Raw genomic sequence first — 56,202 nt, forward strand, 5'->3', positions numbered from 1 at the left:
ACTCCACTGAGGTCCTTGAATGGAGATGCCCTTTCTTCTTTATTGGTGCATCTTCCTTCTTTGCCTAAGCCTCCTTTGGGGGCACCATCAGGGTGACACAGTGTTACACTTGGGTCTTAGCAGCACCCCTCAGTGAATTGTGAGTTCTTGGGGGTGCAAGAATTAAGGTTTTTGGTTTTTTTTTTTGTTTTTGTTTTTTTTTTTTTTGTTGTTGTTTTGTTGTTTTTTTGTTTTTTTGTTTTTTTTTTAAAGAACTAGGTTTTAAATTTCTGTTGACAGTGGGCCTGACCCCTGGGGGAATGCTTTGCAGATGGTTACTGAACCAGCCACTTGCAATCTCTGCACAGGAGCATGGTAGATATCCTGCAGGCTGGGGTAAAATCCAGAAAAAGTTCCCTGAAGCTGATGGTATCTGAATTATATTTCCAGAGGATGGAAGAGAGGGATCTGAGGAAAGCAAAGTTGAAGGAAAAGAAGGAACAGAGTCAGAATGAGTCTCTGCTCCAGGCCATCAAGGTGAGTTCTCAGAACATAGGCCTTACAGAGTGAATCCCTTGACTGTGTGAAGCCTGCTGCCACCTTTCTTGGGGTGCTTTGCCTTCATAGCTGTGCTTACCCTTGGCTCTGGAGTTAGCACCATGTTCAGTTAGCTCTACCCCTGCCTGTGCCAGTCTCTCCAACACACTGAGTGTGTGCTCTGGGCTAGTCATCCTCTCAGTCCCTCTCACAGCAGCCCTTTGGGGAATGCCTTGTTCCTGGTTTACTAATCTTAGATTGAAGAAAACCTCCCATAGTAATGGTATCTGAGCCAGGGCCTTGCTCATCACTGTAACTTATATTAGGACCTGAGAAAGCCATGTTTTTAGGATGTTGCTTTAATTAACAAGAGTAAAACCTTGTCCTGCATTCTGAAGTGAGTATAGTCTAGGAGGCCCAGTGGCCAAGCCAGTTAGTGCTTGGTACTTCCCTGAAGTGAATGTGTCTGAGCTGCATCTTCTTTAATCCCTGCTGCCCAGCTGGTCTCCCATTCGACAGACGATGCCTCCTGGGCTGAGGTTTTAGTTTCATTCTGTGTTTAATTAAGTTACACACCCATTTCAGTTACTAACTTAGAGAACTTAAGACTGCTAAAGTCTACTCACTTGTCTCTCCCAACAGTCAGTCTGTTAACATATATTAACAAATTAAAAATGGGGCCAGAGAAGTGCTCAGTGGTTAAACGCACTGGCTGTAGAGGACCTGGGTTTGGTTCCCAGCACTTGCACAGCATCGAACAACTGCCTGTAACTCCAGTTCCAGGGAATCAAGCACCCTCACACAGACATACCTATAGAACAGCACATAATTATAACTCTTTTAAAAAACATACATATATGAATAGCAGACAAATGTAGTGTTCTATGTCTGCAATTCCAGTATTCGAGATGCAGAGGGGGAAGATGCTGAGTTTGAAGCCAGTTTCAAATAATAGTGAAACTCTTTTCTGGAAAAACAATCAAAAACCAATCCAACAAACAGAACAGAACAGTATACTCCAAGTTTTAAAATTTGATGCTCCTTTAGAGAGGATTTGGCCATTTTCTTGAATAAGAGACCCAGATATTTGTATACAGTCTTTTTTTCTTTTTTTCTTTTTTTTGAATGTATTGTATATGTGCACCACATGCATGTAGTGTCTTCAGAGGGTTGGGGTATTAGGAATTGAACCTGAAAGAGCAGCCCGTGCACTAACCACTGAACCCTCTCTCTAGCCCTACATATAGAAGATGTTTTCAAAATTTCTATTTATTTCCTTTAGTTAAGGCCTTTACTTTGGACTATAGTACAAATTAAAATCACCAGCAGTACAATGCTGACTTACTTAGGGTTTCTCTTGCTATAACGAAGCACCATGATCAAACAAGTTGGGGAGGAAAGGGTTTATTTGGCTTACATTTCCATGTAACAGTTCATCATTAAAGGAAGTCAGGACAGGAACTCACACAGGGCAGGAACCTGGAGGCAGGAGCTGGTGCAGAGCCATGGAGGGTGCGTTAGTTTGCTCAGCCTAGAGAACCCAGGACCACCAGCTCAGGGGTGGTTCCACCCACAATGGCCTGGGCTTTCCCCCATCAATCAGTAATTATGAAAATGCCTTACAGCTGGATCTTATGGAGGCATTTTCTCAATTGGGGTTCCCTTCTTTCAGATGGCTATAGCTTGTGTCAAACTGACATAAAACTAGCCAGCACAAATGCCATGTTTTATCGATAGTTTAAGGCAGAGGCTGTAGATGGTGACATTGAATCAGCTCTCCGTGTTTATGTATCATCCAAGGCTTTCCCATAGGCAGTGGTACAGGGGACTACTGCCAACAGACTGCTTGGCTCTCAGTAGCTGATCCTTTAAAAAAAAAAAAGGTTGCCAGCCAGAATGTGTCACGTGCCTGTGATTCCAGCACCTGGGAGCAAGTGACAGGGGCATCAGAAATCCAAGGCCAGCATGGGTTACATAAGACTGTCTCAAAAGAAAATAAAAGGTTTGCTAACTTCTACTTTGGGGAATATCATCAAAACTAATTTCTATTTCCCTAAATTGTGCTAACCTTAAGAAACCATGCCACATGTAAAAGGTGGCCCCACTCTGGAGACCCTCAGTGTATGTTCACTTCAGTAAGGCAGTCAGAATGAAGGCAGGCTTTCTCTCTAGCATCCTGTGTTTTCACCAGAGGGAAGCACTTATATTCCTGTACTCATGTCACTCCTGCCCTGTTCTATATCTTTGTACCTGCTAGTCCCTGGGGTAGGCTGCCCCATCCATTCTCTGCCTTTCAAAACTGCTCAAGGTGAGCCCTCCTCAGATGCCTCAGCTACTGTGTGCAGTTTCTCCCCTCTGCCTCCTACCTTCTGCTTTAAGTGTTCATAGCTGCTCCCACAATACCAGAAACAGCCCTGAGGGCAGGGAAACGTGTCTAGCTCCTCTTTTGATGCAGAGCCAAGCATACAACAGATGCCCAGTGAATGTAAGTTAAATAACTGGTGCCCACTCTGCCAGGCTACCAGGACAGTTAAGATGGTCACATGGGCCTTTAGGAAGTTTCAGGGTTTATTTCAGTGATGTGCATTTGCATCTACCTCATGATAAGGTTTGTGCAAGTGTGTGTTTTTGTCTTACTCCAGGCTAGGAATATCAGGCTTGTCTCTGAATCAGTTGGTGAGGATGAAGATTCGGCCTCCAGTGGTCCAGCTGAGATGGTTCTGGATGGACTCAGCTCTGAGAACCCCTGTGGAGCCAGGCTAAGTATAGATGACCAGGGCAGGCTGAGCTGGCCTGTGCTGTTCCTATACCCGGAGTATGCGCAGTCTGACTTCATCTCTGCTTTTCATGAGGACACCAGGTATGTAGTTGTCCCAACAGCCCTCCGCTCCTGCTTGTTTGCTCCTCCTGCTGACTTGTCAGGAGAGACAAATGGGCTTTTGGCTGAGAAGGAAAGAGAATAATTTAGAGGCTATCCCCAGCATGTCGACAGGGTTCTCTATCATGAATCTGTGTATTTGCTAGCAAGACAAATCTTGCCTTATCATGGTCTAGGTGATTCATCTTAGGTTGTACATGCATATAATTTAACTGTGTGTTTATTACAAAAACTATAGATTGTACCATTTACCTTATGATTTCAAAGGGTTAATTCTTAGGAGGACTATGTCCTGCACAAGTGATAAGCCTTTATGCTTTGGCACTGCGACCAAAGTAGGTCATGCTTTATAGGTCACTTTTCTCTCTGAATCGGTGTCCAGGGGCTGATGTGGGGACATAAATGGAACACTGACACCCAGAAAGCACATCCTCCTCCCTTAGGTTTATTGATCATCTAATGGCGATGTTTAGTGAATCACCGGCCTGGGACTCAGAGCACAAGTACCACCCGGATAGTTTGGAGGTAAGTAGGGTTTTATTTCATTCCTATAAGAGATATTGGGAGCATGTGTACAGAAATTTAGTGTTTTTAAAAAATTGTGTGTGTGTGTGTGTGTGTGTGTGTGCACGCGCGCGCGTGTGAGTGTGTGTGTGCGTGCGTGCGTGTGTGTGTGTGTGTGTGTGTGTGTGTGTGTGTGTGATTTGCCATAGCACATGCGGAGGTTCATGGACAACTTTGGGCCATTGTTTTTCTCCTCTGTAGGTTCTGAGGATTGAACTTAGGCCATCTGGCTCATCCATCAAAAGCTTTTACATGCTTTTTTTTTCTTTTGGTAAAATATACATAACGTTTTACCACTTTTACCTAAACGTTACCTAAACGTTTACCAACGTTTAGGCCCAAAGTGATGTCATCAAGCTCACTCCCTCCTTCACGCTGTTATATGCCCATTACTACAATCCCTCTCTACATTTTTCATCTTCCCCAAATGAAACTTTGCACTCATCAAACAGAAATGGCCTCCACCCTGCCCTTGGCTGTTCTATTTCTTGTTTCTATGAATGTGAGCACTCTGGAACCTCATACAAATAGAAATTATACACTGTCGGGCTTGTTTCACTTAGCATAGTATCTTTAAGGCTCAGCCAGGGTTTGGAATGAGTCCTATTGTAGCATATGTGAGCCTTCCTTTGTAAGGCTGGATAATAGTCCATTGTTAGATTTTTAAAATAGAACATAACCAGAGTTTACTGAGTAATGAATTGTTTCCCGGATAGTTGAGAGTCAGACATCAAATGATTTCCAACAACCTTGAATTACTTTCATACATGTTTTCTACACACAGAGATATTCTTCATAATCTCAAAAGAGCCATCAAGGTCAGGAAGCTAGCATTGGTTGGTGACTTCAGCCTCATCCTCAGGCTCCACTCAGGTGCCACAGATTGTCCCAGGAAGACTCCTTTTGTTCCAGGAGCACATGGTGTATTGATTATGTCCTTTATTGTCCCTACCCTGACCCCTGCAGAGATACTATACTTTCTGTCTTTTCTGTCTGAGTTTCCTGTGACTAGATTTGGATTTTGTATGTTTGGCTGAGCTGTTACAGGAGTGATGCTATGTTCTACTGTGTCCTGTCATGTGGGCTCCAGTGTCCTGTTCCTGACGATGATCACCCTGCTCACCTGACCAAGGAGGTGTCACCAAGTCTCTACTGCACAGTCACTCTGTGTGTGTGTGTGTGTGTGTGTGTGTGTGTGTGTGTGTGTGTGTGTAAGTACATGTGGATGTTAGAAGATAACTTATGGGAGCCTGTTCCATCATGTGGGTTCTGAACTTAGCTGCAGGTATCTTTACCACTGAGCCATCTCACTGGCCCAACATTTATTTACTCAGTGGGTTTATGGTTTCCTGTTTTACTTAATGAGTTTTATTTATTACTGTGGTGTTTATGTTCACATTGTTGAACTTGGTCAGTGGGACTTTATTCAGTTCTGTTTCCGTAGGCTAACTCATCTCCCTTTACATTCTTGTTTGTGGCCCAAGGTACTCCAGCTTTGAGCTGTGCTTTCTCCACCCCAGCTTCCATAGCAACCATTTTTTCCCAAGGAACCTTGGTTGTTTCAATGGAGAGTGGTATTTAGAAGCCAGGATCTCTGTGCAGTAAGCGTACTGTTAATATTGGGAAAGGGACTTGTGGCTGGGGAAGGATTATGTGTACAACATTATGTGTCTCCAGTTCTCCTCCGGCACCTTGAGATTCCTTTTATTTACTTCTGTATTTGTAATGAAGATGTTAGTAGTATTTGAGTCAGATTTTACTGTGTAGTGCAGGCTGTCAGTCCCTCGACTTCAGCCTATGTGTGCTAGGGTTATAGCTGTACACTACTGTGTCCAGCTGACCTTTGTGTTCTTTGTCCAGTCCCCTTTTGCCACCAGCACTGGCACCTTCCTATGTGGAACCCTCAGCCCATGTTGGCTCCTGCCCCAGGATGGCAGCCTTTCTCTTCTGCAGACTCTCATCCTTCACAACTCACCCACCCTACATCCAGTTCCATCCTACCCGGGTTTAGTAACTATAATTCCAGCCACTTAGGAAGCTAAAGCAGGAGTCCAACCTGGGCTAACAAGTAGTTCAAGGCTAGCCTGGGTAACTTCGTGACTTAACTCTTTTATTTTTAAAAATAAAAAAGAGGTGTATAGGTGAGTGAGCACTTGGCTAGCATGTATGAACTCCTGGGACCTGTCCTTGGTACTGCAAGTAGCAACAAGAAAGCAAAACCACTAGGTCATTCTCTGCCATAGCTGGTGGTCATCCTTCTTCTGCTGGAGGCCTGATAGTCCCTATTGTTTGTTCTGTTCCTCACATGTGGACGATGTTTTCACTCCTGCTGGGCTCCAACTGGCTTCCCTTTATTACCTGCCTCTGAGGAAGCCCTTCTCTTCCTGCTTAGGTTGGCTGGCTCCTGCCTGAGAGCCTGCTCTCCTAGTTGAGCTCTGACATCTCCTGTGGAATGTCCTTTCCCTGCTTGTGCTTTGGTGCCCTACACATACATACCCGTCTCACCTGCTCTGCTTCTTCCCTCCCTGTGGGTCACTGTGGCGTTCTACTCCCCACCTCTGTGGCACTGGAACTAAACTGAAGGCTGCACAGGCCTGGGCTTGAGATTGGTGTCTCTCTACTGCCTGAGTGACATGAGGAGATGGTCCCCTTCTCTGGCCATGGAGAATGTAGCTGGTCCTAAGCTTTCTGGGTAACATGGCCGGGGCACCTGAGCACTGGAGCCGCTGCTGTGTGTAGGAGGCAGACATTCCATTAGTAACAGTTGCCATCCCAACCTCTCAGAATTGCTGCATCATGTATGGGGCCATCTAAGCCTGTGTTTGTCTCTCATTCTTCTGGTTAATCTGCAGGTTTACTTCGAGGATGAGGACAAGGAGGAACTATACCAGGTGTCCCCTGGGAGCACCCTGCTGCAGGTGCTGCAGCACCCCAGGTGAGCACCTCCATGGGATGATGGGAAAATTTACAGGCCCCTTCCAGAGTCTAGTCAGCTCTTCTGCTCACTGACACACAGCTATCACAGACCAGTGGGACTAAACTGGCCTGACCTATTAAACCAGGCCATTGGCCAAGGAGGCTGAAGAAGTGACAGCCCAGGCCATGGGAAGTAAGCGGGCTGGTCTCCGAATGGAAAAGCTGCTTGGCTTGTGTAGCTGAAGGCAGCTGGGGTGGTTTCCACTTTTGGATTGCACTTGACTCCTGACACTGTCACATGGAAAGAACATTGCTGATACTCCTGGGTTCCCTAACTGTGACCCTGAGCACACCCTGCCTCTCTGGGGCTCTACCTTCACCTATAGAATGGATACATGTTTCCAGGGTACTTTTGAGTCAGGATGCAAAGCAGAGTGTCCTTGTAGACATGGTGTGGCCTACTGAGGGAGGAGTCTGTCATCAGCAGTGGCGGTAAGATGGATTCCACAGATGCCTCTTAACAGCTTCTGTAGAATGCCCTGAGGGAATTAACAAATTCACTCTTGGCTCTATTTTTTTCTCCAACTTGCAGCAAAGTGAAAAAGAGTACGGCAAAGGGTTTCTGCATTTAGAATAAAAGCCAGTTGTACTGGAGAAAGGGGGTCTTCGGGTGTGGCTAGCAGGGAGGCTGGAGAGCTGAGTTAGCATGGTTCATGAAGCATGGACTGGACTGTCGTGCTAAGGAACATGGACTTTATCCAGGAAGGAGCACAGAGAATGTACAGATTTGGATTGTCCTGTTGGGTGGTGAGGCCCAGGGTGGGAGAGGCTGGATTGAAGGGAGGGTCTGCACAGATGAGAAGTCGACCTGGAAAGGTGTCCAGAAGTCCCCAGTGTGCCTGCTTTGGCTTGGAGGATGTGAAGGGACATTTCTCAAGGCCTGAGGCTCACTGCTGTATCCCATTTCCAAGAAGCATCTAAACATAAAGCAGATGGACCTCAGAGGAACACCAGTTCCATATGCTCAGGAATGCAGAGCATACTGTGCGTGATTAGTTTTAGGTTGTTGACATAGACAAGAGACTGTTCAGAACCTGAAGACATGAACCAGGCCCCTCTGTCCAGAATTGGCCCACTGTGTAATGCCAAGACACCTAGGCCTGGAAGGCCAGGGCCTTGCCCTCCTCTCCAGCCTGCCTTACTCCGTGAGTTTCATATTCTATCAATAGCAGACAGTCTGGCTACCTGCACTGTTCACCAGAAACTTTCCCAGATTAAAGCCAAGTTCAGGCATGGCATCTTCCAGGAAGCCGTTCCTGTTCCCCTGTAGCTGGGCTGTGCCTTACTGGGCTAAGAGTGTGTACTTCACATGTCCTTTAAAGCCTCCCTCAGGGATAGACTTGGGAGCCAGAACATGGTTATGGGCTTTGGTTTGTTTTTGAGGGGAGTTGGTAAACAGGGCTGCATGTAGCCCTGGCTGGCTTTCAATTTGCCATGTAGTTACAGATGACCTGGAGCTCTGTATTCTTCTACCTCTACCTTTCAAGTGCTGGGATTCCAGGTGTGGACTACCACACCCAGTTATAGTGGTGTTTGTTGTTTGTTTGTTTTGAGACAGGATCTATCTACACAGCCCTGGGCTGTTTTATAAATCCCTATGTAGAACATAGGCCTTGAATGCACAGAGATTCACCACCTTAGCCTTTTGAATGCTGGGATTAAAGGGATGCATCATTATGCCCAGCTTTTGTTGGTGTTGTTTTAAAGTCTGCCTTTTAACATTTATCTGGGGTTGGGGGAACCCATGCCATGGCATATGCATGGAGGTCAGAGACAACTTATGGAGTCTCAGGAACAGCAGCAAGTGCCGTTATCTAATAAGCCATCTTACTGGTCCACACGCTTGCATTTTAATCTTGTTTCTTAACACAGGGCCTCATTTCTAAACTTGGAGTCACAGTCTATACCTCAAGAAGCCAGGCTTGGCTCCCCATTCTCAGGAAACAAATTAAAAAAGCAAAAATTAATAGGGTCTTATTGTTGTTGTTGTTTTGGTTGTTTTTTAAAGGTGAGATATTTATTCAGTGTGACCATGATGGGAACAGGTGGCCAAACCTGGCTTGTTGGGATACAGACTGTAACCTCAAGTTAGTAAGAAGCTGGCTTATACCTGTCACTCACAGAATACGGAATGAACTGATAGCTTGTCTTGTGGTCTTCTTTCATGTGTCGCCCTATGTGTGCCTGATGCCAGATGCCAGAGGCTAATCTAGTGGCTGTGGCTTAGTTTTAAGGGAAGACTTATCATGCTGTCTCCAGATTTATGAATACCAACCAAAGAAATGTGCTAAGTTGGATTTTAATGTTTGTGTTTATCCAAAGTTTTACCTTAGTGTGGCTGGGAAGGTCCAGGGGTAATGGCAGTTATAATGCAGTCAACCACTCTGCTGTGCTCCCTGCAGGTTCTTCGTGAAGGCCCTTACCCCGGCATTTCTGGTCTGTGTAGGATCCTCTCCTTTCTGTAAGAATTATCTCCAGGGGAAAAGGGTGCACAGGTAACATGGGAGCCAGATCCTGGGGTCTCTTCCCTCAACTTCCTCTGCCTGAACTCTACACACTTGAATCATCTGGCCCAGAGTCCAGCACTCTATCCCCAGGGACAGTGGTTCCTAGCCTCTTGTTGGGGAAGAAGCTACTGGACTCCCCGAACCTAAGCCAGTCTGGCTGAGTGCTGAGCTCCAGCTGGGCCTCACCCTCCTCAGATGCATAACTCCGCCCTGGCCAGTACATCTTTGGAGTCCATCTCTGAAGAAAGCATCCACTGCACTTACCAGAATAGCTGGCCTTGGTAACTCCCTGGCCCAGAGACTATCTCAGGATGCAGTGACAGTCTTAACCTTTGTGGCATGAGGCACATACAGAAGGCACAGCTACAAGGCAGTAAACCAGCCCTGCACCATACTCTAAGGCCTTAAGGCTTGAAAGACTGGCTCGGTTGCTTCACCAGCAAGGAGGAAAGAAAGCTAAGGAAAGCTGTGGATGCCATGAGGTGACTGGAGCCAGGAAGCCACGTCCCGCTTCTGTGTTGACTGTTTCTGGGATCCTCAGGACTACTCAGAGCCCTACTGGATTCTCTGACCAGTGGAGTTGCAGTGTGAGAACTGCAACAGACCTGGCGGCAGCCCGAGTACTTTCCCCAATCCTCAGCTTCAGTTATGATGTTCCTGCCTCCACAGAAAAATGCTGAATTGAGGTGTGCACCACTGTGCCTGGCCAGGATTTCTGCCTTTTGATCCAGTCTTTGCCTGTCACAGTCTGGTTTTGGCATCCTAGAGATTATGTGTATTCTTACTTGCAGCTGAGTGGCTTCCTGCAATGTCCACGCCATCTCCCAAGGGGACCGTACTTCTCAATGCCCATGCAAGGGCTGTGAGATGGGGCTTGTGCTACATCTGACAGAAGCTTGAGGAGCCAGTGGGCAGTGGTTTGCAAGTAGGCTTGTGTTCTTTTCCCTTTACCTTGAGGCCCCATTTCTCAAGTAGGAGCATTCCTTACACCTGGGTGTCTGAGCAGTGATCACAGCAACTGGCCTAAGCCACTGTTTGTAACATGAGTGGCAAATGGTTTTGTAGTAGACACTGAGATTTGGGGGGTTGTTTGTCACTATAGGAAAAATGACTCATACATCATTAAACTGAAACCAGCTGGTGGCCTTCAGATGGGCTAATTTGGGGTCTTGTGTTGTGTGTATCCTTGTTTCTGAAAGAGAAATTGTTTGGAATATTTAGGGAGACAAGTGCAGCTTTCTTTCCCAAGGCAGGTCCCTATCAATCCACAAAACACCAATTTTGGAAACACTGTATTCTCTCCTCAGCTAAAGACTTTCTCCCTGACTTCCTCTGAAAGGACTCAAAGTCTGTGTGAGGGGCCTAAGAGTTGGCAACAGTCCAGTAGGCACTACAGGATCCCAGAGGCAGACATCTGTAGCCACCTCCCTGTCATGGGCAAATCATGTTCTACTGTGCCTCTTTCCTACTGTCTAATTAGAGATATGACCCAGCCCCTTGCTTGGTGAGGCTGAAGTGAGGCAAACTAAAAAGCACCTGGCAAGTGCTGTGGAATGGTACATCCTCAGACCCTGCGCCTCCCATCAGACACTTCTGCTGTGCTTCTGGCCTTTGACTCTCTGGAGTCATCAGCTTAGATGCCACGTGGTGGGGGTGGGGGAAAGGAATGTCTTCATACTTTTGTATTGCTGTTGAGACACTATGACCAACCCAACTTATAGAAGAGTTTATTGGGGCCCTTAGTTCCAGCGGGTTAGTTAAAGTCCAAGACCATCATGGCAGAGAGCATGGTAGCAGGAGGGCAGGCATGGCACTGGGACAGTAGCTGAAAACTCATATCTTGAGACAGCCACAAGAAAGAGAAAGCTAAGTGGGCATGGCTGGGCTTTTGAAACTTCAAAACCCCGGGGACACACTCCTTCCAACAAGGCTACTGCCTCCTAATCCTTCCCAAACAGTTTTACCAACTCCAAACATTGAAGTATCTGAGTCTGTAGTGACCATTCTCATTCAGACTACCCCAGGGAGGACAGGCACCGAGAGCTGCATTAGCAGACTAGAGCCAGGTCTGCTGCGTGAGCTCCTGTCAACTGTGAAATGATATCTCCTTAACACCACTGTGGGCTGTGCTGTGAGGCCTCAGGCCAGGAACACATGTCCTCAGTGAAGAGCTCTCTTCAAATGTGCTAGTTCAGTCTGGTAGATTCACACTTGGGTGATTCTGCATGATATCATTCAGGTGACATCATAACCTGGTGTGTGCTGCCGGCATTAGGAAGGCTAAGACCTTTTAATTTCCTATGATGCATGCCACAAAACGAATGATCTAACCCAAATCTCCAGCAATAGACATGGAGAGATGGTCACTAAACCAGAAAGAAAAAAACAATTTTTTGGAAACAGTTTCTGTACAGTTTCTGCTCCTCTGGCCACCATACCCATCCAAGGAAATACAGCAGGAGACTCAAGCCTTACCTGCCTGTTTTGTATATGGAGGGAGAGAGTTATGGGGATGGACACCCCCAGAGGAGGTGGGATGAAGGTGAGACCAAGGCACATGCTCCCACATCTGTTCCTGACCGTAAGGAAGCCTTTCTCACTTGTTCTGGGCTCTCCTGCAGAGCCCTCAGAGTGCTTGCTGCTTCCCAGAACCAGGGCGGAGGAAGGATGCTTGATGTATATCTGGCTGCCTCTGAGGATGTGGGTGACAACTAGAGAGATGAGGAGAGGGACAAAGCCCCTAAACAACGTCAGCAGGCACACAAAGCAGACTGAATACTGCATTCTCGCACTGCCAATTACACTGAGTTCTCTTACTTAATCCTAATAGTCGCCCCCAGAGCCTGTGTCCTCAGGATGGAGAAGAAGCAGTGTCAGAGCCCGGATCTGAACCACACATCCCCTCCTCAGCACCATCCTTTCTTGTATCCTCATGTTTGCATGCATTACAAGCTTCTGTCCTGTGCCCACACTGGCACGATGTTGGGGCTAAAGAGCCACATGCAGCCTCTGGCTTAGGTTCATGCTACTCAGCAAGTGTAGTAAATCTGCCCCTGGGCTGGCAACTGCTCCAAGGAAGAGAAACAGACACAACAAGCAAGCCTGTCCTCATCCTTAGCTGGAGTCCTGAGGCCTCCTCTCTCTCAGCACTCTTGGTGTGCCATTCAAGGCTCTCTAGGATCTCTGCCTTCACCACTGGGTAATTTGCTTTCTTTCCTGCTGTCTCCAAAGCCTGTCTGTCCAAGTCATAGTTCAGTTACATAGCAGGTGGTGCAGTAGCCAGGAGTCTGCTCCTCTGAGCTAGGCTTCCTTCTAGTTCCAGTCCCATACTCCCCATTGGTAGGCCTTGTGTACCACTTGGCCCGACTTGTCTGTTCTTCAGTTTCCTTATCTGCCACATGGGCAGGTACTCCGAGGATTGAACACGTTAACCTAGTGAAACCCATGAACACAACTTACAGCATGTATTTGATCTGTGACTGTTGATCCCCCAACCTTCCCACTCTTAGCCTCAGACATTTACACACTCTGTTCCTTTTTCCTGGGCTATTGTTCCTCTCTACTGCCTAGCCTGCTGCTGTCCTACTGTCCTCCAGGCAGGCCTCCCTGGCTGCTTAGGCCTGTACTGTGTCTGTGCACCGTCACCATCGCTGCCCTTAGCACACAGCACAGCACTAACTTACCTGATGCTTCGCCCTACTTTGTGGACTGCGTCTAGGGCCCCAGCTGTACTTTTGTATGCGTCAGGCTTGGCACTGCACCTGCTCAGCATCTCAACCATCCACAAGCAGTGACTTGGGACTTCAGGGAAGGGGTGACTCATTGTAAACAGGTCAGAGGTTGAAGCCAGCACCTATTGGGGACTTGGGCTATAAAGTTAAAGGAGTGAGGTGGACAGTCCGAGAAAACCCAGAGATCCTTGAGGGATTGTGCAGGGACAGCAACTGCTGGCCTGACTGCAGCCACCTACTGAGCACCTAGGCCAGGCAGCATGATTCTAGGTGCTTGGTGCTGACTGGCTCCCCAAACCTCCCACACATCTAGGCGGCAAGCAATGTATAAAGATTGCATGGAGAGCTTAAGCAACCTGCCCAAAGTCAACTAGCCAATAAAATGTGGAACAAGACTTGAACTCAGGACCCTCCTGACTCCTTTAGAGGTAGCAGGACTGCCAAGACTAGGCTGCCTCTAGGGGCTGGGGGGGGGGGGCTTTGCATCACTTAGTCTAAGCTTATAGTATAGTGTGGGCAGTTGAATGAGTGAGGTGGACAGTCTGAGCAAAGCCACAGACCCTTGAGGGAGTATGCTCCCATACAGTATCATCCCCAACCTGCTTGGTTAGGAGAATGTGCTCTCTTCAGAACCCCCAGCAAGAGCCTGCAACCACAGAACTCTGTCAGCAGGGCTCCCATTGAATTTTTCCCCTTTCATTTTTTTTTTTTTTTCTTCCATTCTGTCTCCTCCTTTAGCAGTAGACTTATTACCTTACAGTTCTATGGTCAGAAATGTGGCTCAACTGTTCTCTCTGCTCCAGGATTTACAAGGCTGGGGTAAAGATGTTGACCCTCTGGGCTCTTCCTAGGGATTCTGCTTCCAGACTTGTTCAGGCATTGGGAAAATACAGTTCATTGAGGTTGTAGAATTAAGGTACCTCTTGCCTTGCTGGTCCTCAGTGGCCTCTCTCTGGTTCCTGGGTCTCTGTAAGATCTCAGTGGCTCTTAAGTCTTGACATTCCCTGCCACATCTGACTCCAGCCAGGGAAAACTCTGTTTTTAAGGGTTTGTGTGATTAGACTGTAAACATCCAGATAATCCTGTTTTAAGGTATATAGTATTTTCTAAAAATAATTTTAAAATTTGAATGGGCACACAGTAATTGGACGTTCCTAGAGAATGTAGCATACATGTATTTACTGTATTTCTGTACATGTATTTACTGTGTAATGGTAGGTCACACATACATCCTCTCTTTATATCTTGCAAACATGGAAAATCCCCTCCCTGGCCATTTTAAAATAGTGAAGTATTGTTAACCAGAGTTGTCATACTGCACTACAGAACCTTAAAGTGATTCCCCCTTTATCTCTATTTCCTGCATCTCTATTTGTCACCCATGCTCTCTGTCCTCCCTCCTTTGGCACCATTTCCAGATTCTGGTAACCACTATCCTGTTCTTCATGTCTTTAAAATACACACCATGCTCAGCTCACAGCCTGTTTCTGAGGAGAACCCCAACAGAAGCACCTGCCTTGCAAATGGGAAGCACTGTCGCCATTACCTGTGTGTGCGCCTCTGCACCTTGCTGGCCCTGCAGTTTTGTGAGCCAAGGCCAATTTACACAGGCTATTGTTAGCAGCCTGGCAACCTACTGGTTTGATGACTGAGGATGCAATCCCTGCACTAGAGTTCTGTCTCATCATGGGAAGCAAAAACATGTCACCCCTTTCTGCAGGTCCACCGTGTGTCCTCTGTAACTTGTATGCAAAGTACACCTAATGTAAGGCAGTTGCCACTTACCATGCACCTGCAATGGCCCAGGCACTGTCCCCATTTTACCCACAAGGGTTGAGGTACTGAGGCTCTAAGTCCCCTTCAGAGTCATAAAGCTAGTAAGTGGTCCATGGGTTCTTAGTTCATCTGACCCTCACACTACAATGTAAACCAGTGTTTTAAGTGAAGTACCTTAAAAAAAAATTACTTAAGTTTGCAGTAATACCTAAAATTATTTTCCCATTCTTTTTCCCAATAAAATAAAGCTCTTGCAACCAAACAATCCACTAAAACATACTGGCATCTTAACATAGAAATGGGCTGCAGGAACTCTGAAGAGGCTTGATATCCAAGCAGTTAAGAAAGGGGGTGATTTCACCGTATTTCTGCAAAGTTCCCTTACTGGTGGTTCAGCAGGTGTTTCTTCCATTAAAACATAGGATATTAATAGAGCCCCTGATTTACATTCTAGGCTGATTTACATGATGGGTTTGTTCTGTATCAGGCTTTGTCCCTAAGTATTAATTCAGCTATTTCCCAGTCAGTTGCCTTTAGCCCTCCCCAAGGAATGAGCAGTGATATTTCAGCCTGCACTGAATGATCCAGCCAACAACTCCAGTTTATTGGTTTAAGGCAAGAGGTAAAATCCTTGGGCTCAGAAATGAGCAAGCTGTGCATTTGAATGTTCCAAGATGGAGCATTCTGTTGGGGTCCCATTTGACTCTTCCAGGAAAGCTGTAAAGCTTCATCTCCCCAAGTCTTAGGATAATGTTGTGGTGGAGCCAAGCTGAGGGATTTCCTAAGTTATGGGATGCATCCTTGGGGAGAAAGGGAAGGGTTTCTTGACTGCACACTAAAAGTTAGTGCTTCACACAGTGGCTCTGTCGACACCATATTGCCCTACAAGGAGGCTGCCATTCCTCTGAGCATCTTACCAAGGAGATGTAAAAGGACAAACTGTCTTAAGTCACAACTTCTGGAAGTGCTCAATCTAGGATTATGCCTCTTCAAATCTCTTGTTCTGCTCACCAAATCACACTGGCCCTGGTCACCAGAACACTAGTTTAGTAATCCTGTGATCTCAATGCCTACCACTCAAGCCTGGGCAGGGTGGTACTGTGCTTTGTGTTTAACTCCTTCCTGTGAGACAGAGAATGGGTATCAGTTTCAGCAGCCTATGAGGCTTTGGCAACTCAATGGCTGACCTGCTACTTACCAGTCAGATAGCATGAGACACTGTTCTGACTCCAGGCTGTTCCCATCTGTAAACCAAGTGCTAGAGAAGTTCCCCTGACCTAGCATGTGGGGATGTGTGGGACTGCAACTCAGTAGTAAACTGTCTGGCATGTGTCCTGCGCCGAAATGAATAAAACACCTGTACGTATTGTTTTTTGTGACAAGGCTCTCAGACTGTCTCAGGTTTGCTGTGTAGCAAAGGATAACCTTGAACTTAATTCTTCTGCTTCCATATGCTGGGATTACAGACATTACACCACCATGCCTGGTTTATGCAGTGCTGAGGACCAATCCCAGGACTCCATGCAGGTTATTCTACCAACTGAGCTGTATCTCAGCCCCTATGTGCATGGATTTTAATTCCTCCCAATGCTAACTAATTAGATAGCAAAGATTTAGTTTTGCTTATTAGAACCACTTTTCTTAGGCAGAAGTCAAGCAATGTAGTGAGAAAGGCACAGCTTAGGGCCAGCATCTGCATTCTAGCTGTGCTCCTCAATAGCTGTGTGTCTGTAGACATTTGGTTAAATGGAATGGTTCCTCATCTGTAAAATGTAGCAGCACTGGCCTTGCACAGTGTTAAGGTCTGGAAGCAGCATTCGAAAGTACCACACACAGCAGCGGCACAAGGGAGGCCCTCAGAAAACCAGACCATTAAAAGCAGAGGACTGACATCAGCCTGGTGCCCCACTGGATTCACTCCAATAACCGCCTACAATGTAGGGATGGGAGTGGGGGAGATGATCTTACTCCAGCAGCTCTTGACTCTGACTGCAGCCAGAATCTTCTGGAGGCTTTAATCTGTGTGGTACTGGGCAACAGTCCCACTGGAACCAGCTCTGTAGGGGACTCAGGGATCCCAACTGCAGTAAACTAAGTGCCTCTGTCATGCAGCCTGACCAGAGCTTGCTCTCAGAACTCCAAAAGGGAGATCACTTCTCATGGGTTTCAGAGGGTTCTGTTCAGTCACATGGACCATGCACTTGGGTGTAACAGCCTGGCTGCAGGAGCATGTGGCTGGAGGTGGCTGTTCACTTGATGTCTGGCCAGAAGCATTGAGGGGACGCAGGTGCTTGGCCCTCTTTCTCCTAAGTCTGTCCAGCTGCTGTGATTCTACAGTAACTCTACCCTCCAACACACTCTGTCAAGTTTCCCAGTGCATAGATCTGCCAAGCCCTAATGGCTCCCAGGACCAGCTTTGGAGCCCAGAAACCTTTTTATGATGATTTACCTTCAATGGCAAGTTGTTTGGATTTAGGGTCACCTAGATTTATGAGGCTCACCTTTGGATGTGTCTGTGAGAGCCTGTTCAGAGTGTTAACCAAGGTGGGAAAGACCCACTATTCCATATGTGGAGAGTACAGGCCTAGGATGGAAAGCCCGCCATCTTTCTCATCTGGATGCCGGAGCAATGAATGGAGATGCACTGCTGTGGAGTCCAGCCCCTACTCCCAGTTTCCCCGCAGAATTTAGTCAGCTCTCAACCAGCCGCTTCTGTTGTAGGGATGGAGATTCAATTCTGAACCCACAACAAGGTCACTGTGGGGCTGGAGCATGCTGCTGCTCCTGAAGTCTGGAAGAAACTGTTTAAAGCATTTCCCAGTCCCTGCCCCTCTCCAGTGAGGCAGAGGGGTAGAGCAGTCTACTGGGTGTACTGCTGAAGCAGGTATTCACACACACACACACACACACACACACACACACACACACACGTACACAAAGTTCACCCCAAAGGCTTGACTTTATTCAATCAACAGAACATGATCTCAATGCAAAGTGACCCAGTAGGGTCAAGTATCTGGAGGCAGCTTTGGGCCATCTGCAGTTATGACAACTTCTGGGGAAGCTTAGAGGCATGAGCAACCAGACCCATGTGTCTCGTAGAGCCACTCAGTGAGAGCCCTAGGATCTTACAGTCCTAACTCCACCTCCGTGTCTAGATGGGAATCCTAGGCCCCAGCAGGCGTATGCCAAGTCACCAGTGAATTAGCAGCAGCCAGGTTCCTGACTCTGCAGCTTGGGGCTTCTGGGTGGAGCCGCTAGCTCTGCTCTCTGGATTGAATGAAATGTAAGGCGTGTGATCAGAATGTAGGGTGGGTTTGGGGAAGTATTGGGCCCAGCTTTTAACCCAGAAACTCAGCTCAAGGGAAAGTCACCTTTCAGCCTCCTAACAGAAGTGTCTACATGTCAAATGAATGGCACATGGCAGCACAGCCAGCCCAGGGAGGACCAAGTCAATGACTAACTACAAACCATCACAAGCAAGGAGTAGTTCTTCCTAGGATGCTTTTGCCTTCCACGAGAAGCCGTATCTGGAGAAACCACCCAGGAGAGAAATGGAGGGAACTGCAGTGTTACAGTGGACACCAAGCCTGCGTGCAGGTGTGGCTGGGCACTCAGACAACATGCACACCAGTCAGTAGTTCCATGACTCCATCTTTGGTGAGGAAGACCACCTCACCAGTGTTCTGGGACCAAACCTCAAAGTGTGCAGGGTCCTCCAGGGCCCTCTTGCCCGCAATGATCACATAGGGGTAGCCAAGCTTGTTGGCATCTTTCAGTCTGTTTCCAATGGTCAAGTGGGTCCTGTCATCCAGCAGGACCTCCCCTCGGAGCTGAGGCACTGCCTCTGTGACGTCATCATATAACTGTTCCACAATCTCTGTGGCTGCTGCCTCCTTGCTGCCCTTCTTAGGGGGGATGACACAGACTTGGTAAGGGGCCAGGAGGCTGGGCCAGCGGATGCAGTCTTCTGTGGAGAGAACTTCAATGGCAGCAGCCAGGATCCGAGTGACTCCCAGGCCATAGCACCCCATTTCAGCCAGCAAAGATTTCCCATGGGCACTGGTAAAATGGGCATTGAAAATGGAAGAGTACTTGGTACCAAGGTAGAATGTGTGCCCCACCTCAATGCCTTTGGTTTCTGTCAGTGGACCCTGGCAGTCAGGGCAGATTTTTTGTGACAAGTCTAGTATCTCTGTGTTGGCTGAGAAGTGGCAGCTGGGACAGACTACAAGCTGGTCCTCTCCAATATCCACTGGTAGCTGGAATTCATGGGACATTGTGCCCCCGATGCTGCCCACATCTGCCCTGGCCTTCATCCATTGCAACCCCAGCCTGTTGAACAACCTACAATAAGCATCACACACCAGGCCATAGGTCTCATGGGCAGCCTCAGAGGAGGAGTCAAAGGTGTACATGTCCTTCATATAGAACTCCCGGCCACGGAGAAGACCAAAACGGGGCCTAGGCTCATCCCGAAACTTCCTTGTAACCTGGTACAACAGTAAGGGAAGCTGCTTATAGGACAATTTCTTCTGGGAGGCAACCAGGGCTGTAACTGCTTCCTCATGAGTTGGTCCCAAGCAGTACTCTTTGCCATGCCTGTCTCTCAGTCTCAGCAGCTCCCTGCCCATCAAGTCCCAGCGGCTGGTGGCCCGCCACAGCTCAGCTGGGCTGAGGCTGGGCATGTTGATTTTCTGCCCACCGATGGCCTGCATCTCCTGGTCTATCACCCGCACAAGCTTCTCCATGGCACGAACTGTATAGGGCATGAGGTGGAAACAGCCAGGGCCGGCTGGAAGGATCAGGCCCACTTGCAGCATCAGCCTCTGACTCTTACAGGTCAGGCTGCTAGCTTTGCCATCCAGAGAAAGCACCTGGTCTTCCCGAAGGTTCTGAGGCTGGAACATGCGGGAGAATACCAAGCGCTGCCCTCTCCCTGGCGCACAATGGTGATAACACTTGTGGATGGTGTACCTGGAGTGATGGAGGCTGCAGGTAGTCAAGACAGACAGTGTTCTGCATCTTGTCAGCAGACCTTCCATGACACCTTGGTACCTGGAGAAAAATGAGTCATGTGGGGATGATGGTTAACTGGGTTCTCAGCATGGACTCCAGGAAATTAACTGGGTTCTCAGCATGGGATCCAAGATGTGGATCCTTCCATGTCTATTAGCCTAGCAGATCACAGTACCACTTAAAGAAATTCATCCGGGCATAGTGGCATATGCCTTTAATCCCAGCACTCCAGCACCTGGGGGGCAGAGACAGGCAGATCTCTTTGAGTTTGAGGCCAGTCTGGTACATAGTGAGTTCCAGGACAATAAGGGCTATGTAGAGAGACTTTTAAACAAACAAACAAACAAACAAACAAACACAGAAAACCAATAGCAACAACAACAGAAATTCATATTCTTCTGATTATGAAAATGATAACAGCCTGTTGTGGAGATAGCATCCAGTTGTGCATGCACTGGCTCTAGGTAAGGCAGCCTGGATTCCAAATCAACTTCCCACTGGCCACTTAAACAGCCTGGCACATCTGTGTCTACCCCATGTGCTAAAGTTGCATCGTGAAATGATATAACCACCTATACATTTACTGTGAGAATTTTTTAAAAGTTTACAACAATTTGTGGCATACACTATGTGCCTGGTGGATGTTTGATATTGTTACTATTTTAGGACACTGAGGAGACACCCTGAATCAAATCAATTGTGATCTCACAGGCAACAGCTGAGGACAGTTTTTTGCAAGTCCTTGTCTCAGTCAATATTTCTAGACACTGTGGCACGTCTGGTAATCCCAGCACTTAGGAGCCAGAGGTAGGACGATCAGCACAAATTCAAGGCCAGCTAGATTTGCACATCAGAGTTCCAGGACATCGGAGGAAATGAACATCTGCCTCAAACAAAAAAGGAGTATTGTTTTAACTGCCCTTCTCACCACTCATCCCTGATCTGTCTGCATCTTCACTGTCCAAAATATTTGTTGAACCTACATATCTACACCCCCCCCCCCCCCCCCCCGTCTTTGGAGAACATAGTACATAGCTATTTGAAACTTGCTGAGCCAGAATCTCTTCAGACAATGGTGCCCTGCAGACCTGAGTATTACCCTGCGAGCACCCTCTGGTCAAACCAGAAACCTGCCTTCATCTACTCTGCCCCACAGTACTGTCCCCACAGTACTGTCTCAATTCTTTGGTCCTCTGGCCCTGCCTATCCTGCTCGGCCTGACCAACATGCACCTCAGCTCGAGCGACCATCAACTTTGACTCGGCCTGTAAAAACAGCTCTGGTCTCCTTGCATTCCTTTCACTTTCAACGTTTCAAAACACAGACAGCAGCAGTGAGTTTCCTACTGCCTTGGGGGTGTACCGCAGATCCGACCCGTGAGATGCCTTCCCCTTTCCCCTGCCTTCTCCCCGTTCCAGATACACAGTGACAACACACAATCCTGTCAGAAAAGCGCTTACAATGCCCGGTGCCATAAAGGTTTGACTATCATGATGCCCAATTCATAGGCTCTGAGATGAGTAAGTCAATTTGTGTAAGGCGACAGCAAAAGGCGCAGGGCCATTCTGGAATGCGGGAATTTGCCTCTAAATACCACCAACCTCCGCGCAGCATAAAACAACGAAGCTTCAAACCCCTCTGTCTCGGCCTTTACGATGGGTGAACGTACTGCGGTCACTTCATTCCTCTTTAAAACCTTAAGGCGGCTGAGCCACCAGGTCATCCCCGAGACCGTTCCAGAATGGGCCCTTCTAGGTACTCTGTGACTCTTAAGGGCCACGCAGGGATGACTAGGGCGGAAGTGTTGCCCTCAAACACTGCGGGGGTGGAGATGGGGAAAGGTGAACCGAGCACACGACTATCCAATAGCCCGTGGTTGTGACTGACAGGATGCACACGAGAGAGCAGACACCAGATCGTGGATGCGCGTGCCCAGAAACTGCCTAGATTCGCTAGGCTCTCCCTTGCCACCCTTCATGGCCATCGGCCACCCACGCTCACCAGCAGCACTCTACCTGCGCCGGGCGCTCTTCGGTCACGCGAAACCAGTGCGCCTGCGCCAACTTGGCCGGAACCTCGCCCCCTGTGTTCCTCACCAATCGGAAAGCCGCACTCACGGGAGGGGGCGGGATGCTCTGGATCCATCTTCTGGAGAGAGGCGTGAGAGGTTTTCCGGAAAGTCAAAGAGCCTTGCTCTCCCGCCAAGATGCCGGAAGTGCCCTCTAGGAATTAGAAAGGTTCAACTCTATGATCAAATCCTACTTTTAAGGATTTGAGTCTGTTTTTAAAGCCCACTGCTAGGCCCTGTCTTATTCTTAGAGGCGAATTGGTTCATTGACAACACACTATGTTTCAAATGTACCCTACGATTAAACAAGCTACAATTTAAATGAGTTTAGGATTGTAAAACAATTGCATAAACTCACCTATATTACAATAGCCAAGGAAGTCTTTTAAAAAAATTTATGAAGCAGAGATGGGGTTTAAAAAAGACATTTTAATATAGGCTTAAGCACCAGGCTTAAGAGAGAGGAGCTCAGAAGCTGAAGCGCAGGGATGTGGCTTTTCAAAGGAGAGTCTCCCTGAGTCTTGAAGATGCGAATGGAAACATCCGTTACTGTGCTGGTTAAGAAACACTGCTCTGCTTCAGAGAACCAGTGTTCAGTTCTCAGCACCACTTCAGACAGCTCACAATCACTGTAACTCCAGCTCCAGAGGAATTCAAAACCTTCTGACCACTGAGGATATCCACCCCAACTCCCACACGTACACACATAAATGAAACTGAGTCTTTTCTCCATTCACAAGATAAACATGTTTTACTTAAGTGTGTTATGTGGTGTGAGCATTTGCTTGTTTGTACGTGTGTAGGTACACATATACATGTGTAAACTAGTGTGTGGAGGCACAAGGCTGATAGAGGTGTCTTTGATTTATGTCCACCTTATATATTGAGGCTCTGAACCCCCTTTTCATGTTTTCATGACCACTTTACCTGATGAGCTGTTTCCCCAGCCCTCACAAAATATTTTCTGAATAATTACATTGTACAAGCTATAGTTGCAGCTGTGGGAAGAGAATGAGTAAAACAACTCCCAGCATTCATTTGAGAAGGGACTACCTGTAAGCCAATACAGTGAAACTTTAGCAGAGCATGTGTCTTAGTCTGCTTTCAGAAGCTATGATAACGATCTCCACCAAAAGCAACTTGAAGAGGAAAGAGTTTGTTTTAGCTTATGGGTTACAGTCCATCATTGGGGTTGAGGATGGGAGGTGAGAAATTAAGGCAGGAACTCGAGAAAGGAATCTGGAGACAGGATAAGCAAACACCATGGAGGAATACTACTTACTGGCTTGTTCCTTGTGACTTGCTCGGCCTGCCTTCTTGTACAACCCCAGAACACAGGTGCAGCGGTGACACCACCCACAATGCACTGGATCCTCCCATGTCAATCATTAATCAAGAAGCTGCCCCACAGACTGGCCTGCAGTGGAGCCTCATGGGGGCATTTTCCCAATTGAGGTTCCTCTTCCCAGATGACTCTAGCTGTGTCAAGTTGATTAAATAAATAAATAAATAAATAAGCAGGCAGCAGGTGATGTGTTTATAAAAAGATAAAGAAATAAAGAGAAAAACAGCAACAACAAAAACGGTGTGGGGAACTGGGTGGTTCATAGGGTGCCCATGGAAAGCCACCAAGAAGGTGGCGTTTTAGCAAAGACCTGAAGGAGGGGGAGGCTGGACCTTGAAGCTATCTGGGGGAGAATGTTGCAGGCTTGAAACAGAGTATAGAGGGCCCTGAGCAGGAGCTGGATTCCAGTTGAGACTATTCAACAACTACTACACTTTACATATTGCCTCAAGGGCACTGCACCGATGGCAAGGCCAGATGACTCTGATAGTGACACAAACAGCTCTCAGCTCCCCAGGAGTTTCATGATCAGCAGCAACACTGGGGCTCAACAAAGCCCTGTAGGAATCCAGGAAAGGGGGAGCTTTACTTAGGAAATTGTCTTTACCAATAGAGAAGAAGGGGTTGGCCAGGCAGAGGAACCAGGACACTCAGAGGCCTGGAGCAGAGTCTGATGAGGTAAAACAAGGGTGACAGGCAGGTGATGGGGCTGCATCTTTATTTCTCACAACTCCTGATGTTACCAGAATTATAAAGGGTCAGAACATCGGTTCCCCAGACCCCAATAAGCCAGATCTGGCCACCTGTCCTCAACAAGCTGGGACTAGGAGCTAGAGTCCCTGGGAGGCAGACAGATAGGGAGAGGGGCCATGTCAAAGTGAAATTCCCAGATGGCTAGCTTCACTCATCCTCACCCTCTTGGCTTGAAGCCAAAGCCTGGTAGCTTAAAACGAATGAAGGCCTTGTAGGCTTTTGTCTCCCACCAGCAGACTACATGGTGGTAAATTGGCTCAACAAGTTCCAGACCTGCTCAGGGCATGTCACAAAACACTTCTGGACTGTCAACCATCCTTGCTTTCTTCAAACTGACCAACCCTAAGCTGGGGGAGGAAAACTCTTTAAAAGCCTAACCCTAGAGAAGAGTCTGGCTTTTTGGCTTCCTGAGTCTCCCTTCTGCTTTACAGAGTGTCTTTTTCTCTGTGTGTCTGCTGCACATATCTGTTGCCTCAGCAGTCAACGATGTTCTCCAACTGCTGATTCTATCTGAGGTCCTTGAGGTTTCTCAGATGCCACTTGTGGCACTTCAGATTTTTCCTGCCTTTTAATTCTTTACATGGCAGAGAAAAGAAACCCAATCAGGACCTCTAGACTGTATCAATTCAAGACCTCTAGACTGCATCAAAGCCATCGATGTCTCCATTCTGGCCTGACCTGAAAGGTGGTCCGACAAATTGCAGTCGGCTTCCAGGAGACAGATCACCTTCTGGGCGGCTCGGATGTTAGTCTTTTCTTTTCCCTTAATGTGAGATTCCTGGGGGAATTCTAATTTCTTGGGGTGCACTATTTCCACAGCCAAAGAGAGGGACACAAGTACCTCTTTAGGAATATTTTCATTCCTTCCAGGCATGCAGGCTCCACTGAGACAGTGCTTGACACTCAGACCCAAAAAGGCCCAAGAAGACATGCATGGTATGTACTCACTTATAAGTGAATATTAGCCATAAAATACAGGTACCATGTTACACTCTACAGATCCAAAGAAGCTAAACAAGAAGGAAGGCACAAGTGAGGATGCTTGAATCTCACTTAGAAGGGGAAATAAAATAGTCATAAGAGGCAGGTGGAGGGAGGGAGGGGGAATGGGGAGGGGAACAGGGGATTCAGGATCAGTTGTGGGGAAGGACAGGAGAGATGCCAAATGGCCGTGAAAATGAATGGAAATCTGTAACGGATAGGGTGGTGGGGCATCTCCAGGATGAGGCAGAGACATGAGATAAGGGAGGCATCCAAGAATCAATGGTGGTGACCTTAGCTGTGACTCACAGCATTGGGGATCTGGAACCTGAAGTGGCCACCTCCTATAACCAGGCAGGAACCCCAGTGGAGCGATAGAGACACCAACCTACTCAGAAAAATTTCAACTAAAAATGTATCCTGTCTACAAGAAAAGCAAGCATGGGGGAAGGAACAGAGATTGAGGGAATGGCCAACCAATAACCAGCCCAGCTTGAGACCCGTCCCATGGGCAAGCACCAATCCCTGATACTATTAATGATACTCTGTTACGCTTGCAGACAGGAGAAAGTTGTCCTCTGAGAGGCTCTACCCAGCAGCTGTCTCATACAGATGCAGACACCCACGGTCAAAACAGTGAGTGGAGCTTGGAGACTTATGGAAGAATAGGTGGGAGGATTGCAGGCCCTGAAGGGGATAGGAACTCCACAGGAAGAACAACAGAGTCAACTAACCTGGACCCTTGGAGCTCTCGGAGTCTGAACCACCAACCAAAGAACATACATGGGCTGGCCCTAGGCCTCCCCGCACATATGAAGCAGATGTGCAGCTTGGTCTTCATGCGGGTCTGGAACAACTGGAACGTGCTGGGGCTATCCCAGAAGCTGTTGTCTGTGGGATATGTTCTTCTAGCTGGGCTGCCTTGTCTGACTTCAATGGGAGAGAAGGCACCTAGCCTCACAGAAACTTGAAGTGCCAGGGTTGGGGGAATACCCAGGGAGAGCCCACATACTCAAAGGAGAAGAGAAGGGGCAGGGGGAAGAGCTGTGGGAGGGGTGATTGGGAAGGGGTCAGTAACTGAGATGTAAATAAGTAAATTTAATTTAATTTTTAAAAAAAATTTAAAAAATATATGTATCTTCAATCCTTCCAGGCATGCAGGCTCCACTGGGACAGTGCTTGACACCCAGGCCAGGCAATGCTGTCAATGTCATGTACATCATTCCTGAGGCAAGCAGGGTTGCTGAAGTGGGGTCAGCCCAGGCATCGGTTCCTCAAAGTCTCCCTAGGACAATCCTAAGCCCATTCTGAGTTAGAGCAGCTGGCCTACAAGAAAGACACTAGGCAACCTGGAGAGGGAGGGTAATAGGGTGACAGGATTATCACAGCCTTGAGTGGAGGAAGACAAGGCTTACACACGAGAGAGAGCACATGACAGTAATGCCTGTCAGCCTGCTTGGAATGGCCAGGATGAGCTGAGTAGGTCCTGAGTCCTTTGGTCTCTAAGAGACACTCTGGGTCTCTGCAGCCCAGCTCTATGTGAGGGACTTCCCTCGAGGACTGGGGTCCCACAGGTTTTACTGGGGCAATATTCTTCCTACTGGGAGAGAAATCACGTTCAGAATTTCTTGGGCTCCATGTATCCACAGGAGCCTTTTATTCTCCCTCTGCCCATACACATGGCTACAACCCCTCCAATCTGGAAAATCCGGGTAGTGTTCTTTGTACCCTAAGGTATTAATTACTTCTCAATTAGCAGTTCCCAGGCAGAAGAGGCCAGGGGTCTGGAGAGGCCTAATGACCTGCAGTGTTTCTACCATCCCGAACCTTCACGGCACCTACCAACAGTAACTAATCAAAGCTCATGAACCCCTTGGGAGGCAGCCAGGATCCTACAGTGATCTGTGAGCATGCATGAGCTTCTGCAGCCCAGGATGGGGACCTGGCCAGATAGCCACAGTCAGAGACCCAGTGTCTGATCTGTCATGCCAGCAAGCTTCCTGGGAGACATTTCAATCAATCAACAGTAACTTACTGGATGCCTTGATTTATAGCACACATTGCTAGTTTAGCCCCACAAGTTAGAAAAGTTCACTTTTTTTTTTTGTTGTTTGGTTGGTTTTTTTCCCTAGTGATCAAAAAGAAAAAAAAAAAAAACTGAAAGAAATGAGCAGCTTGCCTGGTCCCACACCCAGGAGCCTCCACACCTCCATGGCTTTCCCTGGACACACTTGGATCCTCTTGAGGGTGGCTCTGGTGTTGCTCTTTTCTGCATCCTCAGTGCTGCAAAGGGCCACAGGATAGCTTGGTTTGTGGCTTAACATATCAACCAGCAGAGGAAGGGACAGCTTGTCTACCCCTCGAATGGCAAGCTTCTTTGACACAAGAGACATCCCTGCATCCAGAGCCCATGGCCTCGAACCAAGAGGGACTCTAAATATGGGTGGAACTTGCAAGATGAAGTTCATGATAGACTTCCTAGCCACAGGAGCCTAGGGCTTCCCAGGAGATTGATTGCCTTTCAAAGAGGAAGGCACAGTACCCTGTAATGTCCTCGGACATGACATTCAAACATCAGACAAAACTTTAAACTGAAAGCACTGTGTGGGTAGTGGCAGAAATACATTCAGGTCATTCTTTTGAATGATCCTCTGTGTAATTAGGTAATGACTTGTAAGTGATTAGGTGTGATTTTGTGTGGAGAGTGGTTGGACAGCACCAGTACCCAGTGTTTAACGGAATCTTACTTATAGCTAATAATCCAGTATGGCTCTGCAGCTGCTGTTTTCCTAGCTGACAGCTCCACTCTCCACACACAGGATTCACTCCTCCACTTCCTCAGGCCTTTGCCTAATGGTCCCTTTGTCAGCCAGGGCATCCTCTTCCTTGCCGCAGTCCACACCCACCCACAGCATCCACCAAATGCCTTACCCTTCCTCTTCATTTTCTCTCTAGGACTTGTCACCATTTAACATAGTAGAGGCCTTTGCAATTTGGTGGTTCATTTTTTCCCCATCCTTTCTCTACCTTCCTTGCCATAGAACATGAGCTACAGTAATGCTTATCCCAGGAGGCACCAAATGTTCTCCTTCAGTAGCTAAACAGTACACTAACTACTTCAGGCTCTTCAGGCCAGATGGCCTTTTTCATAACGATTCAGTTAGATCACTATCTAAGAAAAGGAGCCATGGGAGAATGTAAACAAATAAGCATGGCTGTGTTTCAATAAAACTTTATTTTTTTTAAAAAAAACTGCTGGCAAGCCAAATTCATCCTGTAGGCCATAGCTTACCCATCCCCTGGACTAGATTATTGTCTGGCACACTATAAATGCTTGATAAAACTTTTCTGAATGAATTAAACAGTAAATAAAGGAGTGAATGGACAAGAGGCAAGTGCTACAGTGCCTCACACACAGCTGGTATTCAATAAATACTCCAATACCCCTTCCTTCCTGCTTGGCACTTGGGAAATTTAACAAGCTAGGTTATGATAGAGAGTGAGATGCTAAGAAAGGTCTGTGTGAGGATTGAGATGGTGGGGTCCTTCTGAGAAGAGAGGATTTGCAGGGGCATCTGCAGGAGGGTTCCCCAGAGAAACAGAAATTATAGGCTGTGTGTGTGCGCATACAAGTGTATGTGTGCATGCAAGTATCTGTGTGTGTGTGTGTGTGTGTGTGTGTGTGTGTGTGTGTGTATGCGCACACGCACATGATGAATGTGGTTGTCTCAGATGATTATAGAAGCCTGTATGCTCAAAACCTGCGGACTGGGCCAGCAAGACTGGCTGGTGTCGCAGTTGATCCAAAGGCCTTGCTGAAAGGAAGTCAGTCTTTGTTCTACTTCAACTGAACAAGGCTACTCTGAGTAAAGTGGAAGGCCATCCACTTTACTCAGAGTCAACAGGTATAAATACTATTCTCTAAAAATAGTCTCACAGAAACATCCAGAATAGTGTTTGACCAAATACTGGGACTCTCTGGCTGTCAAAGTCCCTATGTGTTAATATCACAAAATACTTGAGACTAGGTAATTTCTAATTGTACTTTTAAAGATTTATGTTTTTTGAGGTTTATTTTTGATTGTGTGCATGTGTCTGTGTGTCATTATGTGACAGTGAGTGCAGAGGCAGAGGCAGAGGCAGAGGCAGAGGCATCAGATTCCCCATGGAGCTGTTACAGGCAGTTCAGAGTTGCCCAGTGTGGGTGGGCACTGGGAACGAAACTCAGGCCCTCTGCAAGAGCAGTGTGAGCTTTAACTGCTAAGCCATTTCTCTGGGATTAATTCTTTACATGTGTGTATACACGTGTGTATTTAGGGCATGCATGTATGAGTCTCCACGGAGGCTAGAGGAGAACATCAGATCATTTGGAGCTGGAGTTACAGTTATTCTGAGCCACCCTAGGTGGGTGCCAGGAACCAGACTCAGTCTGGTTAGATCAATCAGTCTTAACTGCGGAGTCATTTCTGTACCCCCAGAGACTGGCCAATTTCTAAAAAGCAGAGATGTATGTGTGCCTTACATTCCAGGGGCTGGGAAGTCCAATGTCAAAGTAGTGGAATTTGATTCTGGGAAAGTGTATTCGCTATTTTTTTTTTCACCACTGTGACCAAATGCCTGACAGACACAGTTTAAACAAGATGTTAGTATGTCCTGCAAGCCAGCTCAAGTATCTATCCCCTAGGTGCCCTGCAAATGTCTCCTTCTATCACCCAACCCATACCACTTATTAGTTTGGTCCTTCTGGGTAGATGAAGGCAGAGCTGAGTAGCTCAGTCTGTGCGAGCATGCAATGCCACTCGGCTCGGGCTTTCCTTGGCAGATAGGCAGCAGAGAGCACAGGCCAAGTGGGAACCCGGTATAACTCATGGATTCACCTCTCATGACCTACTTCCACCATCCAGGTCCCATGTCTCACCTAAAATGTCCTTCAAAATAGTACCACAGACTGGGGACCCAGTGCTAAAATGAAATGAGCCTACACAGAGTAGGCTACACAGAGTGCAGACCGTGAATGTTCCCAAAACTACCAGGCTTTCTGCAAGGAATGTGGCAAGCAGCCTCTTCAAACAGCCTACACCTCCTCCATGACTCTCCACCTAACAAATGCTTGCATTCCAGGCAGACCTGGGAGGGACTGAGAGTAGAGGCAGAGAGGTGATAGCTGGGGGTGGGAGTGGGGGTAGCTGTCAGGGGTCGAGAGTAGATTCAGAACAGATGTGAAAGCTGATGTGAGCAGCTGGGTGTGGCAACAGCTGAAAGAGGTAACTGTTTCTGTTCTCATCAGCAAGCCTGCCAGTGACTTTGGTCCCAAGAACTGGGGGTAGTGGGGGGGGGGGTGGCTCTTGCTGGAAGCTTGTCGGTCCACAGTTCTGGGGATCTGTTTCCCTCTGCTCAGTTTACTGGTGAGCTGTCAAGTGCTAAATGTCATTATCCTCCCCTTCTCTAAACAAGGAAACAAAGTTACCAGCTGAGAAGGAGATGTTTCAGTTTATTTGGCATCCAGCCACCGCCATCTATGCAGGGTGCTCCCTTGGGGGCTGATTAGGGATAGAGAGAAACTGCTCCACACCTTCACTGTGAGCATCCGGGCTAGGGCAGGAGGATGGAAATCAGGTCAGAGAGCAATCTGGCTGGCAATGCTGTGCCACAGCACTGAGGCAGACGCCATAATAGGAGGAGAAGATCTGCAGAGGAATGTCTGCTCAAGGCTGCTTGCCTTATTACGCTCCTGTGACCCCAGAAAAGGAACTCAAATTGGGGGAGACAGCTCAACTAAATGAAAGAACATACGTGTTGAAAAATGAACTGAGTTTTTTCATGTGAATTTCTTTTTCTTTTTTTAAAATTTATTTTATGTATGTGACTACACTGTGGCTCTCTTCAGACACACACCAGAAGAGGGCCTCAGATCCCTTGTGACCCACCATGTGGTTGCTCGGAATTGAACTCAGGACCTCTGGAAGAGCAGTCAGTGTTCTTAACCTCTGAGCCACCTCTCCAGTCCCTCATGCGGATTTCTTGCTTTATTTTTTCCTTTTCTTAAAATTTGTTTCTTCATTTGTTCAGTTTTCCAGACAGGCTATCACTCTGTAGACCTGGAGCTTACTATGTAGCCCAGGCTGGTCCTGATCTCAAGCAGCCCTGCTCCAGCCTAAGTATGAGCCACTATACCTGTCTATCAATTAATTCTTCTGTGATGTAGTGATCTGCCTATCTGCTTTACAACTCTTTATAGATACCCCTTCGAAGAATACTCACTGCTTGAGAGTCTTGCTTTAGATAGGAGGCTAGTGTGGATGAGAACTAAGGTTCTTTGCAACTCTTAGATCTTTGAAACAGAATCCTGCCCATTTTATAACTTTTAATGTTGTTCCTGCATGCCTCTTAAACAGATGTTCCCAGATGCTTAGTGGTTGTAAGACCCAGGAGAGGGCAGACAGTGAAAGGCCTGTAGGTCCTTGTGGTTTCATCTGCATGACAGTTGTCCTCCCAGCTACTCAGTGGGCAGAGGATTCTGCAGGGCTTGTTGAAGAGCAGCAGCCAAAAGCCAGGTCCTGGGACAGAATATTCTTTACTGTACTGCGGAGGGGCCACTCAGGCTAGCTGAGGATAGCTTGTGGTGTCTTTCAATAACTTCCTGAGGTATCCAGTAGCTTTGTAGATCTTAAATCCTAAAGGTGGTCTTTTCCTAATTGCTGTATCTGGTCTAGATGTCTATCTCTCTGAAGACAAGGCAAAGACAGGGTTGGTTCAGGTCCCAAAATTGTTCTAGAGTTTGGCAATTTGTCTGGTGTTTGGTTTGTGCTTGCTAAGTATTTGATGAGAGAAGAGATAGAAGAACAGGGGGTTCTTCTGGCTTTGACAGGAGTAAACCTGACAAGGCAACATCCCTGAAAGGACCATGAATAGGGAAGCAGTTTTGAGCTTGACCTTGGACAAGTCTTTGGGCCTCAGTTTTCTCCTCATGAAATTGGGGAGTTAGCATGACCTTGGGCAGGAGGTACAAAGGCCATGGTTCTGGCTGAACTTTAGATCTCAAGGGTCCCTGGACCATAATCCTGGCCACAACATCCATGACTATCTTGCATATGGCATAGTTTCAATCAACTCTCCATGTTGAAAAAGATGGGGCTCGTGAGAGATGGAAGAAGACAAAGAACTTCCTGGGGTGGGGGTGCCTCTGAGCTGAGCATTTGGGATAGAAATGACTGGGGAAGCCAGAGATGAAACAAGAGGTGGAAAGGTAAGTGGTTAGACTGTTTGGGAGCAAAGATGGTGTAGACAGGCTCAAAGCACACCAGAGAAGCCTAACTCTAACCAAAGATGACATATCTGTAAGTCTAAGGCTGGGAATGGGGCTGGTCTGGCTCAGTCCTGACTCTTCGTCCATCTGGGGCCTTGTTCATGTCTGTGTCATCCATGAAGTGAGGACGTAATGCCACCTGATCTATGCATAGCACATGATGGGCAGCCCAGGAAATAGCTCCTCTACTTCATTGACACTGGGTTAATGTGCAGAGAACCCAGAGGGAAATTAGATTGGGCATCTGCTGACCACTTACATAATGTGTGGATGAGGTTGCCAGAAAAGTCCTTGAAAAAGCTGTGACACAGTGAGTATGGTGGTTTGAATATGCTTGGCCCAGGGAGTAGCACCATTAGGAGGTGTGGCCTTGGAGTGGCCGTGGCTTTGTTGGAGGAACAGTGTCACTGTGGGCAATGAGACCCTCCTAAGCACATGGGAGGCAGTCTTCTCTTAGCTGCCTTGGGAACAAGAGGTAGAACTCCAAGCTCCTCCAGCCCCATACCTGCCTGGATGCTATCATACGCCCACCTTGATGATAATGGACTGAACCTCTGAACCTATAGGCCAGCCCCAATTAATGTCATCCTTATAAGAGTTGCCTCGGTCATGGTGTCTGTTCACAGCAATAAAACACTAAGACAATGAGGTTTCATAAAACAATAAAACAAACAGAAAACCTAAACATGACAGGAGCAGGTGGCAAGGAGGGCAGGAAAGGCAGAAAACAAATGTCACCGATTTCCAGGTCCTGTCAAATCCCATTTATCTACATAGTGAAGCAGAGGGACAGGGCCTCCCATTCTAGGGGAGCCTGTAGTCAGAGAAGGGAGGGGTGGGCCAGTGGAAAAGAAGAGGCTCTGGCCATTCGTGCTGTCTGTTGATGAGATGCGTGCTGGCTTCTGCAGCAATGAGGAGAAGAGTGAAGCAGAGAGTGTCACCATCCAAAATGTGAGCCATCAGGAAGCATGACATGGAAAGTAGTATCCCGACTCTGTGCGACCGGCGTTCCTGGAGTCTGACAATTTTGGGCTAAATCAGCTTTTGTGTGGTCCCAGCCATTCCATGATTTAAAGAAGTGGTTCTCAACTTGACCCCCACAGGGATCACATATCAGATAGCCTGCATATCAGATATTTACATTACGACTCATAACAGCAGCAAAATCACAGTTATGAAGTGGCAATGAAACAGTTTTATGGTTGGGGGGTCACCACAACATGAGGAACTGTATTAAAGGGTCACAGCAGTAGGAAGGTTGAAAACCATTGATATAGAGGCTTTGGGGGGATTGGGAGGCAAATTTCTACATTTGCAATGGTGACTGTAAGTGTGTAAGAGTCCTGGATTCCCTCTTGTTCCTATAAGGTTTAAGACAGGGGCAGGTGGAGGCTCCAAAGGGTGCATCTGTAAGTCCCCAAGAACAAAGAGACCAAGTAAAGGTGCTTCTGATGAGTTTTGTTTCAAGAACTTTGGGAAGCCTTCCAAGAAGGCTGACTAAAGCAGGGGCTGCTGGAAGCTGATGGAGAGGCAGGAACTGGCTCTGACCACCTGGGTTTAAGTCAGGACCCTGCCTGCACCCAGGCATGGTGCCATCTTGGCCTGTTTTAGCCGGGCTTTTCTGGTTGCAGGACTTGAAATCCACTTAGCTAAACTTTCAGTGTGGCCCTTGGGAATCCAGTGGTAGTTACTCAGGCATTGGGGTTAGAAAGTTACTTCTGAGATAGCTAACTTTTCTGTCAGGAGACTTGAGCCATCCTATTTTCTCTGCGTGTTTGTAAAACTCGTTCCCTCAAGCGGCAGTTTTCCAGGGGCCTCTCGTGCCTGCTCCCAGACTCCTTTGCGCAGAATTTCCTGCAAGTACTCACTTTCTGCCCTATGGGTATTTCAAATTGATAAAAAAGTTTCTTTTGTTTGTTTGTTCTTGTTTTGTTTTATGAGACAGGGTTTCTCTGTGTAGTCCTGGCTGTCCTGAAACTCACTCTGTAGATCAGGCTGACCTCAGAAATCTGCCTGCCTCTGCCTCCCAAGTGCTGGGATTAAAGGCATGTGCCACCACTGCCCGGCAATAAGAAGTTTCAAAATACCCACTCACAATTTCTGGCGTGGGGGGTTCTGCTTTGATTTCCCCATCCCCAACCCCGCGGTGGGAAATGAACTCAGGGCCTCATGCTTGCTATGAAAGTCTTCTATTAAACTATAGCCCCAGTGCAGAAAACATTCTGTCCCTGCTCACCCTGCCTGCTGGCTTGTTTTGGGTGCTGCGACTAGATCCAGTCATCCGGGTTGGATCTCTTTAGGATGGGGCCTCTTCGGGATGGTACCTCCACAGGGTATCAGTACCTGACTCAGGAGGATGCCCGACTTTTGCATGGCCCTCCAACGTCCTCACCCTCGTGTTCCATGGTCTCAAAGAGCAGCCGCACTAGTGCTGGCCGTCCCTGGGCTACTAAGGCCCGGGCCAGGCCCAGGACCTCTTCCGTGTGGCCACGCCACACACGCTGCAGCTCCTGGCGCAGGCGTGCTGCAGGATATTTGCTCTGCGCATGGCGCAGCCAGATGTCTACCTCGTACCCCACCTCGCTGTCGGTCAGCTGCGCCTGGCTCCACTGGGCCAGCAGTGCCTCAAGCAGGCAGCCGAAGCCCTCTGTATGGTTGGATCCCTCATCGTCCAGCTCCACTGCGCGCTTGAAGCAGGCCGCAGCGTTAGCATCCTCACCCTGGACACGTAGGCATTTGCCGCGCAGCAGTTGTAGCTCTGGTAGCGTGTCGCCTAGCTCTAACTCACCAGCCTTTGCCAGGAAGACCAGAGCCTGGTTGAGCGCAGCCTCATCAACTGCCAGCAGCTCCCGCATGGCATCCACGCCCATGTAGTAGTAAACCTGAGGGCAGAGGGAGGGGCCTGAAAATGAGTGGCTGTACCAGGGTTCTAATCCCAGTCCCTCCACACCTAACCTTACCACCTTGAACAAGCCCTTCCACGTACAATTAGATGTGGTCCCCTTTGATAGCCCTTCCCTGAACACATCGTGGACTGACTGCTAAGAGGGGTAGAGAGGGTTGGGGAAGGAGGCTTCTGAACACACACACATTATTACATCCATTCTACAGGGCACTGGAGGAGTGGGGACAGGGTGGACGCCATTAACTCCATCCATTCTGTCCTCAGCGCCCAGGCAGCCCTTGTCTTTCTTACCTGACTGATATCTAGGTAGGTCCTGAGGCCTGGGCACACCTTGACCACTTCCTCAAGGTCAGCTTTGGCACAGGCCAGGTGGTTCCTGTCAGGCATACCTCCGAGGCCCACCTTGGCACGTTCCAGGTCATGGACATAGGCTCTGATTCGGACCTGCAGCAGAGGGCTAACTTAGAGGAAGCACTCCATGCAAGACATCTGCATTTTTTTTTAATCCAATGAAAGAGCCAGGTTGCATCTCAGCAGCAACCAGGGACATCCTGTGTGGCTGCAGAAAGCCTGCCACCCCAGGCTGGGACCCAGGAGTCTTAGTTCTGTGTGAGCTAGGGTAACCACTCCCCATTCTGGACCTGTCTCTCTGCTTATATAGTGAGGAGTTTGATGAATGAAGAATATTCACTCATTCATTCATTCATTCATTCATTCATTCATTCATTATTCATCCATTCATTCAGTGCCCCCCATAATCAGCTGGAGGAAGTTTCATATCATCTAAAGGCCATTTTCTAAGATGAAAACTTAGCAATTCACAAAGCCTACTATGTGCCGGGCGCTGAGGAGACACTGAGAACAGAAGGACAAAGCTTCTGCTCCTGGGCTTGTTGTTAGTAGGCAGAACAATAAACACAATAAATAGGGAACAGTGTGTTATGTGTCAAGAAGGAAACACAAAACAGGAGGGAACAGAAAATCCTGTCAAGCACTTCGACAGTTTCAGTAAGAGCTTGCTAGAAGGAAGCTGAGGTTGTGTCAGGCCCGCAGGAAGGGAGAGAAAGCCAACTGGATATCAATGAGGAGGGCACTCTAGGCAGAGACCCCGGCCAGTGAGCTGGGAGAATGCGAGAGTGTTGGGCAGAGCTATCCTGGACAGATCTGGGCTCCTGGGCCACACAATGGGCTGAAGTGTCCACCTTGACCTGTCCATCTCTTCTGTTGTATTTCTTCTTGCTCTGGTCTGAGTAGCAAGTGTGACCTCGGGAAGCACGGGGAGCAAAGGGAGGAGACACGGCTATCATTCTCACAAAGTAAATGCAGGATCTCAAGGAAGCTGGCTGCCTCCCTGGGCCATGCCCCATTCACAGACTGGCATATGTCTTACCTCCCAGGGGATTCTTAGGAGGCTTAAACCCAAGCACAGCATGAAAGGTTTCTGTAGTGCTACCTTCTGGCTTTACAGTGAGCCTCCTTTATCCATTATCAGTAACAACTTTATCAACTACAGGGAAGAAGTTTTCTGGTTTTTTTTTTTCCCCACAGCCATGAAGACAAGACCAGCAGCACACTGGCTACCGGGTCAGGTGAAAGTCTGATGAGGGGTCCTTATTGGCTTGGAGAAAAATGATTTCAGAGCTGCAGATGTGGCCTCCAGCAGCTGGGTTCTGTGCAGGAGCCAGAGGCGGAACTGGGTCCAGTAGAAGACCCAAGGGAGGCAGCTCTCACCTCAGGGTGTGACTGGCAGAACTGGGGACATGGTGCAGCCCATTCATTCTCTCAAGAGAGTGAAGCTGCTAAAATGGACCTAGCAACAGCAATCAGCCAGTCACGAGTGAACTCTTCAGATGTGCTGGCTTCCACCTTTACACTCAGCACCAAACTTAGCTCAGAGCACTGTCAGGTACCTAAATGGCTCCTAAACCCTCCACCATGAAGATTCTAGGGCACTGGCACCAGGATCTTTGGCTTCTTATTCCTGGTGGCAAGATGAGGTAGGACTGCAGGCTGACTCACCTTGGCCCTGGTGCAGTATGCCTGCCAGTTGAGCTGTGGGTCTGTAAGCACAGCGAGGGCCATGTTGCAGGTTCCTACGGCCATATCCTGCTTTCCCAGGAAGTGGAAGATTTTGGCCAGGCGATTCAGGATGAGGGGTTGGTTCTTGGCGATTTCAATGGCCTAAGAAGTGAGGGAGGGAGGGAGGGAGGGAGGAAGGGAGGGAAGGAGGGAGGGAGGGAGGGAGGAATAAGGCACGAAGCTGTGCCACCACAGCCACAGTTCTCAACTGCCCATGGCCAGCGTCACCTGGCTCAGTCATCCAGCAACCACAGAGGATCTCACACTTTCAGGCAAGGCTATCAGCCCACAGTCCTTTGGAGTCAAGCCCACTGGCACATTCTCAAGCCTTTCCTCTGTTGTCATGGGGCTGATAAGGGGTAGGATCAGGGCCAGCCTTTCTCTCTCCTCATATGGGATTTCTAGCTGAACCAAGCTCTCCCTGGCAATGTTGGTATTGATTGTTACCTGTTCTAAGTGACTTGTCTCAGGGTTGCATGGCCTGAGAGCAGAGCCTCAGGAGACTTAGTATCTCTACTGAGCTGCTGGGGATGAGAGGAAACACCGAGGGAAAGGTGTGGATACAGGCCCCCAGAGGAACTATTCCGGGGCCCGTTTCAAGGCTGGAGGGATGGGTGTGGGCCAGTTTAGGTGGAGAGGGTATTGGTCTTGGGCAGAACAGAGCAGGCATGGGGAAACACTTTTGCTCTGGGTGGGAAGAGATGGAGAGATGGAGTAGAGTCTTTCCTGGGGAAGTCACACAGTAGGGTTGGCTCAGAGAAGCAGAGGGCTTTGGGAGAGATGTGGGAGACACAGTTTGCCAAGTAGGTGTACCCAGGCCACATACATACCTTGCCAAAGCAGTCCAGGGGCTCGGTGCCTGAGTACCCACATTCGTGGACACCCATGGGGGTGGTAGAAAAGGTGTCTTTCCTCTCCAGCAGCATGCCAACATAGCACCAGGCCAGAGCTGGGTGAGGGCAAGAGAGGGTTTCTAGGGAGCAGCTGGGGCAGGGAGAGCCCCCAACATATGGGGGCCAGCTTCTCCTCTGTAGGTATTAGCCCCCATGAAGATAAAGGGACAATAGCATGAGCCAGGGACAGAGGAGAAAAAAGGTGGAGGGAGGATATAGAGTATCACACCGAGGGTGTGGCATGACTCGTTCTAGTGCACACTCTGTGTCCCAGCATGTCACATAGATGTCATTTCCGGGTTATAGCTCTCCTGGCCTCCGGTGTATGTGTGTGTCAATGTGTGTGTTTGTGTATGTGTTTGTGTGTATATGTCTGCGTGTGTGTGTGTGTATGACTGTGTGTGTATGTCTGTCTGTGTATGTCTGTTTGTGTATGTATGTCTGTGTTTTGTGTGTGTGTCTGTGTGTGTATCTGTGTGTGTGTCTGTGTATCTGTGTCTGTGTGTGTGTCTGTGTATCTGTGTCTGTATGTGTCTGTGTGTGTCTGTGCTTGTGTCTGTATGTATGTGTCTGTGTGTGTGTCTGTGTGTGTTGTCTGTGTCTCTGTGTTTGTGTGTGTCTGTATGTATGTGTCTGTGTGTGTGTCTGTGTGTATGTGTCTGTGTGTGTGTATTGTCTGTGACTCTGTGTGTATCTGTGTTTGTGTGTGTGTGTTGTGTTTGTATGTGTGTGTATATGTGTGTGTGTGTGTCTGTATGTGTGTGTGTGTCTGTATGTGTGTGTGTGTGTGTGTCTGTAGTGTGTCTGTGTTCCTGTGATTGCTTTTTGGCTTTAGAACAAATGACACATCTGTCTCCATCATAGCCTTCTTCCGTAACCACAGATGAGGTAGAAGGTGGTAGGGATCCTATACAATCCAAGATATGGGTCCATGTCATTGCCTGCTTAGTGGGGTTTTGTCTTGTTTTGTGGCAGTCTGACCATTCAGCATAGGCTAGCTTAGCACCCTGGGCCTTCCTGCCTATACAGGCAAAAGGCCCCAAATAATAGCAAAATCCCTTTACAGTCTAGCCATAATCTTTGCAGCCTGGCTTCAAGTGACCCATGATGGCTAATGCCCAAAGTTCCCAGGGCTCCACACATCAATGGCCACTCTTGAGACAAACCTACTGTAAAGGTTACTACTAAACCAGAGGACAGGAGGTGCAGCTGCTCCACCCACACAGGATACCCACACAAATGGCTCATGAAACAGGCCAAGTACACACCCCTCCACTGCTATAAAAGAAACTCTCCCTCAGTGGCTATCTCTCTGGAAGCTTCCCTGCCACTTCCTTGAAGTGTATTTCAATCTGTTCTTTCTTTGCCTGTCTCCATGTTGGTGAGTTGTTTTACCACTAGCAACCGAGCCTTCTATACGCTGCTTCACATGCTGCTCAGCGCTGGAACCAGAGTCTGGTGTCACATCTGGGACTGCTATACCTACAGCTGCTTTATTTATTGGGGCAAGGAGCCTGGGCTTCCTTAGGTAAACAATACGATTGTGAGATGATCCAGGGTGAGGCAAAATGAGAGACAGGGCTAGAGGCAGACAGAACTATTGCTAGGTGCAGGACAGCAGGACAGAGGCTACTCTTCAACCCTGCCTGGGGTTCCCACCTTGGTGTCGGGAGTCTGAAGACTTGAGGACTTCCCCCAGCAAGGCCAGAGTACGGTTGAAGGTTGGCAGCCTCTTCTGCTCCTCACTGCCCATTTCCAGAAAGATGCCATCCAGCCTATGGGTAGGAAAGGGTTGTGACCCCCATATGCCCCTCCCAGCCATCCCCCAGAATATTGCCATGGTGCCCACAGGCTCCTTGCCATGGGAAGGCCTGCCCATCGCTACTCCATCTTCTGCCTGGCTTCCAGGCCACACCCCTTCCACCAACCCCAACCCATCTCCAGGCCTGACCTGATGAAGAGCGTTGCCATGGTGAAGTACCAGCTCCTTTTCTCCTCTACTGGGATCTAGGAAGCAAAGAATGGAGATGCTGTATGGTGGTTACTGAGATGCCCAGGTGGTTGTTTACAAGTCCCCATGCTTGTGAGCTTGAACTTGAAGAGTCAACAGGTACAGTGGGGAGGCCTTTGACCTTCAACAGCTCTGATGACAGTACCTTGCTGGGCAGTCTTAGGCAAACTGCTTTACTTCTCTGATCAAAGGGCATTGGAGACTAGCCACATGAGCCCAGGGTGAAGCGGTCATTACAGAGCAGGTATAGAACAACACCTTTTCTCTTCCGCAGCTAACTCTACCATCCTGGCTTCCCCAGCCCGGGGCTCTGAGCAGCTGGGATCTTCTTCCTTCCAGCTACTCCTTCTTCCCCTGGCTCCCTCTCACTTCAGTGTTCCTGAGAGAGCCTTCCGAGGATGTTAAGTGAGTCTGTTCAGCTCAGCGCCCCGCACCCCCGCCTCCCTGAATGTTTTCTCATTATTATTCTCGCCAGCTTCACTGTGCATTTAGACTTGAGCACCAGATAAAATATTTATGCTACTATTTAAGGGAGTCGCTCCTCCTGCCTGGGGAAGGAATTTTAATGAAAACCAATAAAATCCCCAGTGCATATCGGCAGCTCTGCCTCTGGCTCTTGACCCTCCCTCCACATTCATCTCCCCATCCCCTCTTCTGCCTTCCCAGTTCAAGAGCTCACTCCCGCATCCCCTGACTCCAGCAACATCCAAATCAGCCAGCGTTTCTGAGTGCCTCTGAGGTGCTGTAGGGATGCCTCAAATGACAGCTGAACCCTGACAATACCAGGTTCACAAGCTGGCTGGGGAGACGGGCCTGGGTATGGATAGGCCTGGTGTGTGGGTCAGGGTTCGCATGCAATTGCCTGGATTTCACAGCAAACCCAGGACCCAGGTGTTAGCCCCACTTTACAGGTGCATACAGTGAGGTACAGAGAGGTGACATGGCTTGCCCAGGATAGCACAGATGGAGATGGCAGAGCTGATGTTTATTTAGCTCCATAGTCCATGCTCCAGTCACCATGCTAGACTGTCAAACCCTGGAGGAAGAGCAGAGTTTGATCAAGGCCCTGAGAGTGATGCAGACCATTTATGTAGGATGATAGGATGATCTCACTTTACTCCCAGCTGGGGTTTCTTTCTTTCTGGCTTTTTTTTTTTTTTTTTTTTTTTTTTTTTTTTTTTTTTGATAAGGTTTCTCTATGTAGCTCTGGCTGTCCTGGAATTCTCTCTGTAGACCATGTTGGCCTTGAACTCAGAGATCCTCCTTCCTCTACCTCCCAAATGCTGGGATTAAAGGTATGTGGCATTACTGCCTGGCTAGAGGACAAATTTTCAACCTTGAGAGGGTTGTGACACTTCAGAGGATAGGACAGGGACCAGGGTATCTGGTGGAAAGAAGGCTGGCTTGAGCAGATACATGGGATGTGTGGGAATGAGTAACCTGGACAGTAAAGAACATTGTGTGAGTGAGGTAGAGGGAGCCAGAGCCAGTGAACAGAACCCTGGGTCAAAGTGTGTGTGTGTGTGTGTGTGTGTGTGTGTGTGTGTGTGAAGGAGACATCATGCATCTGAGTTCCAGAGTAGCATGATAACTTATGGGATAAGATGAGGAAGCCTGAACCCTAGAGAGGTCTGCTGTGTTTCTTAGCTTGTGTCCCCTTTGATCTTTTTGATCTTTTGCATGGTCCAAGGCTGGGCAGTAAAGACAGGAGAGGGAAGATGGTCTCATCTTGAAGGGCTTTGTCCTGGCAGGAAAGCCAGGTGTAAACACACAGAACAGAAGGGATGCGGGAGCCATAGGGGACTGTAAGAGATGTCCTCTCTAACCCAGAAGTTTCTCCAAGCCTTTTTGGAGAAGAGACACCAGAACAAGGTCCTCAAGGGAACCTCCCAGAAGGATTTAGTGAGAAAAACTATTCCAGGAGGACTGGTCATTGTGGGCAGAAGTTCAGAGATGTAGGGGAGTGGTGTGTGGCGTCCACATGTGACCAGGGCTGGAACCCCTAGCCCAGGGAGTTGGAGAATCGGCAGGGAATATCAGGAAGACCCAAAACACCAGGCTTAGAATTTGGAGCCCATCTGTGAGACAGTGGGGAGCCATAGCAGGGTTACAGCTGGGTAGCCAACCTCCCACCTGGAGGAAGGAAGTCCCACACTTCCTTCCATGACCCCATGACAAGAGAGGGGGACAACACAAGAGCTCATGGGATGGATTCTGACTTGGAATGAGTAGACCAGGGGCTGGTGGCTCACACACCTGAGTGGTCCAACTGGGTGAATACTTAGGGGCTGCACCCTTAACTGCAAAGGAGGTTTGGTGCTACATGTCTCTGGGGCCTGTGTGGGCGGGTTCCTCCTCGGGCAAACACTCATTTCATCTCTCCTGGTATGGGCTGGCCTGGGGGTGCTTCCTCTAGTGTAATCTGTTTCAATGCCCCAAAGAGCCATAGGGCTTCAGGGCCTAGAGCCTGAAGATACCCCATCTCTCCCCATTCCCCCTTCTCTAGGGCTACAAGAGGAGCCTTCTTACGTCCTCAGGACCCCAGTGTTGGATGTGTTGTCTTGTTTTGTTTTGCTTTGAGACAGTATGTAGCCTAGCCCTGGACTTGTGTAGCCCAGTGTAGCTTCAGATGTGTAATCCCATGTGCCTTACAGGTGTGTGCTACTACACCTGCCTGATTCACTGCCTTTGGGCAGGGCTCGTCTTGCTTTGTAGACATTCCTTTCATTGGCATTCGGGTCCAAAGAGGTTGAAATTATTTCCCCAAACCACGATGGAAGCAATAGTACCACCTGGTGGTGCTATCCCTGATTTGCAGGAGCAGCTCCTAGACTCTTCTCTCTCCCTAACCTCCAAATTTGAAGACTAAACTGATTTTCAAAAATGAAGCTATCTGAATATGACACATGTGACGAATCTCAAATGTTGACTTAAGCAAATCATACTTGTGAGCCGGTTTCAGGCTGAGGGTGGGCCTCTGATTTACCGATGGGGTTAGCGGCCATGGAGTGGAGGCCTCAGAGTGACACTGGGTTTTCAGCATCCCGAAGAAGCTCCTGGATGCTGTTCCTTCTGCAGTACAGTGCCAGCCTGAAAATAGCCTGTCCCTTTAAAAATCCTAGCTGTTTTGGAAGTAGCAGCTGAAGCTGTTACCAGGGGCAACCTGGCAAGCCACAGTGCATTAAATTAAACAGGCCTGTGACTGCTTCAGCTAAAGGAGGGGCTGCTTGCCTCTCTCCTGCTGTGGAACCTCAGCAGGCAGGCAAGGCACTTAGCTCCAGGGTTTCCAGCTCCCAGAAGCTGTGGGTTTAGGCAGCCTGGGAGGAGGCAAAGGCTGAGGGGACTCTGGAAGGAATTTCTGGGACTGCCTGGTTGGGCTCTACCAGGCTCTGTGTGAGACACCCTGTGCTCAGTCATCAGTGCCCTGAAGCTCTGACAGTGGCCAGCCAGCATCAGAGCATTGGCTGCAGGCTGGCCTCCATCCTGGGGCAGATTCTCAGGAAGGAATAGCATGAGACCCAGCCTGAGTGTACAGTCACCCTGGGACTAATGAGGTACAGATAGAGTGACAGACTCCGGGGCTTCCCGAGCACCAGCCTCATCTTCCTCTGAGTCTCTTGTCATTTTGTTCCTCCTGAGATGGAGGAAGAGGGCAGAAAGCCACGGAGGCTACAGGCTTCACCTGCTCTTTCAAGCTGCCTCTGACTTCAAGTTCACATTTTCCCCACAATATCGAACCACAAAGACCTAGGGTTTATTTAGTTTTTGGTTTTTTGTTTTGTTTTTTCAAGACAGGGTTTCTCTGTGTAGTCCTGGCTGTCCTGGAACTCACTCTGTAGACCAGGCTGGCCTCCAACTCAGAAATTCACCTGCCTCTGCCTCCCAAGTGCTGGGATTAAAGGCGTGTGCCACCACTGCCCTTCAAGAGCTAGGGTTTAAACAGTGGCTACCTTTGCAAAAACACATTCAGCTTAGTTAGGGCTTTAGAATGTCCTGAATGGAAGAGAAAGTGAAACTCATTACCATCAGATGGGAAAACTGAGGCAAGATAGTATCCTCAAAGTCTGGACTGAGACTTTCTCCTGGCATTCTTTATCCCCAGCCCCACCTCCACCCTGTTTAATGAGAAAAGGGTCTTACTGCACATCATGGGCTAGCTGAAAGCCTGAAATCCTCCTGCCTCCACCCCTGCTAGGATTATAGGGGTACATCACCACACCCAGGCTTAGCTATTGTTACATTGATAATCAAACCAATAAGTAGCACCCCTGCCCCCATCCATGGCCTCTTCATCAGCTCCTGCCTCCAGGTTCCTGCTCTGTTTGAGTTCCTGTCCTGACTTCCTTTGATGAACAGTGATGTGGAAGTGTAAGCTGAATAAACACTTTCCTCCTCAACTTGCTTTTTGGTCAAGGTGTTTCATGGCAGCAATAGAAACCCCAACTAAGACATTTGGCTTATTTTGTTTTTTGTTTTGTTTTGAGACAGGGTTTCATACTGTAGTTTGGGTTGGCTTCAAACTTGTGGCAATCCTCCTGCCTCAGTCTGGGTGTATTAGGATTACTATGTGAGCCACCAGTTTGAAAGCCATTGGCTGGACTGATGGGGTAGAGTGTAAGCGGGCTGACAGGTGTGTCCCTTTTTAATGGGCCAAAGGATCAGACCCGTTCTCCTCCAGGAAGCCTGAATATCCTGCTTCTGTGGCTCATGGGGTAAGGGACATAGGCAGGTGACCTGGCAGTAGTGAAATAGGATTCACTGTCACAGGGCAGGTTTGTGTTAACTCAGGCATGTCCATGGGTGGTGCCTCAGAGGTCCAGAGATTTAAAAAGGATTTTTTTTTCCTCACTAAACCCACAGTTTACAGAACTATAGGCTTCTAATTAGACTGGATGGTCAGCCAGGTTCTCAGTATTTGCCTGGCAGGGTGAACTTTGTCCTGGCAGCTGCTCTGAACTTTCCAGGGAGGCCCCTGAGAGCTGACTAATGATCTCCTGGGAGGGGACTGATGGAAAGGACAGCTTCTTCCGGGTCACTGGGTACAGTGGTACCTGCTTCTCATAGCAGCAGGAAAGAGTAGTGTCTTCCTCATAGGGCTTAGAAAACAGCTCACTACCACAGCCCAGGCAGAAGGGCCGGGATTCAGGTTCTGATCGGCCTCCCTCCAAAAACTGGTCTTTCAACTGCCAGAAATAGTAGAAAGGTGTCAGACCTGCCTAGGAATGTGTCCTTCCATGGTGACAGACAGGGCCAGAGCACATAGGACAGCACAAGAAGAGGTTCTTCCAGCCCTACTCTCACTTCCTGCCTCAGCAGGTGTGTGGAGAAACAGAAATTTGAAGTCCCCTGCTCCAACCAGGGATCCCAGAAGGTCATTGAGCTGGCCTCTGTGAACCTCTGTGAACATCTACGAAACTTGTGGTGGGGGTAGAAAATGGGCTGGTGGGGGAAGTTTAGGGAATTGGGTGTGATACCTTAGAAGTGTCTGTCAGCATCCTGGGTTCCCTAGAGATTTCTACCTGGAGGACGTCAAGCTCCCTGCTGTCCCTTAGTCTGTCATGTCTTCAGGCCCTGTAGGTCATCTTTGCTTCATGTGGTCCCCACACTGACTGAGCTATGAGGAACCACATCTCTGTTTCATTGTTGTGGATCTAAGGCAGACTCCAGGGTCTGTAGTGACTGTGGGCCTGATAGAGTCCTGTGTCCTCTCAAAAGTAAACCTGACTCTCTTCAGCTCCCCAGTGGCTCCACTGGGCCGCACTCTGTAGATATTATTTCTTCTGTCAGACACAACTGAGTCAGATGATGGTAAAAACAACTGACCTCTAGGGTCCTGTGTCTGTGAGACTATAGAGACCCAGCCCTCAAGGTTACCAGATGGGTGGGAAGAGAAGGTGGCAGCAGCCCCAGAAGCAATGAGCAGCAAAGGTGAGTGACTTTTGCTGTCACTGAGGCAGGAATGCTGTACCCTGAGCCCATGTACCTGACTGTGGTCCCTCCCTGTCACTCACGGCTGTGTGCCCTTGGGCAAGCCTGCACCTCTCTGAGCCTCTGTTCCCTCATGTGTGGAATGGTGCTAATATCGTGGCATTGCCAGCATTTCTATGAGATCAAGCGAGATGATGATACAGAAAATCACAGGCATGCTTGGTGCCCAGCTCATCAGCCCCGGCCTGGCTCCCTCCTCCTCTGTTTCTAGGTGAACTGAGTCAAAGCACTCAGAACTGTGGATGTGCGTGTTCCCAACTGTGACCATGTGCATAGGGATCCTGTGGAGGGGTGTGTGTGTGTGTGCACATGCACAGGGGTCCTGTGGAGATGTGTTCCCAACTGTGACCATGTGCACAGGTATCCTGTGGAGGTGTGTGTGTGCCCAACTGTACACACTGGGATTCTATGGTGTGTGTGTGTGTGTGTGTGTGTGTGTGTGTGCCCAAAGGCACCCATGTGTATACAGGAATCCTGGGTTTGCTGACTGAGGGTCCCCTCAAACACTTCTGGGCATGAAGGATAGAATGCCCACTCTGTTTTTGAAACACGGCTGAGGCACCACTCCCCTACCCTCCAGCATGACCGATAGTGAAATCCAAATGACATGAGTGCACTGGAAACTTGCTTTCTTTCCCTCTGGAGCCTGCTGTGCCCTGCATGTGAGGGAAAGTGTCTGACTGGCAGTGGGTCTGTGAGGCCCGAATTAGACACAGACATTATGAAAGTGAACTTCTGAGCTCACACAGCCCATAGGCTCCGGTTTTACAGTGGGTCTTACCGTTACCCAGGCCTGCTGTGAGGGGTGGGGAGGAGCTTGTGTGTGTGAGTGTATGAGCAGGCACATGTATGTGTGAGCACTCACTTGTGTGGGCGTGCATGTGTGTAAATGTGTGCTCATGTGTGTTCACACATGAATCTGCACTTATATTAGCAGGCATGTGTTGTACAGCACCACCCATTAAGTAAAACTGCCACCATCTTCAGAAGTTCTGCTGGCCTGTTCACAGAAGCTCAGCACGGCTGGTCCTGTTGGCCTTCCATTTTAGGAGGAGGCAGAGAGGGTCATAGGAACCTGAACTTGAGTATCCGGCTACCCCTCCCAACCAGTTATAACTTGTTCTTTCCTAATTGCACATGGCTGGGGATTCCTGGGGTGGGAGGCCAGAGGATTTAGGTGGGAAAGGATTTCGGGAGGGGGTTCCCTCTACACAGCCATAGGAGAGCCCACATTCTGAGTTCACAGCACCCAGTGAGGCTGCTCTATGGTCACCTATGTTCCTCGTCCACTGCATGGCAAAGAAACCTAATAAACTCAGGGCAAACTTTGGTAGGACTGTACTTGCTCTGTCATTGGAACCTTAGAAGGAGGGGTAGACATTGTTTATGTCTCTCCTACAGTAGGGATTTTAGCAACAGCATGTGTGAGCATTCATGTATGTGGCCATGTGAGCGCACATATGTGGATGTCTGTGTGTACATGTGAGTGCATGTGTTTGTGCATATATGCATGTATATTAGTACCTATGTGAATATTATGCATACGTTCCACCCCTGATATTTTGAGAAAAGGTAATAAAAATAAAATAACAGCTGGCAGTGGTGGCGCACGCCTTTAATCCCAGCACTTGGGAGGCAGAAGCAGGCGGATTTCTGAGTTCAGCCTAGTCTACAGAGTGAGCTCCAGGACAGCCAGGGCTACAAAGAGAAACCCTGTCTCAAAAAAAAAAACCAAATAAATAAATAAATAAATAAATAACTTTCAGTTCATTCAATAAAAATGAAGAAACTTTTATTTTATGGGGCAGGGATATTCCTTTTCTGGAGAAATAGAAAAGTTCTGAGTTAAGTTTTTTAAAGCTTACTTTTAAAAAAACAAGGATTTTTTTCAAATTTTAAAAATAATTTTTAAAATTAAATTATTCACCTCAATTAAAGTTATAGCCAGGCAGTGGGTGGCACATGCCTTTAATCCCAGCACTTGGAAGATAGAGGCAGGCAGATCTCTGAGTTCTAGGTCAGCCTGGTCTACAGAGTGAACATCAGGATGCCAGGGCTACACAGAGAAAATCCTGTCTCAAAAAACCAAAAAACCAAAAACAAAACAAAAAACAGAAAACAGAACAAATTAACAACAGTCATAAGGAGCCCTGCTCCAGGTGTTCAGGCCTCTGCTAACCTCTGACGGGGGTCAATAACACAGAGAAAGCAAGACATGGTGCTTACCCCTCACGGGACACGGCAGAATGCCCTCCAAGAACCACAGATGCTGTCTGGCACAGAGCCACGCTCAGTGTATGCAGGCAGAGGGTGAGGAAGAACTGAACAGGGTCCCAATCTGCATCCCAGCCAGTGGTTTCTTGTGTCAGTCACCCTCCCAGCAACCCTGGGACAGCCGTGCTAGGGTCTTACATGGCAGACAAGGAAACTGAGGCTCAGAGGGAGCAAGTCCAGCCTGCAGCCACCTGGGGCCGGGGGCAGAGTCTTCAATCTGTCTAAAGCAGTGGTTCTCAGCACAAAACCTTCCTAATGCTCTAACACTTTAACTTTTTGGAGGGCAGAGGGAGTTGAGACAGAGTCTCTTGATAGCAGCCCTGCATGTCATGGAACCCACTCCATAGACCAGGCTGACCTTGAATTCAGAGATCCATCTGCCTCTGCCTCCAGAGCACTAGGATTAAAGGTGTGCGCCACCACTGCCTGTTCTTAATGTCCATGGAACCTTGAGATCTGTGACCAGGAACCACTGAAGATCTCTTTCTTTTCCCCTCTGTCTGTCTGTCTGTCTGTCTGTCTCCCTCTCTGCCTGTCTGTCTGTTTCTCTGTCTTGTCTGTCTTTCTCTCTCTCTCTCTCTCTCTCTCTCTCTCTCTCTCTCTCTCTCTTTCCCCCTCCCTCTGTGTGTGTGTGTGTGTGTATGCACATAAATGATAAAAAAGCAATCCATCTTTTTGTAATTTTGTCAAGAAAGAGGAGCAGGCCTTAGAAGGATAGCTCAGCAGTAGAATTCTTTGTCTAGTGTAGCAAGGCCCGGATTCCATCCCCAGTACCACAACCCCAAACCTCCCAAGAGGGGATGAAGAGCAGAGAGCAGACATCCCAAAGACCAACCCCTTCTCACACATGGTTTACAAGTTGAACACCAGCCTCGCTGTTTCCCTTTGAAGTAAGGGTCAGTAGACGAGCAGCCACTGCTTTCCAGCAGCCACTTGTCCTCTGCCTCAAGGAGCTCTCACTCACCCTGCCCTCTGCTGCAGCCCCTCTCATCAGCTAGTAAACCCCCTGCATTGCACTACCTTTTGGTAGCCACGGCCCACCTCCACGGCTCCTGAAGTGGTGGTGACTCTTGCAGCTGGGAAGTCCTTCCCCCTACTCACCTGAGTACCTCCACCTCCTACCTTCAGTGATCTCCCCAACAAATGGTACTGGCTTACCTGAGATCTCTCAGTACTCCCCATCCCAGGCTTTTGAGAGTGTCCATGAGGGGTCTCCCTCTGCTCTCCTTTTCTGACCCCAGAGAAAAGCAAAGGCCTTCAGACAAGTTAGAATGGGACTATTCAACTCCCACTCGCTAGCTCAGTACCCTCAGGCAAACTGCTAGCCATGCAAGCCTCAGCTCCAAGTCCCCCAGGTGAACCACGGTTCTGCTCTAAGATGCAATTAGAAGGTGCCCGAAGTGAGCAGCCATGTGAGGAGGTTCCCAGGAGCAGGTGACTCCAGGCAAGGCTCTAATGGGTGTATTTGCTTTCTAGGCAGAGGTAGTACACATCGAGGGATAAAGCTGTATGGGATATCTGGAGAATTACGTTAGAAGTGCCGTGAAAGGGGGCTGACAAAGCCAGGGAAAACCTGGTGAAAAGTCAGGAAGAAGGTGGCTAACGGGGAAGGTGGGAGCCAGTTTCAGAGACCATGTCAGTAGCTCTGACTCATCATGTGATCCCTACAAAGTTTCAGGCTGCCCCCTTTCCTGCCCCAGGCAGGCTGTCTCTGATGTCCTCCTGCTCTGTAGGCTCCTGCTGTGTGGCCTTTGCGGATAACCATGCTGGCAGTGTTCTCAGCTTGCGCCTGTCTGCAGATCACTGCCTCTTCCAGAAGCTTCCACCAGTTACTTCTGCTGGAAAGTATTACTTCTCTGGAACTTGTTCACTGCTTCTCTATTCCATAGGACCTGGGTTTTCCAGGTCATTGCTGATACCAATATTGGGGCCCCATGTGCTACCGAAGTCCACTTCCATTGTCAGGCCCTGGGGAACTGGTTCTGTTTTAGAAAATATGCTCTCTGGTGCTCAGTATTTACAGACTGTCTTGTGCCATGGGACTGTGACCCTAAGCAGCTGGGAGACATCTCTAATTTATTCCTCTGGCTTTTGCTCCTAGAGGAAGGGGGTCAGGGTATTAATAAAGGACCTAACGTTTGCTTTCTCTGTAGTTCAAGGTCTTCTTAATGTGAGGGCTTCTTAACGCCCTGGTGTACAGCAGGAACCGGATAAATGTAGAAAAATCCAGTAACCACCTTTAGGCATCCCCAGGGTCTCTCTATTATTTGACAGGATAACCACAGCACATCTCAGGCAGAGATCCAGAGCTCAGTACTGGCATCTGTGAAGTCTGCACGGAGGCCAGAGACAAGCAGCTTGTTAAAGCCACACAACAAAAACAGTAACAGAGCGGAGTTCTCAAGCCCAAGGCCCCGCCTGACTCTGATTGCTGAAATCATAGTTACTGCTCGATTTATTGAGCACCTATGTAGTACCAGGTACTTCATGAGCGCAGGCTCGTCTGTTCTTTGGGAGGTGGAGCAGGGGGCAAACCTTACCTCTCTCCTGGCCACAACTGCTTCCAAGCAACAGCCTCTTAGCGTTCCATCCTCTGGCTGACCACTGGCTGGGCAGTGCCCACTGTGGCTTGTGGTGACTATACAGACAGAGCTGACCTGTTTGCCTGCCACTCCTGAACCTTTGCCTCTATGATCACCTCTGATAGAAGCCTTCCTTCCCCCAAACACCTCCCGAGGTCAGAAAAAGACCTCGGTAGCTATAAGACTCCCTTCCTGTGTTACTCTATGGATGAGAAACAACGCGGTGGAGAGAGAGATCTCCCCTGTGGGTGGTGCTAACACTGAGTCTCTGAGCCTCAAACTCCCTACCCAGGGCTTTTTAAACCCTACACTGTTGCTGCAACTTGTGACTACAACCACACTCAGCACACACACAGTGCTGGCAGTACTACCCATGCCCAGTGGCCTGGCATTTGACTTCAAGTTTAGGCTTCAAAACTAGAGGTCCCAGTTCATGGCTATGCTCACAGCTACACCTACCCGTGGGTGGAGGAGGCTTTGTAGGTGAGAAAATGGAGGTTCACCTATGGCTGTCTCTGTGCAGGCCCTTTCTGGGAACTTTACAAGCATTAGCTCTGAATCATGTCATCAACCAAATGGTACCACCATTATACTAATGAGAAAGACTATGACACACAAACCATCATCTCATTTCACTGAGAGGGAAAGGGCACTTGGAGAGTTCAGAGAGCCCTGCATCTGGACTCCCAGCCTAAGTGCCCTCTTGACTTGTACCCTGTTCTTATTGTCCTGAGCTCAAGTCCATGCCCTCCAACGCGGCCTCGCTAAAGTCACCGTTCCAACATTTCTCTTTAAGAACTTGCATGTTTTGGTGAAAAAGACGCTCAAGATGTGTTTGTGAATGGTGACATGCCAGAGCGTTGTGCTCAAGAGAATAACATTCCCACATCATCCTCCCATCAGCCTCAGTGACAGGCAGCCTCCAGGATGTCCCTAGTGAGCACACCTGCTGGTATTTCTGACCTGTATAACCCTCTGCCCTGCAGTGTAGGCCAGACCCAGTGACATGTTTCTAAGAACCAGAAAACAGCCAAAGTATCAACAACTAGCTAGGAACCTGCTGATTATGGACTGGTTCAGCCGAAGATGGTCCTCAGTCAGGCAAACCTTCTGAGGACACCATAGCCCCAAGAGCCACACGTAGATCCCAGACCCACAGGGCTGCTCAGTCATAAGTGCTTCTTGGGCATAGGACCCTTAATCTGCAGGATAAAGGACAGGTACGCTAGGATCTATTTAGTGCCGGGACCTTTGAGTATCACTGTGTACCAGTTGACACTGGTTTACAGTGAGAAATTAGATGACCACTGTGCCCCCTTTCAAAACTGTTGAGACAGAGCTGGAGGGACAGGCTTGAGGGACAACTGGAACACTGCCGGGGAAGCTGAGAGGATGCTTTGACCCACCTGGAACCATGGAGGCTTCCTTGGAAGGGAAATTTTGAAGCAAATCTGAGAGCTATAGGGGTCTGTGCAGGCCACAGGAGCAGGACGTACCCCAGGAAGAGGCAGATAAGACACAGGAGGGAAGAGAGCTATATGGAGCCCACCCACTGTGGACGGAGTGGATGTGGGGGGTGCAGTGAAAGCCTGCATGGAGGACTGAGGGCCTGGAATGTCACTTATGCCTAAGGGTTATTCTGCCCACCAATGAGGAGGGAGCTGAGTTGAGGATGCAGTCAGTGAGATGCAGCAACTGTATCGGCAGCTGACTGAAACATGGACAGGAGAGCAGAGCTGAAGAGTGGCCACAAAGTCCAGACAGGACATTTCAGAGGCTGGGCTGCCAGAGGGAGGCTGGGGAAGAGAGGGAAGCTCTTATAAGCCGAGGCAATGGCAAAATTTGGGGTTTAAATGGATAGGTGGATGAGGGGAAAGAGGAGGAAGAAAAACCTGCCACGTTTTTGGTGTCTGATTGTACCTCTTTCTTGCTGGCAGAGGAGGGAGAAGGGATGTTAGCCTGGTTGGAGGATTTGTCTTGGTGCTGAAACAGAAAGCTAGGTAGGCAGCATCCAGGAAAGCAAAGCTACCCGGTGACCTGGGCAGGGAATGGTGGTGAGCATCCCAGCAAAGGAAATGAATGACTACAGTCCGTCCAGCACCCACCTGCTGACTATAGCCCAGCGCTTTGTCATAGAGTGCGATGCCCGCCTCCAGCACCTGCGCTCGCTCCTCTGGACTGGCACAGCCCACGTCGAAGCCATGTGCATATCCCTGCTCCGCCAGGCAGCGGGCGGCGCGGAGCCGGGGGTCTCCAGCATCCTCGGGGTCCCCTGCCAGACCCATGAGGCTGGCCAGTCGCCCGGCGGACGCCTCCTCCTCTTCCTCCTGGCCCAGCTGCCCGTAGACGTGTGCCAGATTGGCCCAGGCGTTGAGGTTGCCAGGATCTTTGCGGGCCACTTCCAGGAAATGCTCGCGGGCATCACTCAGCTCCTCCAGGTAGAAGGAAAAGGTTCCCAGGAGGTGATGCACAGCAGGCAGCTGCGGGGTGGCCACTAGCTCCAGTTCCTGCCGCAGACCTTCTCGCTGAAGCTTCAGGTCCCGGGCACGCAGCTGGGCGGGTGAGCGCGGCTCGAAGTTGAGCTGCATCTCCAGGTGGAAGTGGCCGGGCAGATAGTCCAGTTCGTCGAGTAGGGTGTCCAGGTCCTCAGTTCTGGCCTCGGGCTCCGTCATGGCTGCCCCTGGCTGCCCTGGCCTCCTCTAGCTCCCAAGGACAGTGGATGGGGCAGCCCCGGAGGGAGCCCCGCACGACGGTCCTGGGCACCTCTTACAAGTGGGTGGCTCCCAGAGCCGGCCAAGGGCTCGCCCTGTAGGTGTTTCCGCTTTCGCTGCTAGACAGCAGTATTGCACAAGCAGGTGTGCCTGAAAAACAGGTGTGGTGCATTGCCAAATGGGAGGCTCACAAGCCCAGGGGGTGGCAAAGGCAGATTTCAACGACTCAGCAGGTGAAGAGAGAGCTTCAGAAGAGAAAGGTGCCAAGGTCACAGAACCAGATCATGCTCAAGGAGACCTGGAACCTCAGGTTGTCCAGGCCGGTCGACTGGCCTCCATTGGCAATGCTCCACCCTCCACACAGAGCTGTCAGGACAGGCCCTTCCAGCTGAGCAAGCCTTGCTCACTCCAGAGATATGTGTGTTCTAGAGCCCTTCCGCTGAACACGGCAGGCCACCGCCCTCCCGTCTTTCTCCAGTCTTTGCATTTGGCCTCTCAACTGAATCTCTTGGCTCTCCTCTGCTCAGTAGTGGGCCCAGACAGCAAAACTAAGGCGCCCAAGAGCTAGGTCTACTTTTGTTTCTCCATCCCTAATAAAGCACAGTCCCTTATACTTCGGCTTTCTTTTTTGTTTGTTTGTTGTTTTTTCGAGACAGGGTTTCTCTGTATAGCCCTGGCTGTCCTGGAACTCACTCTGTAGACCAGGATGGCCTCGAACTCAGAAATCTGCCTGTCTCTGTCTCCCAAGTGCCGGGATTAAAGGCGTGTGCCACCACTGCCGGGCAACTTCGGCTTTCCTCCTCTGTGACATGACGCAATTCCCTGTGAGGGATCAGGAGATACATAGGTAAAACTGATGAATGTTCACCATGATATGTGTCGGCTTCAGGCCTCTGAATCAGTGCCCAGCTGATCCTGCTCCCTGTTCTGAGACTGCTGTCTTTTTGCTCTTTGCTATCTCCCCCAGGGGTCGCCTGGTTGCTATCGTGCAGGTTGAACTAGGGTGCCCTGTGTGACAACACAGAGTCGCCTATAGACTAGGCTTTCTGGAACCTTTGGACCTTGGACTCTTCCTCACACATCCTGAGGCTGGTCTCTTTCTCCCTTTGCCTCAAGCTTGTCAGAAGAAGACCAGCATTTTCACTAGAGAAAATAGAGCCAGTTACTGAATTTGAAGAAGCTATGACTTTTGCAATATTTTCAAGTCAAAACATTTGGATGTTATTTGTACTGATTGAAAGTAATCATTCAATAATTTTTTTTAGCCTTCTAGAATTTGGTTTGATGGTTTCTTTTTATTTTTTATTTACATTGTTGTTTTGCCTGCATATATGTTTATGTGTGGATGTGTCAGATCCCCTGGAACTGGAATTACAGACAACTGTGAGCTGCCATGTGGTTGCTGGGAATTGAACCAAGGTCCCCTGGAAGAGTGTCCAGTGCTCTTAATCTCTGAGCCATCGCTCCAGCACCCATTTAATAATTTTTAATGCAAAACTTACTGTAAGTTGCTGTCCATAATGAGATGAAGCAACCTCTCATGCTTCGGAGTATCAGGAAGGGATTTCCAGAGAGCTTAGCTTTCTAATTTTTTTTTCAGGTTGTGACAGCATATAGTTACTTCAAATTTTTCCATTTTGACTGAAAAAAAGCAAATTTATTGTGTGCTTTCTCAGTGGGGGACATGTACATCTTGGCACCCCTATATAGATCAGAGGACAACTTTCAGGAGTCCGTTTTCTTCCGTTGCTTGGGTTCTAGGGAGTCAACTCGGTTGTCAGGCTAGGTAGCAGGTGCCTTTACCCACTGAACATCTCTCCAGCCACATTTTTACTGTTTCTGTTTGTTGTTTTTTGAGACAGGATCTTTTGATGTAGCTCTGGCTGGCCTGAAACTCACTATAGATCTGTCTGCTGGTGCCCATTTTAATCGGTTTTCAACCATACAGTTAAACTATTTTGAAGCATAGAGTTTACTGGCACTAAGTTCATTCATATTACTGTGGAAACATCACCACCTTCCATTTCTGAATCCTTCTCATCTTCCAAAACTGAAACTCCACGTCCACTCAAATAATAACTCCCACCAGATGTGGTAGCTCATGTTTTAGAATCAGTTCCTCAGGAGGCTGAGATAGGAGGATGGCTAGTATAAGGCCCATCAGATTGGCCTGGAAACATGTGAGACTCAAAAATAATACTTTTTACAAGGATTGGGTATGTAGCTCTGACATGAAAATAGATAGGGTCCCAACCCAGTTCCCACTCATCCCTCCAAAGGCTTCCTCAAGTGCCTGGTAACTTCCACTCCACATTTGAATACTCTAACACTTCACATTA

General features: G+C 48.7%; 3 protein-coding genes across 6 annotated transcripts in view; 1 reads left to right on the forward strand and 2 right to left on the reverse strand.

The window, feature by feature from the left end:
- Ttc4 (tetratricopeptide repeat domain 4) overlaps positions 1 to 10,601 on the forward strand; it is a 17,242-nt gene extending 6,641 nt beyond the window's left edge. Inside the window, exons 6-10 of the mRNA XM_034503234.2 lie at positions 430 to 516; positions 3,159 to 3,376; positions 3,838 to 3,919; positions 6,811 to 6,893; positions 9,337 to 10,601. Of these exons, the coding sequence (XP_034359125.1) occupies positions 430 to 516; positions 3,159 to 3,376; positions 3,838 to 3,919; positions 6,811 to 6,893; positions 9,337 to 9,433 (567 nt within the window). The 3' untranslated portion in view covers positions 9,434 to 10,601. The remainder of the gene's footprint in view (positions 1 to 429; positions 517 to 3,158; positions 3,377 to 3,837; positions 3,920 to 6,810; positions 6,894 to 9,336) is intronic.
- Positions 10,602 to 17,888: 7,287 nt separating this feature from the next.
- On the reverse strand, positions 17,889 to 21,959 carry Pars2 (prolyl-tRNA synthetase 2, mitochondrial). 2 transcript variants are annotated; one of them, XM_034504099.2, is made up of 2 exons: positions 21,569 to 21,959; positions 17,889 to 20,006 (listed from the first exon to the last, which is right to left on the reverse strand). In XM_034504099.2, the coding sequence occupies exons 1-2, from the start codon at positions 21,688 to 21,690 to the stop codon at positions 18,563 to 18,565; spliced, it is 1,566 nt and encodes a 521-aa protein (XP_034359990.1). In that variant the 5' UTR covers positions 21,691 to 21,959; the 3' UTR covers positions 17,889 to 18,562. The 2 variants fall into 2 exon arrangements, with proteins under 2 accessions (XP_034359990.1, XP_076790661.1); XM_076934546.1 differs by lacking the exon at positions 21,569 to 21,959 and adding an exon at positions 21,428 to 21,559.
- On the reverse strand, positions 17,889 to 54,250 carry Ttc22 (tetratricopeptide repeat domain 22). Of its 3 annotated transcripts, XM_076934545.1 has the most exons (9): positions 53,258 to 54,250; positions 40,249 to 40,304; positions 39,957 to 40,072; positions 38,235 to 38,353; positions 37,345 to 37,506; positions 35,617 to 35,769; positions 35,209 to 35,302; positions 21,983 to 22,189; positions 17,889 to 20,006 (listed from the first exon to the last, which is right to left on the reverse strand). In XM_076934545.1, the coding sequence occupies exons 1-9, from the start codon at positions 53,822 to 53,824 to the stop codon at positions 19,978 to 19,980; spliced, it is 1,503 nt and encodes a 500-aa protein (XP_076790660.1). In that variant the 5' UTR covers positions 53,825 to 54,250; the 3' UTR covers positions 17,889 to 19,977. The 3 variants fall into 3 exon arrangements, with proteins under 3 accessions (XP_076790660.1, XP_034357431.1, XP_034357430.1); XM_034501540.2 differs by lacking the exons at positions 17,889 to 20,006; positions 21,983 to 22,189 and adding an exon at positions 28,331 to 33,438 and having other exon boundaries at positions 53,258 to 54,238; XM_034501539.2 differs by lacking the exons at positions 17,889 to 20,006; positions 21,983 to 22,189 and having other exon boundaries at positions 28,331 to 35,302; positions 53,258 to 54,240.
- Positions 54,251 to 56,202: the final 1,952 nt, after the last annotated feature.

Source organism: Arvicanthis niloticus, chromosome 5 (assembly GCF_011762505.2).
Source record: "Arvicanthis niloticus isolate mArvNil1 chromosome 5, mArvNil1.pat.X, whole genome shotgun sequence".
In the NCBI taxonomy this organism is placed as follows: Eukaryota; Metazoa; Chordata; class Mammalia; order Rodentia; family Muridae; genus Arvicanthis; species Arvicanthis niloticus.

What these genes read in the sequence shown, in the direction of transcription:
- Pars2 (XM_034504099.2), bottom strand. Translation starts at nt 21,690, where the DNA reads ATGACCTGGTGGCTCAGCCGCCTTAAGGTTTTAAAGAGGAATGAAGTG. An exon ending in TTGTTTTATGCTGCGCGGAG is followed by an intron (nt 20,007 to 21,568) that starts GTTGGTGGTATT and finishes ATTTTTCTCCAG; the next exon opens with GTACCAAGGTGTCATGGAAG.
- Ttc22 (XM_034501539.2), bottom strand. Translation starts at nt 53,824, where the DNA reads ATGACGGAGCCCGAGGCCAGAACTGAGGACCTGGACACCCTACTCGAC. An exon ending in CGCTGGGCTATAGTCAGCAG is followed by an intron (nt 40,305 to 53,257) that starts GTGGGTGCTGGA and finishes TTTGCTTCCTAG; the next exon opens with ATCCCAGTAGAGGAGAAAAG. An exon ending in CCTACCTAGATATCAGTCAG is followed by an intron (nt 35,303 to 35,616) that starts GTAAGAAAGACA and finishes CTCTGCCCTCAG; the next exon opens with GTTTACTACTACATGGGCGT.